Source organism: Crotalus tigris, unplaced genomic scaffold (genome assembly GCF_016545835.1).
Source record: "Crotalus tigris isolate CLP2741 ecotype Arizona unplaced genomic scaffold, ASM1654583v1 scf7180000021329.220372, whole genome shotgun sequence".
In the NCBI taxonomy this organism is placed as follows: Eukaryota; Metazoa; Chordata; class Lepidosauria; order Squamata; family Viperidae; genus Crotalus; species Crotalus tigris.
Window position 1 is genome coordinate 66,734 of NW_024098455.1, and position 72,089 is coordinate 138,822.

Consider the following 72,089-nt stretch of genomic DNA (forward strand, 5'->3'; position numbering starts at 1 on the left):
AACAAAAAAAACATGGAAAACAAAAAAAGCATATGAATCTTCCAATCTTGTATGGTAAAATATTAATCCTTTAATTAGGTAATCTGGAAAAAAGAAGTTCAAACAAATCATAGAGACTCCAGTTTAAAGAATTATCTAACAGGATTGGAGAATTGCACATTCATTTTCCAAGATTCTGTATGTAACTCTTCCTTTAATGCTAATTCTTTAAGCAACAGTACAAATAATACTTTGGTTGAAAACAATCAAGATTCAACTTCAACTTTTTTTCTATCTTAAATATATTTATTTACTTACTTACAGGATTTAAGCATATATATAATGATTGTCACAACTCATAAAAACAGAATTCCCCCCAGGTGCCCCCCATAACATGTTCTATGGTGTAGATATGCTACAGACATGTACTATGACCATTACTGGCTTCCTAATAGTGGCATAAGGAGATGATTGAAGCCCCATTCCTTTTTGCATCAATGCTGTGCAAATTAAAAAAGAGCAAGCTTTTGATCATTGAGTGTTGCATGATTTTCCTGCAAAAACATTGTCTCTTCTATCTTTCACAGAAAAGAGAAGCACTGCCAAATTAGGTTTAAAACATAGGAATAAATCTTATACCATAGGGCAATAGATTTTGACTGAACATTACAAGAAACAGTTATTCATTTATTGAAACCAGTACAAACCATTTCAAACACTATTCTTCCCATATAAAGTATTCACCAAGTATTTGAAAACATATATTTGCTTTTATGGGAAGGAAAATATCTATAAATACTTTGTGTTCATATACTTACTGGTAAACAGTATATTTTCCTTGAAATGGAGCAACTGGGCATGGCCAACTCATCTTGGCCAATTTGCCATCACTAACTTGCCATGGTCAACTTGCTGCAGTCAACTCACCACAGGACAACTCGCCGCAGAACAAGAATTACTCTACTATCAAAGAAATGGTGGAATAGAACTATTAAAGGAAGGATGCCAAGGGAGGGACAAAATGAAAAGTGTATGATAAAAAATAATATATATTTTTATTATTTTAAATATTTAAATTTATTTATTTATTTTATTTTATTTATGAGACTTATATACCGCTTTAAGTGCAAGCACTCTCTAAGCGGTGTACACCAGTAAGCAATGTATATATATTTTACATTGCCCCCAACAGTCTGGGTCCTCATTTTACCTACCTCGGAAGGATGGAAGGCTGAGTCAACCTTGAGCCGGTGAGATTTGAACCGCTGACCTGCTGAACACAGTCAGCTAAAGTGGCCTGCAGAACTGCACTCTAACTGCTGCACCACCTCGGCTCACAATTGAATTGTGAATTGTCCTACAGCAAGTTGTATCATGGTGAGAGGACCACAGAGAGTTGTCTCGGGGTGAATTGGCCATGGCAAGTTGGCTGTGTCAAGTTGGCCACACCCAGCATTTCAAGAAAAATATACTGTTTATCAGTAGGTATATGAACACAAAGTACTTACAGATATGTTGTGACATTTAAGCTTGTTTTTTTTCAGAGAGAGTTATTTCAAATTACTAATGCACTAATTTTCTTGGGATATCCATTATTCATCTATACTGGACTCTGTGGTACTGCAGATATACTTATAAAATATAATTTAACAGAATGAAAAAGTATTGTAATCTCATCCAACTCATAATCAGAAAAGCATGGATTTCTAGGAAATGTATTATAGGCTGTGTAATCTTTCTTCAGTGATACCTTAATGAAAACACCATTAAGTAAGATGTTGCATTGAGAGGTAATTTATCTCTTTTCTATATATCATACTTTTTCTTTGTGTGTATCAACTCTTTCATCCTTCATTTAACTCTTTATTGTAGATGTGAAAGCCATGTTATAGCACTAAAGAAACACTGTATATTAACACTGCATCCTCATAATTTAGAAAAAAAAACCTTAATTCCTATTAAATTTGAAAGGGATTCAACCTCCTAGAGGTAAGTAAAGCAGTGTTTTAGCATTAAAAAAGATTTTGGATAGAGGTGATTTTGGGGGCAGGAATATAATATTTAATTTATTAAATAATATATTAAAATGTATAAGTGTCAAGCCCCGGGGCTTGACACGAACTGGTGGGGGAAAGGGAAGGAGCAGCCAGCAGCCAGCCAACATCTGTGTACCGACCCCGTGTGCTGCCCGACACCTGAGGACCAGCCAGGCATTGGCGAGGTCGCCATACACCGCAGCTGCCTCCCCCTTGTAACTGGGCACTGGAGGAGTCCCAAAAGCCAGCTGGGCTGAAGCATCATTTAAATTGAATACAAACTATGGCGGAGTCATAATAGTTACAGATATATGCTAATCAGATTCCTTAATGAATAATAAAGAATAATAAAAATGAATAATGACATAGAAGGAAATGAAGATTTAAAATAAGAATAGTGGTGATTATTGATAAGTATAAACTATAGCAGAGGTGTTAAACTTTCAATGTCATATGATGTGTCTCAACATATTGTGACTTTTTTTCCATTGCCAGCAATGGGGTGGGCATGGTTTTGTCATGATGCATCCAGCCCAAGGGTCGGCATTTTGACAGCCCTGAACTATAGGATAATTTTCTTTTCCTTTTTAGTTTGCATTTTTAATTTTGAAACAGGTTTGAAATTGTATTTTGCAGCTTGAATTTTGTTTTGGATGAAAACAATGGTTTTTTGCTGAAAAATAGAAGGCTTCGGTAATTAGAAAGATACAACATGAGATCTGGATAGCATGGATTTCATAGTATAATGTAATCAAGGTTAATGTGGATCTTAAAAATCATAATGTTATACATATCTTGGAAATATGTACCAGATATGCATGGCTTTGAATACTGTAAAACTGAATTTGACATAGAATAGTACATAAATGATGAAAATGTGACAGCTAAAATGTATAAACCTTTACTGAAAATTAACACAGAAAAACAAATGAAATAATTTATGATGAAGTAGGATAAAATCTTTGATTACAATACACAGATGGAAAAAATGGGAAAGTATGTGATTGAAATGATTTTTCATTTACATTTACATTATATTACAATCTAAGGAGAATTTTAATAAAGCAATGTACTACTGGTATATATCACCAGAGAAATTGGAAATGCAAATTACTAGAAGGAACATTATATATATATATTTGGTGGACATATAAAAAATTCTGGAAGCAAAGACGTAGTCTGATTCAGAGGCTTGTAAAGTTAAATACACAATTTAAATTTAAGTTTTTGTTTTGTGATTGATGGAAACATGTCATAGAACTTTATTTTTATATATGAGAACTGCAGTAAGTTTATTGTATGCACAACGATGCACAACACATTACCCATACTTTAGGAATGGTTGGTGAACATGATGGAACTTGCTGTGATGGTTACATTGAGCTCTTTGATCAGATGATATGTACATATATTGCAGACAGGAAATGCCTTATTGATCTTTTACATGAAACAGACTAGCCACAAAAGGGAAATTCCAGAAACTTCCACATGTTTGACAGATTATCCACACTAGTTCCATAGAGTCAACCACTTATGTCCTCCTTTATTGTAAATTTTATATGGGAACTTGTGTCTGCTATATATCCCAACACTAACAAATATTCACAAGCTCTCAGATTTATTCTGTTTTTAGCACCCATTCTCAGACAAGAAAACTATATATCTAAAAAGTTTAGTTATACTATAGAACCAAACAGTAAAGTTATTGTATAGCTTGATGACTTAATACCTGAGTATATGTTTGTACTTTATAGTATATGTAATGACTTCTACTACTTTATTACTTTTTATATTATATATGTATATTGGGTGTGTTTATATTAACAATGATCTATGATCATAATATACATAGTTGATATATTTATGGTATACTTGATGGGATGAATTAAAATATTGTTTTTTCTTCCACTATAATGCTTATCTACATAATTTGATTTAGATAACTATATACATAATTGCAGTGAGTTATTATTAATTGGAAAACAAATAGAAATTAATTTATTTTTATCCATTTTAATGAAACTAAAATGTATTTTAATTTGAGGAAAAAAATAAAAATGTTACATTTAACCAAATATATATTGTATACTCACATACAAATATATATGAACATACTATGGGAATGACCAAGAAAAAGAAAGTATATAATATAGTAAATGAATTATGGTAAATATACTAATGTCTAAAAGAAAAATAATATGTTCCAACCTCCTCCAAAATTTTAAATGTCTTGGACTTTTATTCCTGAAGTCATCACATGTATAATTCAGACTAGTGTGCCCAGTATTCTGGACCTGGATGGTAAAGTGTTTTTCTAGACTCTAGAATCTAGCTCAACATTGACTCAAGAAAGCTGTTCAGCTGAGATTTAATCTATAGAAGTGCCTGAGGTTTAATGCTGAGGACTGCACCTAAACATCCAGCTCATTAAAGGAAGCTGGCATTTGTCAATCCACTTCATGGTCCATTGTTTAGTTCCCTTTTTCTATTTTTTCTTTTCAATGGAACTATAGCATACATCATCATCATCATCATCATCTTCATCACCATCATTATCATTATCATCAATATCATCATCATAATCCTTATCCTATACCATATAACTTGAACCATTATAATTAATATATAAAATGAACCATTTATATTAGGCTTGCATTCAGAGGGCCATGGAGGAAATAGATTATCTGAAACGTTTTCAGTTGGAATTCAGACAAGTGGTACATTACTATGGCAGCTTTGATCACGTTTGTCAATGATTTGTGGCAAGTTTGGAATAGGGGTAATGCTTGATCTCCCAGCAGCCTTTAGTACTATTGACCTACTAGACTAATTTAGGTAATTAGGAATGCAAGGAGCACTATTGTGCCATGATTCTTCTCCTTCCTCCAGACCTGGTTCCAAATGATGTTGGTGAGAGGGAAGTAGTAGACCAGTTGCTCCCATTTTTATACTAGAAGGCCTTACTCATGGGCACTCACACTTTAAACACATAATGGTTGCATCCTGATCTACATGGGATTGACTTTGAGGACCTTCATAAGCTTCAATTGATTCAGAATACAATGGTACAGGTTGTTAGGTGTGCAGTTCATTGTATCCACATTGCAACAAAACTGTACAACCTGCACTGGCTCCCAATAGGTTTCTGGGAACAATTCACAATGTTGGTTTTCACTTTTAAAGTCCTACATACTATAGCGCCAGGTTATTTGCAGTACTTGCTGGTATTCCCATTGATAAGTGATGCAACATTACATGTTGATTGCTGGCTTTTTTGCTTCAGCCAACAAGGGAACAAAAAGACCCAAACACCTCCCCACTAGTAATCAACACCCAGATGAGCATAGATAAATTCCAAGAGTAACATCAGACTAACATCCATGAACTGGAAGGAACTGCCAAACAAGCTAACAGCAAAAAGTTCACCAAAGAACTTCCATGACCTGCCAACACTGACAGGGCAAGTCACTAGAATATAAACTGAGAGAGACCCCTTCCTTTCTAATTAGCATTGATAATGTTACTTAGTTTGGATAATGAAATGTCTGCAAGGAAACGAAGCTCAAGAGCATCAAGGACCCCTAAAGGGTTATCTAGTGATTATACAACAAATTGAACAATGATGTCCAGGGAAATAGTCATTTAACATAATTAGAAAAGAAACATAAATCAATGCTGTCAAATAAATATTCTTCTACTGATATTCATATTTGAAAGAAGAAACTAGTCATGTTACCACAATATGGCAGACTTGGATATAGCATTTTCTTGAGAATGGAACACAGATTAAAAAAAACAGTAGTTAAGGTTATGCATATTAGAGAATTAATTTACTTTCAAGTGAGAAATTTAAATAAAGAGGAACCTAGAGAGTTCAGTAAGTATGAAGTGTTTGTGCAGATTTATATATTAAAGTTGTAAATGTCTGCTGGACCTTTTGTTAATCTAATTTTATATGTGAATTATTTAATCAAGCAGTAAATTATTTATGCTTGACCATAAGCAGAATATCTAAAGCAAAGAATCCTTTGATTTTAAAGAAGGAAGAATGAATTAATACTGCAGAACTTCATGCATGAGACAGATTTCTCAAAGGTATTTACTTTTTCCTCCCATTAATTGAAGAAAGAAGCTTTATATACATAGAATTTGGTTGTTTACGGGATGACCAAAACATCTAATTTGATTTTGCTCATCTTGAATTAAAATTTGGAGCAACCTAAGCTTACAAGATGTTCTGCTTGATGATGAGAGAATAGAAGGCAAAAAATAATCTTAGTGATACTGAATGTTTTTAAAAAGTTGTCTACTTTATTAATTATATAAGAATAATGAAATAGTTCAATAAAAATTGAGATCTCTTATGTAAAGAATTGGCCTAAGCAAAATGATTAGCAGATATTTCAATTGACATCACTGAGACATATCCTAAGATCCACAATTTTTATTAGTAATACATTTTCCCCAGAGAACTAATTGTATTTGTTTCCCTTAAATCTTACTATCTTGTCTCAGTATGGGATGGAAGGGAGGTGTTTTTAGGAGAGATGAATGAAATAAGAAAAGAAGCAGTTTGGTCTATAGGTTAAGGCACTAGGCTATAACATGGAAGACTGTGAGTTCTAGTCCGATCTTAGGTATCAAAGCTAATTGGGTGACTTTGGGCTAGTCTCTCTCTCTCTCTCTCTCTCTCTCTCTCTCTCTCTCTCCCTCTCTCTGTCTCTGTCTCTCTCTCTCCACCTCACAGGGTTGTTTTTGTGTAGAAAATAGGAGGAAGAAGTTATGTCTTTTTGAATTATTTATTACAAAAAATAATAAAGATAGGAGAAAATTAAATAAATACCTAAAATACTATAGGTAGAAACTATGAGTATATACAGTTAGCAGAGTTATACAAAATTTGAAGGTATTCCCGGTTGCCCAGCTAAAGCAAGCAGGCACAGATTGGAGAGCGGCAATAAAATAAGATGGCCAAAGTGGAAATTTACTTTAGTAACAAGAATCATTTAAATGCATGGGAAAAGACAATAATAAATCATTCCTTTATCTTACCAAGAAAACCGCATAATATATAAAGTGATATCATTTAAAAAGTGATTGACAATATAGTACCAGGTGATGGGCCCTTCAACTCAGTATTCAGCATGTTATGAGAAAAAGCTCAGGATTAATTGGAGATTTTATTTGTCTCCTTTTATTTGTCTCCTGATGCTAGCTCAACAGTACAATCTTAAATATAAATATTCCTGTGAATTTAGCAAAATATTTTACTCATTGTTTTGGTTAAATCAGATGCCAAAAGCATTACAATGTTGTTAGCTGTCATAACACTAGTTCTTTCTCTCCGTCTCTCCTTGTTGGAATCTGTCTGACTGTCTATCTATCTATCATCTATCTATCTAACATTATTTTTTTGCTTATATCTAATTAATAAAGGATAATGCTTTCTCTCCCCTTTTTAAAAGAGAAAAATGTTTTACCTCCTCAGAATCATACATTAGATGCTGCTTAATTTATTAATTCAGATATCTGCTTATTTGTCATCAATACTTTTAAGTCAGTATGAGAGTGCTGAGAGATTTTTTTTAAACTTCTTGTGAGTCATTATATATTACCAATGCAGTAAGAAAATTATAGTTATTCAGTAGCTGAAAGTAAAGATACAATTTTGGTTGTCACTTATATTCTCATTAATTCAGAGTATCAAGAACAGTTTTTCTCTCTACAGACTACTTACACAAGAAAGGAATGGATAATCAAAGTTTTGTTACTGATTTCCAACTCTTAGGATATTCTGATATTCTGGCACTTCGCATTTTAACATTTGGAGGATTTTTGCTTATCTATCTGGCTGCATTGATTGGAAACCTTCTCATGATAACTGTTGTAATTCTCAACCCTCATCTTCAAACACCAATGTATTTTTTCCTAGTTAATTTAAATATTGTTGATCTAAGTTTCATTTCAGTCACTGTTCCAAAAGCTATGGCTAATTCAGTGATAAATACCAGGAGGATATCATATTATGCATGCATGGCACAAGTCTTTTTCTTTTTTTGGGCAGGAGCATCAGAGTTCTTGCTCCTGACATTGATGGCCTATGATCGCTATGTTGCTATATGTAATCCATTGAATTATGTGAAAGAAATGAACCGGGAGACTTGTTTGAAAATGGCCACCAGTGCATGGATCTTTGGATTTTTTGATGCATCACTAAACACAGCTTGTACTTTTACTATCACATTCTGTTCCAACAAAATCAACCAGTTCTTCTGTGAAATCCCACAGCTCCTGAAGCTTTCATGTTCCAGTTCCTCCTATCTCATTGAACTTGGGCCCCTTGTATTTACTGTGTTAATATGTGTAGGCTGCTTTAGTTTCACAGTTATCTCTTATGTGTACATCTTTAGAGCTGTTTTTATTATTCCTTCTGTGGAAGGAAAGAAAAAAGCTTTTTCAACTTGTCTGCCCCACTTGGCTGTGCTCTGCTTGTTCTACTTTACTGGAGTCTATGCCTGTTTGGGAACAATGTTCAGAACCTCATCAGGGTTGGATCTGCTACTTGCAGTTTTGTACTCAATGGTCCCTCCTTTCATGAACCCCATCATTTACAGCATGAGAAACAAAGAGATCACAACAGCACTTTGGAAGCTCTCACATAAAACAAGAAATATGATTTCAGTTTAGATATCTGATTCCATCTTTTAAAATACAAATCAAAATAAAGGTAGTTGATTAAACTCCAATTAACTTAACAGAAGATGTTACCAGTCACTAGCAAATTGTAATGATGCCAGACCATATGCACTGTAGTTTGTAAGGATAAGAACTCAAACAGATGCTTTGTATAAGACATGTTGCCAAGGAAAGGGAGGGAGCTCATAAGGGCAGAATCGGGAGAAAAAGAAGAAATATATTCCTCATGATTAGGGACAAGAATTTTGATAGAATAAGAATAATAGGAATCCATCCTGCATAAAACTTAAACATGAAAGGAAGTACAACCAGGAGCATCTTTATTGTGGGGTTACATTAAACAGAATCTTGCAAAAATGAAAGTATTTCTCCTGTCCTCTTTTACAGTTTCTGGAAAACTAGAGAGGATCCCTTCTGAAAAGTTTCCCATCTTTCCCCTCCACTTGTGGTCGAAGCTGCTTCTTATCTGACTATTACCTAGGCTTTGGTACATCCTCTTGTCTCCCATTCCCTTATGTGATCACAAGGTTAGAGGATTGGCACAAATATACTGCTCCTTGTTTGATCTGGGCCAGTTAATTCGGTGTTCTTCAAGACTGGGAACCTAACTCAGCAAGATACCAGGAAGACTGTGGAACTGAAGATGAGGAAGAAACAAAGTAAAGGGACATAGTTAAAAGCCTTGAGTGGAACTTTGCAGTTTCAAATCCAATTCTGCAAAGGATATTGACCCTGCCCCTATGTCTGATGCATTGTTCAGTTTCCTTCTCTATTTTTTTCTTCTTCAGCAAATATCAGTATCATCTTCATCTCCATCAGCATTACCATCATCATCCTCATCCTCTGCAAAATAGCTTTATGATTAAAACAACTAATTTATAAAAATTAAAAGATTTTTTTTTAAAAATCTGCCCATTTTAGGAACAATTAAGCAGTGGAACAGCTTGCAGTCAGAAGTTGTAGATGATTCTTAAGAAGAGACTAAACAGTTTGTTGTCTGAAATGGTATTGGGTCTCCTGCTTGAGCAGATGGTTGGATTAGAAGACCTCCATTGTCCCTTCCAGCTCTATTCTGATTGATTGAGTGATTGAATGAGTGATTGATGAAGACAGTTAATTTTTCATTTAATTTGGGTTATGATGCAAAAGGAGTTTTGCAGCCCAGTTCATCTTTCAGAATGAGTTTCATTATAATTCCCATCATCTTTGTGAGTTGCAACTATTGAGCATGCTTTATTGAATAATAAATATTATATTCACAACCCAATATGAGAGTAGGTGGTTGGAGAAGATGTGCTTGACTTAGTGTGCAAGAGAGCAACTGCTAGGATAACAACGCAAAAATGAATTCTCCTCCATGGTGGAATGATCATATATGAATCCTCAGTGAATTCAACTGAAATGCTGCTATTATTACTGCAGTATCTACATAATTAGTCTTAACATGACCAATACAATAGCCAATTTTTTTTTGAGACTGCATTAAAAATGAAGGAAATCAACCCTGACTGTTCTTTTGAAGGACAGATACTGGAGCTAAAGCTCAAATACTTTGGCTGCCAAATGAGGGGGGAAAAAGACTCATTAAAAAAGACCCTTATGTTGAAAAGATCGAAGGCAAAAGAAGAAGGGGATGGCAGAGGATGAGATGATTAATTAGTGTCATCAATGCAATAAACATGAATTTGGACAAACATTGGAAGACAGTGGGGATGGTATGCTATGGTTCATGGGGTCATGAAGAATCAGAGACTACTTAGCAATTGAACAACAATAACAAGTGAAAATGAGGAAACTACAAATACAAATGTGATATGTCTGTCAGTTGGAGATGGATCACTAATCTTATTTATTTTATTTTATTTTTCTTTAATTATTTTAGTATGTTGACATTTGATCACAATTGGTTTGATCCTACTATTAATTTTATTATATACAAAGTAAATATATGCATTTATTTTTTTCCTTTTTTTATTAAAAGTTTTACAAATTCAACACATTATAACCCAAACACCTTCCACCCCTTCCCCCCTCCCCCACTTTCCAGAGCTAATTACAGGGTAAAAAAATAAACAAACATAATCTAACTAACATAACCCGACTATACTATCAATCAAATCCATAACACACTTTAACTCCTTTTCAAAACAAGTATTAACAAACTAAAAACAATAATAATAATATAATTAAACCATAATATTAAAAATAATATAAATTCAACCATATTGAACTATTAAAAATAATCTAAAATCTATTCATAAGCAAGATAATACTTTTCAGTCTCATATTTCTTTTGAATATAATCAATCCATCTTCTCCAAACCGAAATATATTTTTCTTGTGAATGGTCCTTCAAATAGGCAGAGATTTTCGCCATTTCTGCTAAATTAGACACCTTAACTATCCATTCTTCCATAGTAGGCAAAGAGTTTTTCTTCCAATATTGCCCCACAAGTAATCTTGCAGCTGTTATAAGATTCAGCATCAAATCAATTTCTTTGACATCAAAATCTACAATAAAACCCAGCAAAAATAATTGCGGAGTAAACTTTATCTTTCTCTTAAAAATCTTTTGAATATTCCACCAAATGTTAATCCAAAAAGCTTTTATATCTCTACAAGTCTATCAAATATGAAAATATGTTGCGTCTAAGCTTCCACATCTCCAACATTTGGGCTGTAAATTAGGATGCATGCGGGACAACTTTTGGGGATCCAAATGCCATCTATAAAACATTTTATAAAAAATTTCTCTTAAATTTTGCGCTTGAGTAAATTTTACATTTCTTACCCAAATTGTCTCCCATGTATCCAATAAAATTGGCTCCTGAATATTTTGAGCCCATTTAACCATACAATCTTTAACTAACTCAGTTTCAGAATCCAATTCTATTAAAACATTATAAATTCTCTTTATATGAGCTCGAGTTTGGTCTTTAATCTGTTTTACCAAATTCACATCCTCTAAAGTAATACCAACCTTTTGATCTATACTCCACCTCACTAACAATTGATTATACTGAAACCAAGAGTGTACAATATTTCCTTGCTTCAACTCACCTAGAGATTTTAATTGCCAGTCCTTCCCTTCCAAACTAAGTATTTCCTTATAAGAAATCCTATCCAAATTCACTCCTCTACATACCCCCTCTATAATGTGTCTGGGAATCCCCCAATTGGAATTTTATAATTCAACTTATAATAATATTTCTTCCAGACACGTAATAAAGCATTTCTTAAAATATGAGATTTAAAAACCTGATCCACCTTTTTGTCATAAATTAAATATGCATGCCATCCATATAATAAATCCCATCCCTCAAGAAAAAGAATATTTTTATTTGTTAAGTTAAGCCAGTCACTAATCAATGTTAACGCCACCGCATCATAATACAATTTTAGATTAGGCGCCTTGAGTCCTCCTCTCTCCTGTGCATCTTGTATAATCTTAAACTTAACTCTTGGTTTTTTTCCCTGCCCAAATAAACTTGTTAATCCCCTTCTGCCATTCCTCCAAATTAGCATCTTTTTTTAAAATAGGTATCATTTGGAACAAAAAAAGAAACTTTGGAAGAATATTCATTTTAACTGCTGAGATTCTCCCCAGTAAAGATAACTGTAATTTTTTCCAATCATTTAAATCCTTTTGCACTTTTACCCATAATGTCTCATAATTATTTTTATACAATTTAACATTAGAAGCTGTAATGTATACTCCTAAATATTTAACCTTTCTCACTATTTCAAAACCTGTTAATTTAGCCAAAGTATCCTTTTCCTTCATAGACATATTTTTCGATAATATTTTAGTCTTATTATTATTTACCTTAAAACCAGAAACCTTCCCATACTGAGTTAAAATTTCAACCAGATACCTAACCGAGTCTATCGGTTGAGATAATGTCACAACCAAATCATCAGCAAAAGCTCTCAACTTATAATCATTCTTATTTATTTTTATTCCCTTTATTCTAGATGGTTCTCGAATTTTAATAAGTAAAATCTCGATTGTTAAAACAAATAACAATGGGGACAAAGGACATCCCTGTCTAGTGCCCTTTTCAATGTTAAATGCATCTGTTAATCCACCATTAATTATAATTTGTGCAGATAGTTATAATAATAATAATAATAATAATAGTAAAGTTGGAAGGGACCTTGGAGGTCATCTAGTCCAACCCCCTGCTCGGGCAGGAAACCCTACACCATTTCGGACAAATGGCTGTCCAGTCTCTTCTTAAAAACTTCCAGTGTTGGAGCATTTACTGCTTCTGGAGGCAAGCTGTTCCACTGATTAATTGTTCTCACTGTCAGGAAGTTTCTCCTTAGTTCTAGGTTGCTTCTCTCCTTGATTAGTTTCCACCCGTTGCTTCTTGTCCTGCCTTCAGGTGCTTTGGAAAATAGCTTAATTCCCTCTTCTTTATGGCAGCCCCTGAGATATTGGAATACTGCTATCATGTCCCCCCTTGTCCTTCTCTTCGTTAAACTAGACATACCCAATTCTCGCAACCGTTCCTTATATGTTTTAGCCTCCAGTCCCCTAATCATCTTTGTTGCTCTTCTCTGTACTCTTTCTAGAGTCTCAACATCTTTTTTACATCGTGGTGACCAAAACTGGATGCAGTATTCCAAGTGTGGCCTTACCAAGGCATTGAAGAGTGGTATTAATACTTCACGTGATCTTGATTCTATCCCTCTGTTAATGCAGCCTAGCACTGTGTTGGCCTTTTTGGCAGCTGCCGCACACTGCTGGCTCATATTTAAGTGATTGTCTACTAGGACTCCGAGGTCCCTCTCACAGTTACTACTATTGAGCATGGTGCCACCTATGCTGTACTTGTGCATTTGGTTTTTCTTGCCTAAATGTAGAACCTTGCTTTTTTCACCATTGAATTTCATTTTGTTAGTTAGTGCCCAGTGTTCAAGTCTGTCCAGATCCTTCTGTATCTGAAGCCTGTCTTCTGGAGTGTTGGCTATTCCTGCCAGCTTGGTGTCATCTGCAAATTTGATGAGTTCCCCATCTATCCCTTCATCCAAATCGTTGATGAAGATGTTGAAGAGTACTGGGCCCAGAACAGAGCCCTGGGGCACCCCACTACACACTTCCCTCCATATAGATGCAGTTCCATTGAGGACCACTCGCTGAGTACGGCCGGTCAGCCAGCTACGGATCCATCTGGTGGTGGTTCTGTCTACCCCACATTTTTCTATCTTGTCAAGTAGTAGGTTGTGATCTACTTTATCAAATGCCTTACTGAAGTCCAAGTAAATTATGTCCACAGCATTCCTCTGATCCACTAATTTTGTCACTTGGTCAAAGAATGCAATAAGATTTGTCTGGCATGATCTATTTTTGACAAACCCATGTTGGCTTTTAGTAATGACTTTGTTTGCCTCTAGGTGTTCGTTGATTCGTTGTTTGATTATCTTTTCCAGGATCTTCCCAGGTATTGAGGTCAGGCTGATAGGTCTGTAATTTCCTGGATCCATTCCTTTTCCTTTTTTGAGTTGTTGATATATAGCCTTAAGAGCATACAAAAATTTATCCCCAAAATTCATTTTCTCTACTTCTCTCAATAAAAATTGCCAATCTAATTGATCAAAAGCTTTTTCAGCATTCAAAAATATCAAAGCTGCAGGTATTTGATTATTCTTTTCCAAGTACTCAATTAGATTAACAATTTGTCTTACATTATATTTCATGTATCTTCCAGTTATAAACCCAGATTGGTCACTATGTATCAAATGCTTCAAAACTTGCATTAATCTATTTGCCAATATTTTAGAAAAAATCTTATAATCTGTGTTCAAAAGAGATATAGGTCTAAAATTTATAGGTTGAGTCAAGTCTTGGTCCTCCTTTGGGATCAATGATATAAAGGCCCTTCTCCAAGATGGAGGTACCTCTTCTCCTAATAGAATATTATTAAAAAGTTCCTTCAGTGGTTCTATCATTTCTTCAGATAACATTTTATAATAAATTGCTGTTAATCCATCTGTACCTGGAGCCTTACCAACCTTTAATTGCTTAATTGCCCAAATGATCTCTTCAGAAGTAATTAAACCATTCATCTCATCTCGTTGATCATTTGAAAGTCTCGGGAAATGTGCTTTCTGTAAATACTTTTCTATATCTGAAACTTGTATACTTTCATTAGCATATAGCTTTGAATAAAAATCTAAAAAACTCCTTTTAATCAAATTTCGTTGATATACTTCTTTTCCTTTATAATTTATTTTCTCTATAATCCTTGATTTCTGTTTCTTTCGTAGTTGGTAAGCCAACCACCTACTGGGTTTATTTGCATTACAAAATATATTATGTTTCATATACTGCAAATTAATTAACATATTAATTGCTCCTAAAGCAAAGTTATAGAAACCTTTGAACTATTGTCCAGTGGATTTAAAATAAGAGCCATCTCCTTATGTTTAATCTGTTCTTCCAACTCTTTACGTTTCTGCATCTGTTTTCGCCTATATGCATTATTCATATGAATCAAAACCCCTCTCTTATATGCTTTACTAGCATCCCATACCATTGGCATCAAAGTATCCTTATACATATTCAAAAGAAAAAAATCCTTTAAGTAAACTCTACATTTCTGTAAATTCCTCTCATGTCTAAATAAATTTTCATTCAATCTCCAAGTCCTTCTATTCCCATCTTCAGTAGATAACTCCAACCATACAGGGCTATGATCTGAGAATGTTCTAGGGAATATCTTGGCATTCTTTACTTTGGAAAAGAAATCATTAGTGATTTTAAAAAAGTCAGTTCTGGAGTACGATTTGATGCCTGTCTGAAAAAAAGGTAAAGTCTCTTTCTTCAATATTCCATTCTTGCCAGATATCTCTAAGTTCCAAATCATCGTTCAAATCAAAAAAACAAAACAAAACAAAACAAAAACCTTTAGGTAATTTTGCATGATTAGGAGATTTAAAAGAACCCTTCTTGTCTTTACTTGATTCTAAAACACTATTCCAATCTCCTATCATAATAATTGATTTATAATCCAATTGAATTAATTTCTGATGTATCATCTTATAAAAGTATTTATGTTGTTGATTAGGAGCATATAATCCAATGATAAGACATCTCTTACCATTTAATAATAAATCAATAATAACATATCTTCGTTGTGGGTCAGAATCAATTAACTTCGGTGATAAATCTTTCTTCGCATAAATTACTCCTCTTCCTTTTTTCTGCAGAGCAGGGGCTGAAAAATGTACTCCCAGCTGGGAGTTAATCAAATTTGTTTTAGATCGTGGAGATGGTGGTGCACCTGCTTTAAGAACAGAAGCATAAAAATCTCTTGCTTTTAAAATTGTATTAAGTCTGTAATGTGTCCCAACGTAGTTCACCACTATTCCAACAGGTACATCCCATCTAAACTGAATCTGTTGTTTCTTCAGCTCCTCAGCCAAAAAAGCAAAGTCCTTTCTTTTTCTGAGAATTTTTGAGATATTTCATTCAAAATTATAACATCTTGAGTTGCAATTTGAAATCTCCGCTTGTAAAAAGCCTGTATAATTTCATTACAAAGTGATCTTCTGGAAAAATAAATAACCACATCTCTTGGTAAATTTCTCTGCCTCGCAATCCATGAATTAACCCTAAAAAATTTTTCTATATCTTTCAACATTTCTTCAGGTTCACATCCCAAATTGGAGGCTAATTCTGCAGCAATTTCTTCTTTCAGATTCTCTTGCACATTCTCCTTCAACCCTCTTATCTGCAAAGCAAATTCCATATCTCTATAATATTTTTTTTTCCAATGAGTTCAGGTAAGTGCCTACTATACAGAATAGAATAGAATAGAATAGAATAGAATAGAATAGAATAGAATAGAATAGAATAGAATAGAATAGAGCTGGAAGGGACCTTGGAGGGACATTCTTCATATGTTTTAATCTCCAGGCCTTTGATCATCTTAGTTCCTTTTCTCTGAAATTTTTCCAAACTCTCAACATCTTTTTTGTGATATAGTGACCAAAATTGGCTGCAATATTCCAGGTGTGGTCTTACTAGGGTTTTATAAAGCGGTATTAATACTTCATGTGATCTTGATTCTATGCCTCTGTTTATACAACCCAAGATTGTATTAGCTTTTTTGGCTGCTGCTACACACTGCTGGCTCATGATCAAGTGATTATCCACTAAGACTCCAAGGTCCCTTTCACAGTTACTGTTTTTAAACCAAGTTTCACCCAGTCTGTACTTGTACCTTTGATTTTTCCTGCCTAAATGTAAAACTTCTGTACATTGAAACTCATTTCATTTTATTAGGCTCATTGTTCAAGTTTGTCAAGATCTTTTTGGGTCCTGAGTTTGTCTTCTGGGGTGTTGGCTACTCCTGTCAGTTTGGTGCCATCTGCAAATTTGATGAGTCCCCCTTCAATTCTCTCATCTAAGTCATTTATGAAGATATTTGAAGAGTACATGGCCTAAGAAGGAACCTTGTCATGCCCCAGTGCTTACTTCTCTCCATGTGGATATTGTGCCATTGAGAACTATTTGTTGAGTACAGTTTGCCAGCCAGCTACATATCCATCTGCTGGTGATGTTGTCTATTCCATCTTTTTCTACCTTACCAGGGAGTAGGTTGTGGTCTATTTTATCAAATGTCTTACTGAAATTTAAGTATACTACGTCCACAGCATTTAGCTGGTCTATTAATTTAATCACTTTATCAAAGAATGAAATAAGATTGGTTTGGCATGATCTGTTTTTAACAAACCCATGCTGGCTATTAGTGATAACTTTGTTTGCTTCTAGTTGTTTGCAGATCTGTTTTTGACTACTTTTTTAGGATCTTCCCAGGTATTGATGCTAAACTGATTGGTCTGTAGTTTTCTGGGTCTGTTTTTTTTCCTTTCTTGAAGATGGGAACCAAATCAGCCCTTTTCCACTCCTTGGGTATTTCCCCAGTGCTCCAGGATTTATGAAAGATGTGGTGTAATGGTTCTGAGATAACATCTGCCAGCTCCTTCAGAATATATATGGGATATAATCTTTTGGGTCCTGGTGATTTATATTCATCAAGGTCGGATAAGTATTCTCTTACCATGCTTCTTGGTTGTTTTCCACTTTAGGGTTTTCATCCATGGTATCTTTCCTAGGTTCTCTCTGAGTTTGTTAAAGTCGGCTCTTTTGAAGTTTAAGACACTGGTTGGATTGTTTTCTATTGCTAAAGTTTGCATTATATTAAATTTCAGTATGATGTGGTCACTTTCACCCAAGGTTCCAGCAATTCCCTCTTTAACGTCTTCTCTATTAGTAAGGATTAAATCCAGTATAGCTTTATGCCTAGTTCCCTCCTCCATCTTTTGGGTAACAAAGTTGTTGGCTAGCTTGGTTAGGAATCTATTTGATCTCCCCTTTGCTACAGAGTTTGTCTCCCAGTTGATATCTGGATAGTTGAAGTTTCCTATTACTACTGTGGTATGCTTCCTACATACATTTGTTAACTGGTTGGCAAAGAGTTCATCTATTTCTTCTGATTGGTTGGGTGGCCTGTAAGATAAACCTATGGTAATGTCACTTTTTTTCTTTTATATTGACCTATATGCATTCTGGAGAGATTTTATCTTTGATCATGTGCATTTCAGTAGATATGTAGTGTTCTCTTACATATAGTGCAACTCCGCCTCCTCTTTTTGTAAACCTGTTTCTTTTGAACAATTTGTATCCATCCATCAGTCCATTCCATTCATGGGTTTCATCCCATCAGATTTCTGTAATGCCTACTATGTCGTACTCTCCCTTGCTTCTAGTTCACCCATTATTATTCATTTATAATTCACCCATACATTATTTCACAACTCCTAGCTATACCTGAAATGGTATAGGGTCTTCTGCTTGAGCATGGGGTTGGACTAGAAGACCTCCAAGGTCCCTTCCAGCTCTATTCTGATTGATTACTCCTTATTTCACTAGCATAACCAACTTGCCAAATAGTTTATGCTGAAATTTATAAATTCATGTTACCACTGAGCATTGTATCTGAGCAGGGAATTGGAATTATGTTCATAGTTCAACAATATACCTAAAGTCCTTTAGAGAAATTGAACTACACCAAGGATGCCATAAAGTGTCCTCCAGGGATACTGAAACAGAACTGACAAACTCTATACCTGTAATTCTTTAAACATCTATCTTCCTTACCTGCAAAATGTATAACATGCAAAAGATTTCTGCTTCTGCATTACACTATTCATGTCTTTATGGAATACCTTACAGAAGGGAAAACAGATTTCATTATCTTAAGAAAGCATTCTTGTTGTAGCTGATTTGCTCTGTAAACCTTTCATGTGATTTTTTCATCAGTTATCTTATATAGTCAAATAGCCAGATATCCAATAGCCTAAACTTTGTTTTCATGCTTGTCTGCAGTTTATCTAGATGAATCACGCAAAACAAACCTTTAAATCTTTTTTGATATTTTATTTTTATTGCCCTCTGGACATTACAGCTTTTATGCACATCTGATTCTATTTTATTTTATTTATTGAGCATATGTGTATGTATATGATCAACATAATGCAGTTCTCCAAGGAAGAAACTCCAAACATCTCAATCTAAAGGATATGGATGAAACTTCTTCCACTTCTTATGCATTTCCACTAACAATTAAATTTGATTAAGGTCAGTCAGCTTTTTCTCAGCTAAATGGGTGTTAAATAGCAGCCAGATTCCATAGTACTGCTTTCCTGCTTTCAATCCTTTCCACATCATCCTTCCCCCCCCCCCTACTTTAATAATGTCAGTTGATCCTCTTTTCTGAAATGGATTTTTGAGAAGAAACCAACTCATTGAAAGAATAAGAAAAAAATAGTAATAAATATTGTACAATTGCAACATGATTGAAACTAGTCTTTGCCAATTTAATGAAAACTATTTTTTACCAGTGCCAAACTAAAACATTGAAAGCTATGGACAACAAATAAAAACTAGAATATAGAACTCAAACATTACGAATATGAATTTACAGACATAATTATAAAGATTTTTCAGGAGTAGCAGGATTTGATTATGATGTTAAGACTCTGGACTTGTAGTTAGTCAAATTAATGATTAAGATATTTATGATTATATTAGTTTTGATGAACAATGGAATCAATAGGGATCATATGTTGTAAATATAATATTTCTTGTTCATAAGAGTCTTTTTTAAAAAAAATGCAATAAATGAACTTAACAAATTGTCTGACATTATGTTATGCTTGTTAAGTCCACTATAGTTAAATCTATCTATTAAATTTACATCTGAACTTTATACCTTGGAATAAACAGAAAAAGACACCTGAACTTCTTTGAACTATATTACAATAATCTTTTACTGCAAACTTTCTTAATAACAGTTTTTCTGAAGAGATTTTTTTTTCTGTAAAATTTAGTAGCAATTTTCTTCTCCCTTCCTTTCTAGAAATCACAATATATCCTTCTGCCTAAATAATGTCCAATGAAAGCATGATAACATATTTTGTATTTGTTGGTTTCTTTGATGTTGCAGAGTGGCAGAATTTCTATGCTTTGGTATTTTTTCTAATTTATATTTCATGTGTGATGGGGAATCTACTTATCATGATCATAGTAATTCTCAATATTCACCTTCATACCCCAATGTATTTTTTTGTCCTTAATCTATCAGTTGTTGACCTGGGATATATCACAGTCACCATCCCCAAAGTCATAGCCAACTCCTTAATGAGAACAAGGGTAATCCTCTATTCTCACTGCGCTGCCCAAATATTCGCCTCAGTTCTCTTTGCAGCATCTGAATTTCTTCTACTGACAATTATGGCCTATGATCGTTATGTTGCTATTTGCCATCCACTTCAATATGAAACTTTAATGGGCCCACACAGATGTATCCAAATGGCAAGCTGTGCATGGATGGTTGGCATTCTAACAGCAACATTGCACACTGGTGCCACATTTGCAAACACTTTTTGCTCCAATGTGATCAACCAGTTTTTTTGTGAAATCCCACAATTGCTCAGGCTCTCTTGCTCTGATATGTATCTCATTGAAATTGGGGCTATGGTATTCACTGGCAGCTTATATTTAGCCTGTTTTGTTTTCATTGTTAATTCTTATGGACAGATCTTCAAAGCTATAGTAAGAATTCTCCCTGTACAAGGTAGGCAGAAGGCCTTCTCTACCTGCTTGCCTCACCTCATTGTGGTTTCCGTGTTCTTCTTCTTTGGCATCTTTGCTTACTTACGGTCAATCAACAGGATTCCATCTCAGATGGATTTAGTGGCTGCTATAGCCTACTGTGTGGTGCCACCATGCATGAATCCAGTGATATATAGCATGAGGAATACAGATATCAAGCAGGGAATGTGCAAACTCATTGCCTGGAGATAATGGGACATTTTTAAAGAGTAAATGCAGTTTACAGATAGCATGTGCATAGTTATGTATATATTTAAAGGCTAAAAGAAACATCCCAATATTGTTTCAGTAAGAGTGTAATCCATTTAAGGCAATGAAATGTGTTAGATGAAAATCTGCAAGGAGTTCAGTTCTGTATTAGAATTGTATTAATGCTATTCTGTAAATAATTGTTCTAATATAAGAGTCTTCTTGAGAACTGTATAGTCTATATATGATTATACAATACTGTATATGGATTTCTTTGATGACCTTGTTCACATGTAGTTTTGGTAGTCTTATGTGATGTTTATAATTATTCTTCCTTTTTCACAATTAAAAAAAACTAAACCTATCTGAACATGTGTCAATTTTGCTTTGACATTTGAAAATGAATGTTGCTATGTTCTTAATATAAACAAAGAAATTGAATGTTTTTGACATATTCAGACATGCCAGATGTAAATCTTCAAAGTCTGTCTAGTGCAGGGGTGTCAAATACAATTTAATTGAGGGCTGCATCAGCATTGGAGTTGCCCTCGGGGAGCCGGGTGGGTGTGTCCAGGGTGGGTGCGGTCTACTGGGTGGGTGTGGATGAAGTGGGTGTGGCCTACTGGGTGGGCATGGCCAGTTCTACATTGTTTGTGTCAATGGGGCCTATGGGGCCTGGGCAGGAGTGGGATAGATCTGAGGGTCTCTGCAGAAGGGGGTGTGACCAGGACAAGTGCCAAGGAATGGTCCACTGGGGGAGCCTCACTGTGCCTCTCAGGCCATTTGGGGGGGACTGGATCGTGGTATGGGCTGCCTGGAGCCCTGGGCAGCAGAGGTCAAATGCCCAGCCTGGCCCTCGAGCACCCGCAGCACCAAGCCCAGCCCCACTTCCCCAAAGGGGTGCTCAGCTAACTTACCTCCTCCTCAAAGCTGCTGCATTCCCTCTGCATGGGAGGAGACCTGGCTTTGTATCCAAAGCTTCCTTAGCAATAGGATGGGAGACCCCCAGGATAGGCCAGGAGGAGGGGGCAAGGGGATGGTGAAAGGGCAGCAGGGCAAGATTAAGGCAGGACTTCCCTCACACCCTCCCTCTCCTTCTTTCCTTCTTTCTTTCTTTCCTTCCTTCCTTCCTTCCTTCCTTCCTTCCTTCCTTCCTTCCTTCCTTCCTTCCTTCCTTCCTAAGTACAGAGTGGTGGGAAAATATTTGAGATGAGGGAGGGAGAAAAACAGGCAAGAAATGCAGCTGGGGAAGTGTCACCCTTCATGAGGAATGAAGAAATGCACCATTACCTGGAAGTGGCCAGCAAATGGCCCTCACCTACTTCACATATCTGGTTTGGTGGGCTCTGGGGGAGGGGATGCCATGAGCAGCATGAGAGTCAATGTTACCTGTGCAATGCCACACAGCCCCCAGCCTGTCCGGTCTCAGCAGGCAGCAAGGTTCTCTCCTCACTGCACTGAGAGGCTTTAGACAGATGGCGCGAATCTGAAAACAAGCACGATGCTGCCCAGCCCCCAGCCTGCCCAGTTTCAGCAGGCAGTGGGGGACTCTCCTCATAGCATAGAGAGGCTGAGCCAGGTGGTACAAAGCTTGCCAGCTTTGCACCTTGCTGCCTGCTGAAACTGGGCAGGCTGTGGGCTAGGTAGCATTGCACTTCTCATCAGATTTGTGCCACCTGGCTCAGTTCTTGGTGCTGTGAGAAAAACATCCCGTTACCTGCCGAAACCCCTCCCCCAGAGCTCATCAAGCCGGAGATGTGAAGTAGGTGATTCCTGGCCACTTCCAGGTGACGGTGCATTTTTTCATTCCTCACAAAGGGTGACACCTCCCCAGCATACACCTAGGGGGCTGGGCCGATGTGGCAGGGGATGTTCCTTGCTGTTTCCATCAACCGGCATGTGGACCTACGTCTTGCATATGTAATGTTAAGAGCATGGACCATGGGTGGTCAGCCTCCCAGAAAGAAATGATTTAACACCACAATATGCCTTCTAGAGAGAGAGGTGGTGGAGGAGAAGAGCCCTGAACGTGCCCAGATAGGGAGTAATCAACAACTGAGCAACCTTCTGAATACGGGAGTGTGTGCTCATCCCCAACGGGTGAAAGAATGTATTGACATCAGAGAGCCAATTGCCAAAGGCTCGGATGTCTCTCCATGCCCTGTGGGGGGCCTTGTAAGAACTCTGTCTTGTACTAGCACCCGGACGCAGAGTGATCATGAATGGAAGGGTTGCAACATCACCCCCACCCCCATTGGTGACTCCGCGACTAAGGCTACTTCCTCGAAAATGTGCTCTCACTTTGGGGATGCAAGAGAATGGCGGGAGGACGAAGAGGTGATTATTTACAACTTTAGAGCCTCTACACGCTCCCAAAAACAATCAAGAGGAATGATCCCCCCCCCGTGGAAACACACAAGGAGAGGAAAGCCGAGAACCGGAAGACCCCCCTTCTCTCCCCTTGAGGATGATCACACACTCCCAAAGAACGGGGAAATGGATGAATGGTGGAGAGGGTGTGACCCCTACACTGAAGACTCTATGTGGGGATGCAGCAGCCAACTTGAGGGTGCTACAGGAATATACCCAGAGATGTGTTCCACGTTGGTGGTCCGATTGCCCCAATGGGGGCCATGGATAGACTCCAGCGATGCCGCTAAAAACATTCCCATCGATGAGAGAACGAAGGGGAAAGTTAGCGAGAGAGCACTGGGGAATGGGGGTTATGATGAGATAATTACAACGAAATCCCGTAGCATAGGGAAAGGCAATGAGGATGCAACTGTGAAAAGGGGCCATGGAAAGAGGGAAGGTGGGAGGAGAACGCCAATGGGAAAGAAGGTGAGGAGAGTAAACAGCGAAAGGATGCACAACGTATGTCTGGCCATATGAAACTGAGGAGTTCTCTTAGCTTACGGTTACATGAGGAGGGGAGAAAGGGTGGTGACATGGATACAAGCAAGAAATGCAAGGTAACAACGGCTAACAATACAGAGATTATGATCAAAACACAGGTGGATTGGTTGCGACCTGTGATGAGGGCTAGGAGCCAGGCACAAAGAGCGCCATATCCATAAACAGCTTCCCCATTGACTGGAAGTTACCCTGACAATGCTGGCAGTAGCCAGCGAAAGCTTGGCATTTTATCCTATTAAAATTTTTATAGTTTTATATATATATATATATATATATATATATATATATATATATATATATATATATATATATTTGTTTTCTGAGGTTTTCGTGGGTATTTGTATGTAGGTCTTTGGTTGTTCAGGTTTTCTCCAGCGTAAAATTGGAAGTGTCTTGGCGACGTTTCGACGAAGTCCCATTCGTCATCTTCAGGCTGGTGTTTTCAGCTTCGTGCTTTGAGCACAATTGCTGCTCAAAGCACGAAGCTGAAAACATCAGCTTGAAGATGACAAATGGGACTTCGTCGAAATGTCGCCAAGACACTTCCAATTTTACGCGGAAGAAAACCTGAACAACTGTAGGTCTTTGGTTGTTCGGGTTTTCTCCCGCGTAAAATTGGAAGTGTCTTGGCGATGTTTCGACGAAGTCCCATTCGTCATCTTCAGGCTGGTGCTTTCAGCTTCGTGCTTTGAGCAGCAATGTGTGGTCTTAGCTGTTTCTTCCTTTTAACTGCCAGTGGGGGTATGAACTGATTGGGTGGGAGCTTGGCTGTGTTCTGATTGGGTGGAGGTGTGTTCTGAATGGTTAGGGGCTTGGCTGTGCTCTGATTGGCTGGGGGAGTGTTCTGTTTGGTTGTGCTCAGGTTAGTCTGAGTTGCAGAGGGGTTTGAGATTTTGGGCTGCCTTGTTATTTTTTGGCTTCACGTTCGTGGTCGTGCTTCTTCTTCATGGAGGGTGTCAGTTTGCTTCATGTATGGATTGGAGGGGTTTAAATTGGCTAATAATGCAGCTGTGGTCTGGCTTCTGGTTTGTGGTCGTGCCTTGTCATCGGTGTGGCTTTGGGTTTGTTTTTTGCTTGGATGTGTGGTGGTGACCTCCTGTGTGGTGTTTGTGAGTGTGGGTCTGGTATCATTTTTTGTGTTAGGGAATCATTTGTCAATAAGGGCGGGTTTCCAAATGGCTGGTAGGCGGGAGGTATCATCTCGCTTGTTCATGCTGTGTGGGCGTTTTTCTATCTCGATGGCTTCTCTGATTATTCTGTTATTAAAATGTTCACTTTTGGCAATGGTTCTGGTATTTTTAAAGTCAATTTCGTGTCCTGTGGCTTTAAGGTGTTGGACCAGGGAAGATGTTGGTTCCTCTTTTTTGACTGAGTTCTTATGTTCTTCAATGCGTGCACTTATTCTTCTGTTGGTTTGTCCGATGTATGTGGTGGGACAAGTGGTGCATGAAATTTCGTATATTCCTTGATTTTCTAATTCAATTTTATCTTTGGGGTTTCTAAGGATGGTGGATATTTTTCTGTTTGTGCAGAATGCTGTTTTGATGTTGTGTTATGGAGGATCTTATTAATTCTGTCTGTGGTGCCTTTTATGTATGGGAGGAGGGCTTTGCGTTTTCTTGTTCTTTGTCTTGGATTTTAGTGGGGGTTTCTTTTTGGATTAGGTTTGTAATCTTATTTCTATGGAATCCATTGGATGTTAGTACATTGGTGAGAGTGTGTAGTTCGGGTTTTAGGTGTTGTTTGTCAGCTAAGCATTTTGTTCTGGAGATGAGTGTCTTGGCTACAGAGTTGATCTGTACTGGGTGGTGGTGTGAGAGAGCGTGCAGATAGCGGTTTGTGTGTGTTTTCTTCTGGTAGATGGTGTGTCCTAGGGAGCCATTGGATTTCTTGTAGACTAAGACATCCAGGAAGGAAAGTTGGTTGTTAGCTTGTGTTTCCATGGTGAACTGTATTTTGGGGTGTAGGCTGTTGAGGTGTGTGAGGAAGTTGTCCAGTTTTTCTTTCCCATGTGGCCAGATTATGAAGGTGTCGTCTACATATCTGAGCCAGAGTTTGGGTTTGTGATCCGATTTTTCTAGAGCTTGGGTTTCAAAGTGTTCCATGTAGAGGTTGGCAATGACAGGTGAGAGGGGTGATCCCATGGGTGCTCCTTCTGTTTATTTGTATTTTTGTAATCAACAACTGAGCAACCTTCCGAATACGGGAGTGTGTGCTCATCCCCAATGGGTGAAAGAACGTATTGACATCAGAGAGCCAATTGCCAAAGGCTCGGATGTCTCTCCATGCCCTGTGGGGGGCCTTGTAAGAACTCTGTCTTGTACTAGCACCGGACGCAGAGTGATCATGAATGGAAGGGTTGCAACATCACCCCCACCCCCGTTGGTGACTCCACGACTAAGGCTACTTCCTCGAAAATGTGCTCTCACTTTGGGGATGCAAGAGAATGGCGGGAGGACGAAGAGGTGATTATTTACAACTTTAGAGCCTCTACACGCTCCCAAAAACAATCAAGAGGAATGATCCCCCCCCCGTGGAAACACACAAGGAGAGGAAAGCCGAGAACCGGAAGACCCCCCTTCTCTCCCCTTGAGGATGATCACACACTCCCAAAGAACGGGGAAATGGATGAATGGTGGAGAGGGTGTGACCCCTACACTGAAGACTCTATGTGGGTATGCAGCAGCCAACTTGAGGGTGCTACAGGAATATACCCAGAGATGTGTTCCACGTTGGTGGTCCGATTGCCCCAATGGGGGCCATGGATGGACTCCAGCGATGCCGCTAAAAACATTCCCATCGATGAGAGAACGAAGGGGAAAGTTAGCGAGAGAGCACTGGGGAATGGGGGTTATGATGAGATAATTACAACGAAATCCCGTAGCATAGGGAAAGGCAATGAGGATGCAACTGTGAAAAGGGGCCATGGAAAGAGGGAAGGTGGGAGGAGAACGCCAATGGGAAAGAAGGTGAGGAGAGTAAACAGCGAAAGGATGCACAACGTATGCCTGGCCATATGAAACTGAGGAGTTCTCTTAGCTTACGGTTACATGAGGAGGGGAGAAAGGGTGGTGACATGGATACAAGCAAGAAATGCAAGGTAACAACGGCTAACAATACAGAGATTATGATCAAAACACAGGTGGATTGGTTGCGACCTGTGATGAGAGCTAGGAGCCAGGCGCAAAGAGCGCCATATCCATAAACAGCTTCCCCATTGACTGGAAGTTACCCTGACAATGCTGGCAGTAGCCAGCGAAAGCTTGGCATTTTATCCTATTAAAATTTTTATAGTTTTATAAATTTCCTGGTTTTCGTATATTTTATGATTTTATATATATATATATATATATATATATGGTGAGAATAAAATATGATCACCAGGAAAAGTTAAAACATTAAAAGTTTTAATATAAAGCAGAAGTTTTAAATAAAAACATTAAAAGTTTTAAAAGATTAGCAACCTAGCTTTCGTTGGCTCCTGCCAACTTCATCAGGGCGTACACAAATCATGCTTCTATTTTTAATATCCTTTTTAATATATATGTAGGTCTTTGGTTGTTCGGGTTTTCTCCCGCGTAAAATTGGAAGTGTCTTGGCAACGTTTCGACGAAGTCCCATTCGTCATCTTCAGGCTGGTGTTTTCAGCTTCGTGCTTTGAGCAGCAATGTGTGGTCTTAGCTGTTTCTTCCTTTTAACTGCCAGTGGGTGTATGAACTGATTGGGTGGGAGCTTGGCTGTGTTCTGATTGGGTGGAGGTGTGTTCTGAATGGTTAGGGGCTTGGCTGTGCTCTGATTGGCTGGGGGAGTGTTCTGTTTGGTTGTGCTCAGGTTAGTCTGAGTTGCAGGGGGGGTTAAGATTTTGGGCTGCCTTGCTATTTTTCGGCTTCGCGTTCGTGGTCGTGCTTCATCTTCATGGAAGGTGTCAGTTGGCTTCATGTATGGATTGGAGGGGTTTAAAGTGGCTAATGATGCAGCTGTGGTCTGGCTTCTGGTTTGTGGTCGTGCCTCATCATCGGTGTGGCTTGGGGTTTGTTTTTTGCGTGGATGTGTGGTGGTGACATCCTGTGTGGTTTTTGTGAGTGTGGGTCTGGTATCATTTTTTGTGTTAGGGAGTCGTTTGTCAATAAGGGCGGGTTTCCAAATGGCTGGTAGGCGGGAGGTATCATCTAGCTTGTTCATGCTGTGTGGGCGTTTTTCTATCTCGATGGCTTCTCTGATTATTCTGTTATTAAAATGTTCACTTTTGGCAATGGTTCTGGTATTTTAAAAGTCAATTTCATGTCCTGTGGCTTTAAGGTGTTGGACCAGGGAAGATGTTGGTTCCTCTTTTTTGACTGAGTTCTTATGTTCTTCAATGTGTGCACTTATTCTTCTGTTGGTTTGTCCGATGTATGTGGTGGGACAAGTGGTGCATGGGATTTCGTATACTCCTTGATTTTCTAATTCAATTTAATCTTTGGGGTTTCTAAGGATGGTGGATATTTTTCTGTTTGTGCAGAATGCTGTTTTGATGTTGTGTTTATGGAGGATCTTACTGATTCTGTCTGTGGTGCCTTTTATGTATGGGAGGAGGGCTTTGCCGTTTTCTTGTTCTTTGTCTTGGATTTTAGTGGGGGTTTCTTTTTTGATTAGGTTTGTAATCTTATTTCTATGGAATCCATTGGATGTTAGTACATTGGTGAGAGTGTGTAGTTCAGTTTTTAGGTGTTGTTCGTCAGCTAAGCGTTTTGTTCTGGAGATGAGTGTCTTGGCTAAAGAGTTGATCTGTGCTGGGTGGTGGTGTGAGAGAGCGTGCAGATATCGGTTTGTGTGTGTTTTCTTCTGGTAGATGGTGTGTCCTAGGGAGCCATTGGATTTCTTGTAGACTAAGACATCCAGGAAGGGAAGTTGGTTGTTAGTTGGCAGTTAAAAGGAAGTTAAAAGGAAGAAACAGCTAAGACCACACATTGCTGCTCAAAGCACGAAGCTGAAAACACCAGCCTGAAGATGACGAATGAGACTTCGTCGAAACGTTGCCAAGACACTTCCAATTTTACGCGGGAGAAAACCCGAACAACCAAGGACCTACATACAAACACCCACGAAAACCTCAGAAAACAAATATATATATATATAGGAAGTTTTTCAGACAGATGTCTAATTGATTACACCTTGACATTTTTTAACTGCTATACTGCAGTTTTACTTTTTACAATCTCTTTTGCCTTGCAGCCCCCAACTAGGGGCGTTAAGCAGGCTCAAGTCACAAATGCGAAATATTACAAATCCAAATTTCTTTTTCTGACAAAGAATTAAAGAATTAAATTGGGAGACTAAGATGGCCATTTCGAGCTCATTCTGCTCTCATCAGTTAGCCACACCCTTTATGGGATTTGAACCTGGGCAGTTTACATACTAGGCAGTGATTTAACCACCAAGCCACAGGCTCTCCTCCCTCTTTGCCAGCTGAGTCAAGGGAGTATATGCAAGAAGTTTTTCAGACAGATGTCTAATTGATTACACCTTGACATTTTTAACTGCTATACTGCAGTTTTACTTTTTACAATCTCTTTTGCCTAGCAGCCCCCAACTAGGGGCGTTAAGCAGGCTCAAGTCGCAACTGCGAAACATTACAAATCCAAATGAAGCTCCTAGAAGCACGAAGCCGAAAGCACAAGCCTGAAGATGACGAATGAGACTTCGTCGAAACGGCGCCAAGACACTTCCAATTTTACGTGGGAGAAAACCCGAACAACCAAAGACCTACATACAGATACCCGCGAAAACCTCAGAAAACATATATATATATATATATATATATATTCTGAGGTTTTCGTGGGTGTTTGTATATAGGTCTTTGGTTATAACCAAAGACACACACACACACACACACACACACACAAACACACACACACACAAACACACACACATATGTATGTATGTATATGTTTATGTATGTATGTATGTATCTATGTATCTATGTGTATATGTATACTTATAGCTGTATCACCTATATCTATATATCTATAGCTATATATCTATAACATCTGTATCTATCTCTATCTATCTATCTATCTATCTATCTATCTATCTATCTATCTATCTATCTATCTTTCTATCTATCTGTACTGTATCTGTATCTCCCATCAAGAAATGACTTGATTACACATTCTCTCTCACACACACTCCTGACATTACTTAAAATTTGCCAACTATCTCCAGATTCTTCGCCAAAGTGAATACTTCAAAAATTTAACACAATACTTGCATGATATTTCATTATACAGACATTATTAGAAGTCAGATGGTATATAAAGAATCTATGTCAGTGATAAAATAATTCAAATTAAATGGATATTTGTTAGTTGAAAAAAAACATTGGAGCTACTCTATATTTTATTAATTGAAAGTATTACATTTCTTTTTTTAGGTATGATTTTAATCATTATACATTTCAGCATTCTCAGATTAACTGGTAGAAAAGAAAAATAATAATTTTGCTCCTCGGACCACAAACATTTATTGAAGATAGTTATTATCATTAATATTAATTGGAAAACATGATAATCCCAAGAATATTATTTTCTCTGACTTATCTGTACAAACAAATAAGCCAAAGTAGTATGATTCTATTAAGTTTAATATAATGCTATGATGAACATTAAAAAGTAAATCTCATTAGATAAGAAGTTACTTTTATGTTAAAGTTCAGTGAACTTTAACATACATTGATTGTCTCATTTAATGAGACTTATTTATTGAACTTTACACAGCTTAATTAGAGACCAGGCAATCTTTCAAGCTTGAAGAACAACTTGGAAACAAATAATTATTGTGATTTTTTTCCCCTCAGAGATTAATTAAAACAACTTATAGATAGTAAGGAGCTTCTGTCCTTCAATTTTGTGTATGTGAGAGAAATGGATAAAATATTAACACTTTAAAATGTTGCCTGTTAATTTGGTGGGAGAAAAAAAAACTTCAATACTTTACCAAATGTATAACTATGGACACAGATGCAAACACACACACACACACACACACACACACACATGCTTCATTATTTATTTATTTAGCTAGCTAAATAAAATTTATTTATTTATTTAGGTAAGATTGACAATGTAGAAATCTGATAGCTAGTTAGTTAGCTAACAGATTTCTACACTGCCAATCTTATCTAAGTGACTCTGGGCAGTATATAATAAAAACATATAGCAATATTAAAAAACATAGTTAAAATAGATAAAAGCAGAATTAAAAACAAGGTTAAAATGAAAATGCTAAAAATGTAAAACAGGCAGAAAGAGTCCCATTTCTAGAGTGGCTTATGACTCATAGGGAGATGGAAGACTGGACAAAGGTTATCCAAAATGGAAGAATCCAGTGATGGCTTCTTAAGAAGAAGGTGCACAAGTGCTTCTTTAAATTGTGCCAGGAACACTTATCTCTCAAGGGTAAATTAGCTTTTACCAAGACCCACCTAAATATCCCTACTGGGTATCCTTGACTAGTCAGAAAAGTCATGGATCTAAATCACAGATGGCCATGCTTACTGCAACAAGGATCCTTTCTACTTCCTTGGGTACAAAAGGATATTCCCAGATAACTGGGTAAGTTCATTCTACAGTCATGATAGGCCAAAAGAGGTTGAGATGCCCAGAGGACTTGCTCATCCACTGAACCACTTATTACTAGCAGAGATTTCACCAGTCCCAGAAGACTAAGTAAGGCTAAGAGACTAGGACACTCCCAGACATGGACATTATAAACTCTGGGAACTCCTCTCCTTCAACTACTGCAATCATTTTTAAGAGCCCATGTCATACATCCACTCCAATCTATCAATGTTCAAAAATTAAAGCAGACATATTTTACAAGGAAGATCATGGACTAAGTAAATTGTTTCAAGGACACAATTTTTTTATGGGACACAAACAGGAGTCACTGTACGAACAAAAGACTTGCAATAAATTTTAGCCACATCTATAATCCTTGATTTCTGTTTCTTTCGTAGTTGGTAAGCCAACCACCTACTGGGTTTATTTGCATTACAAAATATATTATGTTTCATATACTGCAAATTAATTAACATATTAATTGCTCCTTAAGCAAAGTTATAGAAACCTTTGAACTATTGTCCAATGGATTTAAAATAAGAGCCATCTCCTTATGTTTAATCTCTTCTTCCAACTCTTTACGTTTCTGCATCTGTTTTTGCCTATATGCATTATTCATATGAATCAAAACCCCTCTCATATATGCTTTACTAGCATCCCATACCATTGGCATCAAAGTATCCTTATACATATTCAAAAGAAAAAAATCCTTTAAGTAAACTCTACATTTCTATAAATTCCTCTCATGTCTAAATAAATTTTCATTCAATCTCCAAGTCCTTCTATTCCCATCTTCAGTAGATAACTCCAACCATACAGGGCTATGATCTGAGAATGTTCTAGGGAATATCTTGGCATTCTTTACTTTGGAAAAGAAATCATTAGTGATTTTAAAAAAGTCAGTTCTGGAGTACGATTTGATGCCTGTCTGAAAAAAAGGTAAAGTCTCTTTCTTCAATATTCCATTCTTGCAGATATCTCTAAGTTCCAAATCATCGTTCAAATCAAAAAAACAAAACAAAACAAAAACCTTTAGGTAATTTTGCATGATTAGGAGATTTAAAAGAACCCTTCTTGTGTTTACTTGATTCTAAAACACTATTCCAATCTCCTATCATAATAACTGATTTATAATCCAATTGAATTAATTTCTGATGTATCATCTTATAAAAGTATTTATGTTGTTGATTAGGAGCATATAATCCAATGATAAGACATCTCTTACCATTTAATAATAAATAAATAATAACATATCTTCCTTGTGGATCAGAATCAATTAACTTCGGTGATAAATCTTTTTTCGCATAAATTACTACTCCTCCTTTTTTCTGCAGAGCAGGGGCTGAAAAATGTACTCCCAGCTGGGAGTTAATCAAATACTTTTGATCCTTTAAAGCAATATGAGTCTCTTGCAAACATATAACATCATTCTTGTGTTGTTTCAAGTAATAAAATACTTTCTTTCTTTTCTGTGGTGAATTCAAACCATTAACATTCCATGTCAGAAACTTTGCCATTTTTGGTGGCCTGAAGCCTTTGGAACACTGCATGTAAATCTGCAGTCGATGACCTCTTCGGTCTTGTTCCTCCCACTGACTCTGAGGTAACCACTTGTTTTGTAGATCCAACATTTACCTTTTGCTGCTCTTTTTCTTTACGTTTATGAGCTGCACGAGTCATTCTTTGTTCCTTTGGGTCATCTTTTATCTCCAAACACTGCTGCATCGATTCAACCAACAATTCTTCTCCTACTAATGACATTGTTTCTACAGCCAACTGTCCTTCAAACTTGCCTTCATTTGTTTTAGATCATGGAGATGGTGGTGCACCTGCTTTAAGAACAGAAGCATAAAAATCTCTTGCTTTTAAAATTGTATTAAGTCTGTAATGTGTCCCAACGTAGTTCACCACTATTCCAACAGGTACATCCCATCTAAACTGAATCTGTTGTTTCTTCAGCTCCTCAGCCAAAAAAGCAAAGTCCTTTCTTTTTCTGAGAATTTTTGAGATATTTCTTTCAAAATTATAATATCTTGAGTTGCAATTTGAAATCTCTGCTTGTAAAAAGCCTGTATAATTTCATTACAAAGTGATCTTCTGGAAAAATAAATAACCACATTTCTTGGTAAATTTCTCTGCCTCGCAATCCATGAATTAACCCTAAAATTTTTTTCTATATCTTTCAACATTTCTTCAGGTTCACATCCCAAAATGGAGGCTAATTCTGCAGCAATTTCTTCTTTCAGATTCTCTTGCACATTCTCCTTCAACCCTCTTATTTGCAAAGCAAATTCCATATCTCTATAATATTTTTTTTTTCCAATGAGTTCAGGTAAGTGCCTACTATACAGAATAGAATAGAATAGAATAGAATAGAATAGAATAGAATAGAATAGAATAGAATAGAATAGAATAGAATAGAATAGAATAGAGCTGGAAGGGACCTTGGAGGGACATTCTTCATATGTTTTAATCTCCAGGCCTTTGATCATCTTAGTTCCTTTTCTCTGAAATTTTTCCAAACTCTCAACATCTTTTTTGTGATATAGTGACCAAAATTGGCTGCAATATTCCAGGTGTGGTCTTACTAGGGTTTTATAAAGCGGTATTAATACTTCATGTGATCTTGATTCTATGCCTCTGTTTATACAACCCAAGATTGTATTAGCTTTTTTGGCTGCTGCTACACACTGCTGGCTCATGATCAAGTGATTATCCACTAAGACTCCAAGGTCCCTTTCACAGTTACTGTTTTTAAACCAAGTTTCACCCAGTCTGTACTTGTACCTTTGATTTTTCCTGCCTAAATGTAAAACTTCTGTACATTGAAACTCATTTCATTTTATTAGGCTCATTGTTCAAGTTTGTCAAGATCTTTTTGGGTCCTGAGTTTGTCTTCTGGGGTGTTGGCTACTCCTGTCAGTTTGGTGCCATCTGCAAATTTGATGAGTCCCCCTTCAATTCTCTCATCTAAGTCATTTATGAAGATATTTGAAGAGTACATGGCCTAAGAAGGAACCTTGTCATGCCCCAGTGCTTACTTCTCTCCATGTGGATATTGTGCCATTGAGAACTATTTGTTGAGTACAGTTTGCCAGCCAGCTACATATCCATCTGCTGGTGATGTTGTCTATTCCATCTTTTTCTACCTTACCAGGGAGTAGGTTGTGGTCTATTTTATCAAATGTCTTACTGAAATTTAAGTATACTACGTCCACAGCATTTAGCTGGTCTATTAATTTAATCACTTTATCAAAGAATGAAATAAGATTGGTTTGGCATGATCTGTTTTTAACAAACCCATGCTGGCTATTAGTGATAACTTTGTTTGCTTCTAGTTGTTTGCAGATCTGTTTTTGACTACTTTTTTAGGATCTTCCCAGGTATTGATGCTAAACTGATTGGTCTGTAGTTTTCTGGGTCTGTTTTTTTTCCTTTCTTGAAGATGGGAACCAAATCAGCCCTTTTCCACTCCTTGGGTATTTCCCCAGTGCTCCAGGATTTATGAAAGATGTGGTGTAATGGTTCTGAGATAACATCTGCCAGCTCCTTCAGAATATATATGGGATATAATCTTTTGGGTCCTGGTGATTTATATTCATCAAGGTCGGATAAGTATTCTCTTACCATGCTTCTTGGTTGTTTTCCACTTTAGGGTTTTCATCCATGGTATCTTTCCTAGGTTCTCTCTGAGTTTGTTAAAGTCGGCTCTTTTGAAGTTTAAGACACTGGTTGGATTGTTTTCTATTGCTAAAGTTTGCATTATATTAAATTTCAGTATGATGTGGTCACTTTCACCCAAGGTTCCAGCAATTCCCTCTTTAACGTCTTCTCTATTAGTAAGGATTAAATCCAGTATAGCTTTATGCCTAGTTCCCTCCTCCATCTTTTGGGTAACAAAGTTGTTGGCTAGCTTGGTTAGGAATCTATTTGATCTCCCCTTTGCTACAGAGTTTGTCTCCCAGTTCATATCTGGATAGTTGAAGTTTCCTATTACTACTGTGGTATGCTTCCTACATACATTTGTTAACTGGTTGGCAAAGAGTTCATCTATTTCTTCTGATTGGTTGGGTGGCCTGTAAGATAAACCTATGGCAATGTCACTTTTTTTCTTTTATATTGACCTATATGCATTCTGGAGAGATTTTATCTTTGATCATGTGCATTTCAGTAGATATGTAGTGTTCTCTTACATATAGTGCAACTCCCCCTCCTCTTTTTGTAAACCTGTTTCTTTTGAACAATTTGTATCTATCCATCAGTCCATTCCATTCATGGGTTTCATCCCACCAGATTTTTGTAATGCCTACTATGTCGTACTCTCCCTTGCTTCTAGTTCACCCATTATTATTCATTTATAATTCACCCATACATTATTTCACAACTCCTAGCTATACCTGAAATGGTATAGGGTCTTCTGCTTGAGCATGGGGTTGGACTAGAAGACCTCCAAGGTCCCTTCCAGCTCTATTCTGATTGATTACTCCTTATTTCACTAGCATAACCAACTTGCCAAATAGTTTATGCTGAAATTTATAAATTCATGTTACCACTGAGCATTGTATCTGAGCAGGGAATTGGAATTATGTTCACAGTTCAACAATATACCTAAAGTCCTTTAGAGAAATTGAACTACACCAAGGATGCCATAAAGTGTCCTCCAGGGATACTGAAACAGAACTGACAAACTCTATACCTGTAATTCTTTAAACATCTATCTTCCTTACCTGCAAAATGTATAACATGCAAAAGATTTCTGCTTCTGCATTACACTATTCATGTCTTTATGGAATACCTTACAGAAGGGAAAACAGATTTCATTATCTTAAGAAAGCATTCTTGTTGTAGCTGATTTGCTCTGTAAACCTTTCATGTGATTTTTTCATCAGTTATCTTATATAGTCAAATAGCCAGATATCCAATAGCCTAAACTTTGTTTTCATGCTTGTCTGCAGTTTATCTAGATGAATCACGCAAAACAAACCTTTAAATCTTTTTTGATATTTTATTTTTATTGCCCTCTGGACATTACAGCTTTTATGCACATCTGATTCTATTTTATTTTATTTATTGAGCATATGTGTATGTATATGATCAACATAATGCAGTTCTCCAAGGAAGAAACTCCAAACATCTCAATCTAAAGGATATGGATGAAACTTCTTCCACTTCTTATGCATTTCCACTAACAATTAAATTTGATTAAGGTCAGTCAGCTTTTTCTCAGCTAAATGGGTGTTAAATAGCAGCCAGATTCCATAGTACTGCTTTCCTGCTTTCAATCCTTTCCACATCATCCTTCCCCCCCCCCCACTACTTTAATAATGTCAGTTGATCCTCTTTTCTGAAATGGATTTTTGAGAAGAAACCAACTCATTGAAAGAATAAGAAAAAAATAGTAATAAATATTGTACAATTGCAACATGATTGAAACTAGTCTTTGCCAATTTAATGAAAACTATTTTTTACTAACTTGTAGTTAGTCAAATTAATGATTAAGATATTTATGATTATATTAGTTTTGATGAACAATGGAATCAATAGGGATCATATGTTGTAAATATAATATTTCTTGTTCATAAGAGTCTTTTTTTAAAAAAATGCAATAAATGAACTTAACAAATTGTCTGACATTATGTTATGCTTGTTAAGTCCACTATAGTTAAATCTATCTATTAAATTTACATCTGAACTTTATACCTTGGAATAAACAGAAAAAGACACCTGAACTTCTTTGAACTATATTACAATAATCTTTTACTGCAAACTTTCTTAATAACAGTTTTTCTGAAGAGATTTTTTTTTCTGTAAAATTTAGTAGCAATTTTCTTCTCCCTTCCTTTCTAGAAATCACAATATATCCTTCTGCCTAAATAATGTCCAATGAAAGCATGATAACATATTTTGTATTTGTTGGTTTCTTTGATGTTGCAGAGTGGCAGAATTTCTATGCTTTGGTATTTTTTCTAATTTATATTTCATGTGTGATGGGGAATCTACTTATCATGATCATAGTAATTCTCAATATTCACCTTCATACCCCAATGTATTTTTTTGTCCTAAATCTATCAGTTGTTGACCTGGGATATATCACAGTCACCATCCCCAAAGTCATAGCCAACTCCTTAATGAGAACAAGGGTAATCCTCTATTCTCACTGCGCTGCCCAAATATTCGCCTCAGTTCTCTTTGCAGCATCTGAATTTCTTCTACTGACAATTATGGCCTATGATCGTTATGTTGCTATTTGCCATCCACTTCAATATGAAACTTTAATGGGCCCACACAGATGTATCCAAATGGCAAGCTGTGCATGGATGGTTGGCATTCTAACAGCAACATTGCACACTGGTGCCACATTTGCAAACACTTTTTGCTCCAATGTGATCAACCAGTTTTTTTGTGAAATCCCACAATTGCTCAGGCTCTCTTGCTCTGATATGTATCTCATTGAAATTGGGGCTATGGTATTCACTGGCAGCTTATATTTAGCCTGTTTTGTTTTCATTGTTAATTCTTATGGACAGATCTTCAAAGCTATAGTAAGAATTCTCCCTGTACAAGGTAGGCAGAAGGCCTTCTCTACCTGCTTGCCTCACCTCATTGTGGTTTCCGTGTTCTTCTTCTTTGGCATCTTTGCTTACTTACGGCCAATCAACAGGAGTCCATCTCAGATGGATTTAGTGGCTGCTATAGCCTACTGTGTGGTGCCACCATGCATGAATCCAGTGATATATAGCATGAGGAATACAGATATCAAGCAGGGAATGTGCAAACTCATTGCCTGGAGATAATGGGACATTTTTAAAGAGTAAATGCAGTTTACAGATAGCATGTGCATAGTTATGTATATATTTAAAGGCTAAAAGAAACATCCCAATATTGTTTCAGTAAGAGTGTAATCCATTTAAGGCAATGAAATGTGTTAGATGAAAATCTGCAAGGAGTTCAGTTCTGTATTAGAATTGTATTAATGCTATTCTGTAAATAATTGTTCTAATATAAGAGTCTTCTTGAGAACTGTATAGTCTATATATGATTATACAATACTGTATATGGATTTCTTTGATGACCTTGTTCACATGTAGTTTTGGTAGTCTTATGTGATGTTTATAATTATTCTTCCTTTTTCACAATTAAAAAAAACTAAACCTATCTGAACATGTGTCAATTTTGCTTTGACATTTGAAAATGAATGTTGCTATGTTCTTAATATAAACAAAGAAATTGAATGTTTTTGACATATTCAGACATGCCAGATGTAAATCTTCAAAGTCTGTCTAGTGCAGGGGTGTCAAATACAATTTCATTGAGGGCTGCATCAGCATTGGAGTTGCCCTCGGGGAGCCGGGTGGGTGTGTCCAGGGTGGGTGCGGTCTACTGGGGGGGTGTGGATGAAGTGGGTGTGGCCTACTGGGTGGGCATGGCCAGTTCTACATTGTTTGTGTCAATGGGGCCTATGGGGCCTGGGCAGGAGTGGGATAGATCTGAGGGTCTCTGCAGAAGGGGGTGTGACCAGGACAAGTGCCAAGGAATGGTCCACTGGGGGAGCCTCACTGTGCCTCTCAGGCCATTTGGGGGGGACTGGATCGTGGTATGGGCTGCCTGGAGCCCTGGGCAGCAGAGGTCAAATGCCCAGCCTGGCCCTCGAGCACCCGCAGCACCAAGCCCAGCCCCACTTCCCCAAAGGGGTGCTCAGCTACACTTACCTCCTCCTCAAGGCTGCTGCATTCCCTCTGCATGGGAGGAGACCTGGCTTTGTATCCAAAGCTTCCTTAGCAATAGGATGGGAGACCCCCAGGATAGGCCAGGAGGAGGGGGCAAGGGGATGGTGAAAGGGCAGCAGGGCAAGACTAAGGCAGGACTTCCCTCACACCCTCCCTCTCCTTCTTTCCTTCTTTCTTTCTTTCCTTCCTTCCTTCCTTCCTTCCTTCCTAAGTACAGAGTGGTGGGAAAATATTTGAGATGAGGGAGGGAGAAAAACAGGCAAGAAATGCAGCTGGGGAAGTGTCACCCTTCATGAGGAATGAAGAAATGCACCATTACCTGGAAGTGGCCAGCAAATGGCCCTCACCTACTTCACAAAACTGGTTTGGTGGGCTCTGGGGGAGGGGATGCCATGAGCAGCATGAGAGTCAATGTTACCTGTGCAATGCCACACAGCCCCCAGCCTGTCCGGTCTCAGCAGGCAGCAAGGTTCTCTCCTCACTGCACTGAGAGGCTTTAGACATATGGCGCGAATCTGAAAACAAGCACGATGCTGCCCAGCCCCCAGCCTGCCCAGTTTCGGCAGGCAGTGGGGGACTCTCCTCATAGCATAGAGAGGTTGAGCCAGGCGGTACAAAGCTTGCCAGCTTTGCACCTTGCTGCCTGCTGAAACTGGGCAGGCTGTGGGCTAGGTAGCATTGCACTTCTCATCAGATTTGTGCCACCTGGCTCAGTTCTTGGTGCTGTGAGAAAAGCATCCCGTTACCTGCCGAAACCCCTCCCCCAGAGCTCATCAAGCCGGATATGTGAAGTAGGTGATTCCTGGCCACTTCCAGGTGACGGTGCATTTTTTCATTCCTCACAAAGGGTGACACCTCCCCAGCATACACCTAGGGGGCTGGGCCGATGTGGCAGGGGATGTTCCTTGCTGTTTCCATCAACCGGCATGTGGACCTACGTCTTGCATATGTAATGTTAAGAGCATGGACCATGGGTGGTCAGCCTCCCAGAAAGAAATGATTTAACACCACAAGATGCCTTCTAGAGAGAGAGGTGGTGGAGGAGAAGAGCCCTGAACGTGCCCAGATAGGGAGTAATCAACAACTGAGCAACCTTCTGAATACGGGAGTGTGTGCTCATCCCCAACGGGTGAAAGAATGTATTGACATCAGAGAGCCAATTGCCAAAGGCTCGGATGTCTCTCCATGCCCTGTGGGGGCCTTGTAAGAACTCTGTCTTGTACTAGCACCCGGACGCAGAGTGATCATGAATGGAAGGGTTGCAACATCACCCCCACCCCCATTGGTGACTCCGCGACTAAGGCTACTTCCTCGAAAATGTGCTCTCACTTTGGGGATGCAAGAGAATGGCGGGAGGACGAAGAGGTGATTATTTACAACTTTAGAGCCTCTACACGCTCCCAAAAACAATCAAGAGGAATGATCCCCCCCCGTGGAAACACACAAGGAGAGGAAAGCCGAGAACCGGAAGACCCCCCTTCTCTCCCCTTGAGGATGATCACACACTCCCAAAGAACGGGGAAATGGATGAATGGTGGAGAGGGTGTGACCCCTACACTGAAGACTCTATGTGGGGATGCAGCAGCCAACTTGAGGGTGCTACAGGAATATACCCAGAGATGTGTTCCACGTTGGTGGTCCGATTGCCCCAATGGGGGCGATGGATAGACTCCAGCGATGCCGCTAAAAACATTCCCATCGATGAGAGAACGAAGGGGAAAGTTAGCGAGAGAGCACTGGGGAATGGGGGTTATGATGAGATAATTATAACGAAATCCCGTAGCATAGGGAAAGGCAATGAGGATGCAACTGTGAAAAAGGGCCATGGAAAGAGGGAAGGTGGGAGGAGAACGCCAATGGGAAAGAAGGTGAGGAGAGTAAACAGCGAAAGGATGCACAACGTATGCCTGGCCATATGAAACTGAGGAGTTCTCTTAGCTTACGGTTACATGAGGAGGGGAGAAAGGGTGGTGACATGGATACAAGCAAGAAATGCAGGAATATACCCAGAGATGTGTTCCACGTTGGTGGTCCGATTGCCCCAATGAGGGCCATGGATGAACAGCTTCCCCATTGACTGGAAGTTACCCTGACAATTCTGGCAGTAGCCAGCGAAAGCTTGGCATTTTATCCTATTAAAATTTTTATAGTTTTATAAATTTCCTGGTGTTCGTATATTTTATGATTTTATATATATATATATATATATATATATATATATATATATATATATAAAATCATAAAATATACGAACACCAGGAAATTTATAAAACTATAAAAATTTTAATAGGATAAAATGCCAAGCTTATATATATATAGGTCTTTGGTTGTTCGGGTTTTCTCCCACGTAAAATTGGAAGTGTCTTGGCAACGTTTCGACGAAGTCACATTCGTCATCTTCAGGCTGGTGTTTTTAGCTTCTTGCTTTGAGCAGCAATGTGTGGTTTTAGCTGTTTCTTCCTTTTAACTGCCAGTGAGGGTATGAACTGATTGGATGGGAGCTTGGCTGTGTTCTGATTGGGTGGAGGTGTGTTTCTGAATGGTTAGGGGCTTGGCTGTGCTCTGATTGGCTGGGGAGTGTTCTGTTTGGTTGTGCTCAGGTTAGTCTGAGTTGCAGAGGGGTTTAAGATTTTGGGGTTAGGGGTCGTTTGTCAATAAGGGCAGGTTTCCAAATGGCTGGTAGGCGGGAGGTAATTATCTCTCTCTTTCCATGCTTGTGGGCGTTTTTACTATCTCGATGGCTTTCTTGATTCTTCTGTTATTAAAAATGTAAACGTGGCAAGACAATTCACAATTTTACGCGGGAGAAAACCCGAACAACCAAAGACCTAATACAAATACCGCGAAAACCTCAGAAAACATATATATATATATATATATATATAATATATATATATATATATATATATATATATATATATACATATATATATGGTGAGAATAAAATATGATCACCAGGAAAAGTTAAAACATTAAAAGTTTTAATATAAAACAGAAGTTTTAAATAAAAACATTAAAAGTTTTAAAAGATTAGCAACCTAGCTTTCGTTGGCTCCTGCCAACTTCATCAGGGTGTACACAAATCATGCTTCTATTTTTAATATCCTTTTTAATATATATGTAGGTCTTTGGTTGTTCGGGTTTTCTCCCGCGTAAAATTGGAAGTGTCTTGGCAACGTTTCGACGAAGTCCCATTCGTCATCTTCAGGCTGGTGTTTTCAGCTTCGTGCTTTGAGCAGCAATGTGTGGTCTTAGCTGTTTCTTCCTTTTAACTGCCAGTGGGGGTATGAAATGATTGGGTGGGAGCTTGGCTGTGTTCTGATTGGGTGGAGGTGTGTTCTGAATGGTTAGGGGCTTGGCTGTGCTCTGATTGGCTGGGGGAGTATTCTGTTTGGTTGTGCTCAGGTTAGTCTGAGTTGCAGAGGGGTTTGAGATTTTGGGCTGCCTTGCTATTTTTTGGCTTCACGTTCGTGGTCGTGCTTCCTCTTCATGGAGGGTGTCAGTTTGCTTCATGTATGGATTGGAGGGGTTTAAAGTGGCTAATGATGCAGCTGTGGTCTGGCTTCTGGTTTGTGGTCGTGCCTCGTCATCGGTGTGGCTTTGGGTTTGTTTTTTGCGTGGATGTGTGGTGGTGACTTCCTGTGTGGTTTTTGTGAGTGTGGGTCTGGTATCATTTTTTGTGTTAGGGAGTCGTTTGTCAATAAGGGTGGGTTTCCAAATGGCTGGTAGGCGGGAGGTATCATCTCGCTTGTTCATGCTCTGTGGGCGTTTTTCTATCTCGATGGCTTCTCTGATTATTCTGTTATTAAAATGTTCACTTTCGGCAATGGTTCTGGTATTTTTAAAGTCAATTTCATGTCCTGTGGCTTTAAGGTGTTGGACCAGGGAAGATGTTGGTTCCTCTTTTTTGACTGAGGTCTTATGTTCTTCAATGCGTGCACTTATTCTTCTGTTGGTTTGTCCAATGTATGTGGTGGGACAAGTGGTGCATGGGATTTCGTATACTCCTTGATTTTCTAATTCAATTTTATCTTTGGGTTTTCTAAGGATGGTGGATATTTTTCTGTTTGTGCAGAATGCTGTTTTGATGTTGTGTTTATGGAGGATCGTACTGATTCTGTCTGTGGTGCCTTTTATGTATGGGAGGAGGGCTTTGCCATTTTCTTGTTCTTTGTCTTGGATTTTAGTGGGGGTTTCTTTTTGGATTAGGTTTGTAATCTTATTTCTATGGAATCCATTGGATGTTAGTACATTGGTGAGAGTGTGTAGTTCGGGTTTTAGGTGTTGTTCGTCAGCTAAGCGTTTTGTTCTGGAGATGAGTGTCTTGGCTACAGAGTTGATCTGTGCTGGGTGGTGGTGTGAGAGAGCGTGCAGATAGCGGTTTGTGTGTGTTTTCTTCTGGTAGATGGTGTGTCCTAGGGAGCCATTGGATTTCTTGTAGACTAAGACATCCAGGAAGGGAAGTTGGTTGTTAGTTGGCAGTTAAAAGGAAGTTAAAAGGAAGAAACAGCTAAGACCACACTTGCTGCTCAAAGCACGAAGCTGAAAACACCAGCCTGAAGATGACGAATGAGACTTCGTCGAAACGTTGCAAGACACTTCCAATTTTACGCGGGAGAAAACCCGAACAACCAAGGACCTACATACAAATACCCGCGAAAACCTCAGAAAACATATATATATATATATGCAGGAAGTTTTTCAGACAGATGTCTAATTGATTACACCTTGACATTTTTTAACTGCTATACTGCAGTTTTACTTTTTACAATCTCTTTTGCCTTGCAGCCCCCAACTAGGGGCGTTAAGCAGGCTCAAGTCACAAATGCGAAATATTACAAATCCAAATTTCTTTTTCTGACAAAGAATTAAAGAATTAAATTGGGAGACTAAGATGGCCATTTCGAGCTCATTCTGCTCTCATCAGTTAGCCACACCCTTTATGGGATTTGAACCTGGGCAGTTTACATACTAGGCAGTGATTTAACCACCAAGCCACAGGCTCTCCTCCCTCTTTGCCAGCTGAGTCAAGGGAGTATATGCAAGAAGTTTTTCAGACAGATGTCTAATTGATTACACCTTGACATTTTTAACTGCTATACTGCAGTTTTACTTTTTACAATCTCTTTTGCCTAGCAGCCCCCAACTAGGGGCGTTAAGCAGGCTCAAGTCGCAACTGCGAAACATTACAAATCCAAATGAAGCTCCTAGAAGCACGAAGCCGAAAGCACAAGCCTGAAGATGACGAATGAGACTTCGTCGAAACGGCGCCAAGACACTTCCAATTTTACGTGGGAGAAAACCCGAACAACCAAAGACCTACATACAGATACCCGCGAAAACCTCAGAAAACATATATATATATATATATATATATATTCTGAGGTTTTCGTGGGTGTTTGTATATAGGTCTTTGGTTATAACCAAAGACACACACACACACACACACACACACACAAACACACACACACACAAACACACACACATATGTATGTATGTATATGTTTATGTATGTATGTATGTATCTATGTATCTATGTGTATATGTATACTTATAGCTGTATCACCTATATCTATATATCTATAGCTATATATCTATAACATCTGTATCTATCTCTATCTATCTATCTATCTATCTATCTATCTATCTATCTATCTATCTATCTATCTTTCTATCTATCTGTACTGTATCTGTATCTCCCATCAAGAAATGACTTGATTACACATTCTCTCTCACACACACTCCTGACATTACTTAAAATTTGCCAACTATCTCCAGATTCTTCGCCAAAGTGAATACTTCAAAAATTTAACACAATACTTGCATGATATTTCATTATACAGACATTATTAGAAGTCAGATGGTATATAAAGAATCTATGTCAGTGATAAAATAATTCAAATTAAATGGATATTTGTTAGTTGAAAAAAAACATTGGAGCTACTCTATATTTTATTAATTGAAAGTATTACATTTCTTTTTTTAGGTATGATTTTAATCATTATACATTTCAGCATTCTCAGATTAACTGGTAGAAAAGAAAAATAATAATTTTGCTCCTCGGACCACAAACATTTATTGAAGATAGTTATTATCATTAATATTAATTGGAAAACATGATAATCCCAAGAATATTATTTTCTCTGACTTATCTGTACAAACAAATAAGCCAAAGTAGTATGATTCTATTAAGTTTAATATAATGCTATGATGAACATTAAAAAGTAAATCTCATTAGATAAGAAGTTACTTTTATGTTAAAGTTCAGTGAACTTTAACATACATTGATTGTCTCATTTAATGAGACTTATTTATTGAACTTTACACAGCTTAATTAGAGACCAGGCAATCTTTCAAGCTTGAAGAACAACTTGGAAACAAATAATTATTGTGATTTTTTTCCCCTCAGAGATTAATTAAAACAACTTATAGATAGTAAGGAGCTTCTGTCCTTCAATTTTGTGTATGTGAGAGAAATGGATAAAATATTAACACTTTAAAATGTTGCCTGTTAATTTGGTGGGAGAAAAAAAAACTTCAATACTTTACCAAATGTATAACTATGGACACAGATGCAAACACACACACACACACACACACACACACACACACAAACATGCTTCATTATTTATTTATTTAGCTAGCTAAATAAAATTTATTTATTTATTTAGGTAAGATTGACAATGTAGAAATCTGATAGCTAGTTAGTTAGCTAACAGATTTCTACACTGCCAATCTTATCTAAGTGACTCTGGGCAGTATATAATAAAAACATATAGCAATATTAAAAAACACAGTTAAAATAGATAAAAGCAGAATTAAAAACAAGGTTAAAATGAAAATGCTAAAAATGTAAAACAGGCAGAAAGAGTCCCATTTCTAGAGTGGCTTATTACTCATAGGGAGATGGAAGACTGGACAAAGGTTATCCAAAATGGAAGAATCCAGTGATGGCTTCTTAAGAAGAAGGTGCACCAGTGCTTCTTTAAATTGTGCCAGGAACACTTATCTCTCAAGGGTAAATTAGCTTTTACCAAGACCCACCTAAATATCCCTACTGGGTATCCTTGACTAGTCAGAAAAGTCATGGATCTAAATCACAGATGGCCATGCTTACTGCAACAAGGATCCTTTCTACTTCCTTGGGTACAAAAGGATATTCCCAGATAACTGGGTAAGTTCATTCTACAGTCATGATAGGCCAAAAGAGGTTGAGATGCCCAGAGGACTTGCTCATCCACTGAACCACTTATTACTAGCAGAGATTTCACCAGTCCCAGAAGACTAAGTAAGGCTAAGAGACTAGGACACTCCCAGACATGGACATTATAAACTCTGGGAACTCCTCTCCTTCAACTACTGCAATCATTTTTAAGAGCCCATGTCATACATCCACTCCAATCTATCAATGTTCAAAAATTAAAGCAGACATATTTTACAAGGAAGATCATGGACTAAGTAAATTGTTTCAAGGACACAATTTTTTTATGGGACACAAACAGGAGTCACTGTACGAACAAAAGACTTGCAATAAATTTTAGCCACATCTATAATCCTTGATTTCTGTTTCTTTCGTAGTTGGTAAGCCAACCACCTACTGGGTTTATTTGCATTACAAAATATATTATGTTTCATATACTGCAAATTAATTAACATATTAATTGCTCCTTAAGCAAAGTTATAGAAACCTTTGAACTATTGTCCAATGGATTTAAAATAAGAGCCATCTCCTTATGTTTAATCTCTTCTTCCAACTCTTTACGTTTCTGCATCTGTTTTTGCCTATATGCATTATTCATATGAATCAAAACCCCTCTCATATATGCTTTACTAGCATCCCATACCATTGGCATCAAAGTATCCTTATACATATTCAAAAGAAAAAAATCCTTTAAGTAAACTCTACATTTCTATAAATTCCTCTCATGTCTAAATAAATTTTCATTCAATCTCCAAGTCCTTCTATTCCCATCTTCAGTAGATAACTCCAACCATACAGGGCTATGATCTGAGAATGTTCTAGGGAATATCTTGGCATTCTTTACTTTGGAAAAGAAATCATTAGTGATTTTAAAAAAGTCAGTTCTGGAGTACGATTTGATGCCTGTCTGAAAAAAAGGTAAAGTCTCTTTCTTCAATATTCCATTCTTGCAGATATCTCTAAGTTCCAAATCATCGTTCAAATCAAAAAAACAAAACAAAACAAAAACCTTTAGGTAATTTTGCATGATTAGGAGATTTAAAAGAACCCTTCTTGTGTTTACTTGATTCTAAAACACTATTCCAATCTCCTATCATAATAACTGATTTATAATCCAATTGAATTAATTTCTGATGTATCATCTTATAAAAGTATTTATGTTGTTGATTAGGAGCATATAATCCAATGATAAGACATCTCTTACCATTTAATAATAAATAAATAATAACATATCTTCCTTGTGGATCAGAATCAATTAACTTCGGTGATAAATCTTTTTTCGCATAAATTACTACTCCTCCTTTTTTCTGCAGAGCAGGGGCTGAAAAATGTACTCCCAGCTGGGAGTTAATCAAATACTTTTGATCCTTTAAAGCAATATGAGTCTCTTGCAAACATATAACATCATTCTTGTGTTGTTTCAAGTAATAAAATACTTTCTTTCTTTTCTGTGGTGAATTCAAACCATTAACATTCCATGTCAGAAACTTTGCCATTTTTGGTGGCCTGAAGCCTTTGGAACACTGCATGTAAATCTGCAGTCGATGACCTCTTCGGTCTTGTTCCTCCCACTGACTCTGAGGTAACCACTTGTTTTGTAGATCCAACATTTACCTTTTGCTGCTCTTTTTCTTTACGTTTATGAGCTGCACGAGTCATTCTTTGTTCCTTTGGGTCATCTTTTATCTCCAAACACTGCTGCATCGATTCAACCAACAATTCTTCTCCTACTAATGACATTGTTTCTACAGCCAACTGTCCTTCAAACTTGCCTTCATTTGTTTTAGATCATGGAGATGGTGGTGCACCTGCTTTAAGAACAGAAGCATAAAAATCTCTTGCTTTTAAAATTGTATTAAGTTTGTAATGTGTCCCAACGTAGTTCACCACTATTCCAACAGGTACATCCCATCTAAACTGAATCTGTTGTTTCTTCAGCTCCTCAGCCAAAAAAGCAAAGTCCTTTCTTTTTCTGAGAATTTTTGAGATATTTCTTTCAAAATTATAACATCTTGAGTTGCAATTTGAAATCTCTGCTTGTAAAAAGCCTGTATAATTTCATTACAAAGTGATCTTCTGGAAAAATAAATAACTACATTTCTTGGTAAATTTCTCTGCCTCGCAATCCATGAATTAACCCTAAAAATTTTTTCTATATCTTTCAACATTTCTTCAGGTTCACATCCCAAAATGGAGGCTAATTCTGCAGCAATTTCTTCTTTCAGATTCTCTTGCACATTCTCCTTCAACCCTCTTATTTGCAAAGCAAATTCCATATCTCTATAATATTTTTTTTTTCCAATGAGTTCAGGTAAGTGCCTACTATACAGAATAGAATAGAATAGAATAGAATAGAATAGAATAGAATAGAATAGAATAGAATAGAATAGAATAGAATAGAATAGAATAGAGCTGGAAGGGACCTTGGAGGGACATTCTTCATATGTTTTAATCTCCAGGCCTTTGATCATCTTAGTTCCTTTTCTCTGAAATTTTTCCAAACTCTCAACATCTTTTTTGTGATATAGTGACCAAAATTGGCTGCAATATTCCAGGTGTGGTCTTACTAGGGTTTTATAAAGCGGTATTAATACTTCATGTGATCTTGATTCTATGCCTCTGTTTATACAACCCAAGATTGTATTAGCTTTTTTGGCTGCTGCTACACACTGCTGGCTCATGATCAAGTGATTATCCACTAAGACTCCAAGGTCCCTTTCACAGTTACTGTTTTTAAACCAAGTTTCACCCAGTCTGTACTTGTACCTTTGATTTTTCCTGCCTAAATGTAAAACTTCTGTACATTGAAACTCATTTCATTTTATTAGGCTCATTGTTCAAGTTTGTCAAGATCTTTTTGGGTCCTGAGTTTGTCTTCTGGGGTGTTGGCTACTCCTGTCAGTTTGGTGCCATCTGCAAATTTGATGAGTCCCCCTTCAATTCTCTCATCTAAGTCATTTATGAAGATATTTGAAGAGTACATGGCCTAAGAAGGAACCTTGTCATGCCCCAGTGCTTACTTCTCTCCATGTGGATATTGTGCCATTGAGAACTATTTGTTGAGTACAGTTTGCCAGCCAGCTACATATCCATCTGCTGGTGATGTTGTCTATTCCATCTTTTTCTACCTTACCAGGGAGTAGGTTGTGGTCTATTTTATCAAATGTCTTACTGAAATTTAAGTATACTACGTCCACAGCATTTAGCTGGTCTATTAATTTAATCACTTTATCAAAGAATGAAATAAGATTGGTTTGGCATGATCTGTTTTTAACAAACCCATGCTGGCTATTAGTGATAACTTTGTTTGCTTCTAGTTGTTTGCAGATCTGTTTTTGACTACTTTTTTAGGATCTTCCCAGGTATTGATGCTAAACTGATTGGTCTGTAGTTTTCTGGGTCTGTTTTTTTTCCTTTCTTGAAGATGGGAACCAAATCAGCCCTTTTCCACTCCTTGGGTATTTCCCCAGTGCTCCAGGATTTATGAAAGATGTGGTGTAATGGTTCTGAGATAACATCTGCCAGCTCCTTCAGAATATATATGGGATATAATCTTTTGGGTCCTGGTGATTTATATTCATCAAGGTCGGATAAGTATTCTCTTACCATGCTTCTTGGTTGTTTTCCACTTTAGGGTTTTCATCCATGGTATCTTTCCTAGGTTCTCTCTGAGTTTGTTAAAGTCGGCTCTTTTGAAGTTTAAGACACTGGTTGGATTGTTTTCTATTGCTAAAGTTTGCATTATATTAAATTTCAGTATGATGTGGTCACTTTCACCCAAGGTTCCAGCAATTCCCTCTTTAACGTCTTCTCTATTAGTAAGGATTAAATCCAGTATAGCTTTATGCCTAGTTCCCTCCTCCATCTTTTGGGTAACAAAGTTGTTGGCTAGCTTGGTTAGGAATCTATTTGATCTCCCCTTTGCTACAGAGTTTGTCTCCCAGTTGATATCTGGATAGTTGAAGTTTCCTATTACTACTGTGGTATGCTTCCTACATACATTTGTTAACTGGTTGGCAAAGAGTTCATCTATTTCTTCTGATTGGTTGGGTGGCCTGTAAGATAAACCTATGGCAATGTCACTTTTTTTCTTTTATATTGACCTATATGCATTCTGGAGAGATTTTATCTTTGATCATGTGCATTTCAGTAGATATGTAGTGTTCTCTTACATATAGTGCAACTCCGCCTCCTCTTTTTGTAAACCTGTTTCTTTTGAACAATTTGTATCCATCCATCAGTCCATTCCATTCATGGGTTTCATCCCACCAGATTTCTGTAATGCCTACTATGTCGTACTCTCCCTTGCTTCTAGTTCACCCATTATTATTCATTTATAATTCACCCATACATTATTTCACAACTCCTAGCTATACCTGAAATGGTATAGGGTCTTCTGCTTGAGCATGGGGTTGGACTAGAAGACCTCCAAGGTCCCTTCCAGCTCTATTCTGATTGATTACTCCTTATTTCACTAGCATAACCAACTTGCCAAATAGTTTATGCTGAAATTTATAAATTCATGTTACCACTGAGCATTGTATCTGAGCAGGGAATTGGAATTATGTTCACAGTTCAACAATATACCTAAAGTCCTTTAGAGAAATTGAACTACACCAAGGATGCCATAAAGTGTCCTCCAGGGATACTGAAACAGAACTGACAAACTCTATACCTGTAATTCTTTAAACATCTATCTTCCTTACCTGCAAAATGTATAACATGCAAAAGATTTCTGCTTCTGCATTACACTATTCATGTCTTTATGGAATACCTTACAGAAGGGAAAACAGATTTCATTATCTTAAGAAAGCATTCTTGTTGTAGCTGATTTGCTCTGTAAACCTTTCATGTGATTTTTTCATCAGTTATCTTATATAGTCAAATAGCCAGATATCCAATAGCCTAAACTTTGTTTTCATGCTTGTCTGCAGTTTATCTAGATGAATCACGCAAAACAAACCTTTAAATCTTTTTTGATATTTTATTTTTATTGCCCTCTGGACATTACAGCTTTTATGCACATCTGATTCTATTTTATTTTATTTATTGAGCATATGTGTATGTATATGATCAACATAATGCAGTTCTCCAAGGAAGAAACTCCAAACATCTCAATCTAAAGGATATGGATGAAACTTCTTCCACTTCTTATGCATTTCCACTAACAATTAAATTTGATTAAGGTCAGTCAGCTTTTTCTCAGCTAAATGGGTGTTAAATAGCAGCCAGATTCCATAGTACTGCTTTCCTGCTTTCAATCCTTTCCACATCATCCTTCCCCCCCCCCCACTACTTTAATAATGTCAGTTGATCCTCTTTTCTGAAATGGATTTTTGAGAAGAAACCAACTCATTGAAAGAATAAGAAAAAAATAGTAATAAATATTGTACAATTGCAACATGATTGAAACTAGTCTTTGCCAATTTAATGAAAACTATTTTTTACCAGTGCCAAACTAAAACATTGAAAGCTATGGACAACAAATAAAAACTAGAATATAGAACTCAAACATTACGAATATGAATTTACAGACATAATTATAAAGATTTTTCAGGAGTAGCAGGATTTGATTATTATGTTAAGACTCTGGACTTGTAGTTAGTCAAATTAATGATTAAGATATTTATGATTATATTAGTTTTGATGAACAATGGAATCAATAGGGATCATATGTTGTAAATATAATATTTCTTGTTCATAAGAGTCTTTTTTTAAAAAAATGCAATAAATGAACTTAACAAATTGTCTGACATTATGTTATGCTTGTTAAGTCCACTATAGTTAAATCTATCTATTAAATTTACATCTGAACTTTATACCTTGGAATAAACAGAAAAAGACACCTGAACTTCTTTGAACTATATTACAATAATCTTTTACTGCAAACTTTCTTAATAACAGTTTTTCTGAAGAGATTTTTTTTTCTGTAAAATTTAGTAGCAATTTTCTTCTCCCTTCCTTTCTAGAAATCACAATATATCCTTCTGCCTAAATAATGTCCAATGAAAGCATGATAACATATTTTGTATTTGTTGGTTTCTTTGATGTTGCAGAGTGGCAGAATTTCTATGCTTTGGTATTTTTTCTAATTTATATTTCATGTGTGATGGGGAATCTACTTATCATGATCATAGTAATTCTCAATATTCACCTTCATACCCCAATGTATTTTTTTGTCCTAAATCTATCAGTTGTTGACCTGGGATATATCACAGTCACCATCCCCAAAGTCATAGCCAACTCCTTAATGAGAACAAGGGTAATCCTCTATTCTCACTGCGCTGCCCAATTATTCGCCTCAGTTCTCTTTGCAGCATCTGAATTTCTTCTACTGACAATTATGGCCTATGATCGTTATGTTGCTATTTGCCATCCACTTCAATATGAAACTTTAATGGGCCCACACAGATGTATCCAAATGGCAAGCTGTGCATGGATGGTTGGCATTCTAACAGCAACATTGCACACTGGTGCCACATTTGCAAACACTTTTTGCTCCAATGTGATCAACCAGTTTTTTTGTGAAATCCCACAATTGCTCAGGCTCTCTTGCTCTGATATGTATCTCATTGAAATTGGGGCTATGGTATTCACTGGCAGCTTATATTTAGCCTGTTTTGTTTTCATTGTTAATTCTTATGGACAGATCTTCAAAGCTATAGTAAGAATTCTCCCTGTACAAGGTAGGCAGAAGGCCTTCTCTACCTGCTTGCCTCACCTCATTGTGGTTTCCGTGTTCTTCTTCTTTGGCATCTTTGCTTACTTACGGCCAATCAACAGGATTCCATCTCAGATGGATTTAGTGGCTGCTATAGCCTACTGTGTGGTGCCACCATGCATGAATCCAGTGATATATAGCATGAGGAATACAGATATCAAGCAGGGAATGTGCAAACTCATTGCCTGGAGATAATGGGACATTTTTAAAGAGTAAATGCAGTTTACAGATAGCATGTGCATAGTTATGTATATATTTAAAGGCTAAAAGAAACATCCCAATATTGTTTCAGTAAGAGTGTAATCCATTTAAGGCAATGAAATGTGTTAGATGAAAATCTGCAAGGAGTTCAGTTCTGTATTAGAATTGTATTAATGCTATTCTGTAAATAATTGTTCTAATATAAGAGTCTTCTTGAGAACTGTATAGTCTATATATGATTATACAATACTGTATATGGATTTCTTTGATGACCTTGTTCACATGTAGTTTTGGTAGTCTTATGTGATGTTTATAATTATTCTTCCTTTTTCACAATTAAAAAAAACTAAACCTATCTGAACATGTGTCAATTTTGCTTTGACATTTGAAAATGAATGTTGCTATGTTCTTAATATAAACAAAGAAATTGAATGTTTTTGACATATTCAGACATGCCAGATGTAAATCTTCAAAGTCTGTCTAGTGCAGGGGTGTCAAATACAATTTCATTGAGGGCTGCATCAGCATTGGAGTTGCCCTCGGGGAGCCGGGTGGGTGTGTCCAGGGTGGGTGCGGTCTACTGGGTGGGTGTGGATGAAGTGGGTGTGGCCTACTGGGTGGGCATGGCCAGTTCTACATTGTTTGTGTCAATGGGGCCTATGGGGCCTGGGCAGGAGTGGGATAGATCTGAGGGTCTCTGCAGACGGGGGTGTGACCAGGACAAGTGCCAAGGAATGGTCCACTGGGGGAGCCTCACTGTGCCTCTCAGGCCATTTGGGGGGGACTGGATCGTGGTATGGGCTGCCTGGAGCCCTGGGCAGCAGAGGTCAAATGCCCAGCCTGGCCCTCGAGCACCCGCAGCACCAAGCCCAGCCCCACTTCCCCAAAGGGGTGCTCAGCTACACTTACCTCCTCCTCAAGGCTGCTGCATTCCCTCTGCATGGGAGGAGACCTGGCTTTGTATCCAAAGCTTCCTTAGCAATAGGATGGGAGACCCCCAGGATAGGCCAGGAGGAGGGGGCAAGGGGATGGTGAAAGGGCAGCAGGGCAAGACTAAGGCAGGACTTCCCTCACACCCTCCCTCTCCTTCTTTCCTTCTTTCTTTCTTTCCTTCCTTCCTTCCTTCCTTCCTTCCTAAGTACAGAGTGGTGGGAAAATATTTGAGATGAGGGAGGGAGAAAAACAGGCAAGAAATGCAGCTGGGGAAGTGTCACCCTTCATGAGGAATGAAGAAATGCACCATTACCTGGAAGTGGCCAGCAAATGGCCCTCACCTACTTCACATATCTGGTTTGGTGGGCTCTGGGGGAGGGGATGCCATGAGCAGCATGAGAGTCAATGTTACCTGTGCAATGCCACACAGCCCCCAGCCTGTCCGGTCTCAGCAGGCAGCAAGGTTCTCTCCTCACTGCACTGAGAGGCTTTAGACAGATGGCGCGAATCTGAAAACAAGCACGATGCTGCCCAGCCCCCAGCCTGCCCAGTTTCGGCAGGCAGTGGGGGACTCTCCTCATAGCATAGAGAGGTTGAGCCAGGCGGTACAAAGCTTGCCAGCTTTGCACCTTGCTGCCTGCTGAAACTGGGCAGGCTGTGGGCTAGGTAGCATTGCACTTCTCATCAGATTTGTGCCACCTGGCTCAGTTCTTGGTGCTGTGAGAAAAGCATCCCGTTACCTGCCGAAACCCCTCCCCCAGAGCTCATCAAGCCGGATATGTGAAGTAGGTGATTCCTGGCCACTTCCAGGTGACGGTGCATTTTTTCATTCCTCACAAAGGGTGACACCTCCCCAGCATACACCTAGGGGGCTGGGCCGATGTGGCAGGGGCTGTTCCTTGCTGTTTCCATCAACCGGCATGTGGACCTACGTCTTGCATATGTAATGTTAAGAGCATGGACCATGGGTGGTCAGCCTCCCAGAAAGAAATGATTTAACACCACAATATGCCTTCTAGAGAGAGAGGTGGTGGAGGAGAAGAGCCCTGAACGTGCCCAGATAGGGAGTAATCAACAACTGAGCAACCTTCTGAATACGGGAGTGTGTGCTCATCCCCAACGGGTGAAAGAATGTATTGACATCAGAGAGCCAATTGCCAAAGGCTCGGATGTCTCTCCATGCCCTGTGGGGGGCCTTGTAAGAACTCTGTCTTGTACTAGCACCCGGACGCAGAGTGATCATGAATGGAAGGGTTGCAACATCACCCCCACCCCCATTGGTGACTCCGCGACTAAGGCTACTTCCTCGAAAATGTGCTCTCACTTTGGGGATGCAAGAGAATGGCGGGAGGACGAAGAGGTGATTATTTACAACTTTAGAGCCTCTACACGCTCCCAAAAACAATCAAGAGGAATGATCCCCCCCCGTGGAAACACACAAGGAGAGGAAAGCCGAGAACTGGAAGACCCCCCTTCTCTCCCCTTGAGGATGATCACACACTCCCAAAGAACGGGGAAATGGATGAATGGTGGAGAGGGTGTGACCCCCTACACTGAAGACTCTATGTGGGGAGGCAGCAGCCAACTTGAGGGTGCTACAGGAATATACCCAGAGATGTGTTCCACGTTGGTGGTCCGATTGCCCCAATGGGGGCCATGGATGGACTCCGGCGATGCTGCTAAAAACGTTCCCATCAATGAGAGAATGAAGGGGAAAGTTAGCGAGAGAGCACTGGGGAATGGGGGTTATGATGAGGTAATTACAACGAAATCCCATAGCATGGGGAAAGGCAATGAGGATGCAATTGTGAAAAAGGGCCATGGAAAGAGGGAAGGTGGGAGGAGAACGCCAATGGGAAAGAAGGTGAGGAGAGTAAACAGCGAAAGGATGCACAATGCTGCTCGAAGCACGAAGCTGAAAACACCAGCCTGAAGATGATGAATGGGACTTCGTCGAAACGTCGCCAAGACACTTCCAATTTTACGCGGGAGAAAACCCGAACAACCAAAGACCTACACACACACACACACACACACACACACACACACACACACACACACATATATATATATATATATGCAGGAAGTTTTTCAGACAGATGTCTAATTGATTACACCTTGACATTTTTTAACTGCTATACTGCAGTTTTACTTTTTACAATCTCTTTTGCCTTGCAGCCCCCAACTAGGGGCGTTAAGCAGGCTCAAGTCACAAATGCGAAACATTACAAATCCAAATTTCTTTTTCTGACAAAGAATTAAAGAATTAAATTGGGAGAATAAGATGGCCATTTCGAGCTCATTCTGCTCTCGTCAGTTAGCCACACCCTTTATGGGATTTGAACCTGGGCAGTTTACATACTAGGCAGTGATTTAACCACCAAGCCACAGGCCCTCCTCCCTCTTTGCCAGCTGAGTCAAGGGAGTATATGCAAGAAGTTTTTCAGACAGATGTCTAATTGATTACACCTTGACATTTTTTAACTGCTATACTTTAGTTTTACTTTTTACAATCTCTTTTGCCTAGCAGCCCCCAACTAGGGGCATTAAGCAGGCTCAAGTCGCAACTGCAAAACATTACAAATCCAAATGAAGCTCCTAGAAGCACGAAGCCGAAAGCACAAGCCTGAAGATGACGAATGAGACTTCGTCGAAACGTCGCCAAGACACTTCCAATTTTACGTGGGAGAAAACCCGAATAACCAAAGACCTACATACAAACACCCACGAAAACCTCAGAAAACACACACACACACACACACACACACACACATTATATATATATATATATATATATATATATATATATATATATATATATATATATATATATATATATTCTCTGAGGTTTTCGCGGGTGTTTGTATGTAGGTCTTTGGTTATAACCAAAGACACACACACACACACACAAACACACACACACACACAAACACACACACAAACAAACACACACACAAACAAACACACACACATATGTATGTATATGTTTATGTATGTATACTTGCATGATATTTCATTATACAGACATTATTAGAAGTCAGATGGTATATAAAGAATCTATGTCAGTGATAAAATAATTCGAATTAAATGGATATTTGTTAGTTGAAAAAAAACATTGGAGCTACTCTCCATTTTATTAATTGAAAGTATTACATTTCTTTTTTTAGGTATGATTTTCATCATTATACATTTCAGCATTCTCAGATTAACTGGTAGAAAAGAAAAATAATAATTTTGCTCCTGGGACCACAAACATTTATTGAAGATAGTTATTATCATTAATATTAATTGGAAAACATGATAATCCCAAGAATATTATTTTCTCTGACTTATCTGTACAAACAAATAAGCCAAAGTAGTATGATTCTATTAAGTTTAATATAATGCTATGATGAACATTAAAAAGTAAATCTCATTAGATAAGAAGTTACTTTTATGTTAAAGTTCAGTGAACTTTAACATACATTGATTGTCTCGTTTAATGAGACTTATTTATTGAACTTTACACAGCTTAATTAGAGACCAGGCAATCTTTCAAGCTTGAAGAACAACTTGGAAACAAATAATTATTGTGATTTTTTTTCCCTCAGAGATTAATTAAAACAACTTATAGATAGTAAGGAGCTTCTGTCCTTCAATTTTGTGTATGTGAGAGAAATGGATAAAATATTAACACTTTAAAATGTTGCCTGTTAATTTGGTGGGAGAAAAAAAAACTTCAATACTTTACCAAATGTATAACTATGGACACAGATGCAAACACACACACACACACACACATGCTTCATTATTTATTTATTTAGCTAGCTAAATAAAATTTATTTATTTAGGTAAGATTGACAATGTAGAAATCTGATAGCTAGTTAGTTAGTAACAGATTTCTACACTGCCAATCTTATCTAAGTGACTATGGGCAGTTTATAATAAAAACATATAGCAATATTAAAAAATACAGTTAAAATAAATAAAAGCAGAATTAAAAACAAGGTTAAAATGAAAATGCTAAAAATGTAAAACAGGCAGAAAGAGTCCCATTTCTAGAGTGGCTTATTACTCATAGGGAGATGGAAGACTGGACAAAAGTTATCCAAAATGGAAGAATCCAGTGATGGCTTCTTAAGAAGAAGGTGCACCAGTGCTTCTTTAAATTGTGCCAGGAACACGTATCTCTCAAGGGTAAATTAGCTTTTATCAAGACCCACCTAAATATCCCTACTGGGTATCCTTGACTAGTCAGAAAAGTCATGGATCTAAATCACAGATGGCCATGCTTACAGCAACAAGGATCCTTTCTACTTCCTTGGGTACAAAAGGATATTCCCAGATAACTGGGTAAGTTCATTCTACAGTCATGATAGGCCAAAAGAGGTTGAGATGCCCAGAGGACTTGCTCATCCACTGAACCACTTATTACTAGCAGAGATTTCACCGGTCCCAGAAGACTAAGTAAGGCTAAGAGACTAGGACACTCCCAGACATGGACATTATAAACTCTGGGAACTCCTCTCCCTTCAACTACTGCAATCATTTTTAGGAGCCCATGTCATACATCCACTCCAATCTATCAATGTTCAAAAATTAAAGCAGACATATTTTACAAGGAAGATCATGGACTAAGTAAATTGTTTCAAGGACACAATTTTTTTATGGGATACAAACAGGAGTCACTGTACAAACAAAAGACTTGCAATAAATTTTAGCCAATCTAGTGGGACATCAAATGCCCAGTTGAGAATTGTGACAGGAATGCTTCAGATTAGGCCTGGAAAATGATGATAACTTTCTGGCTGTAATTCAATTCTTCCCAATGGGTTTGAGCTTTCTAGTCCTGATAAATAATTTCTGCTCTCCCTGGAAACAGACAGTAGAGCACAATGTGGCCTTAGATGGGATTTTGCCATTGTTCTTAATCTTACTAGGGCACGGGTGAGCAACCTGTGGCTCCCAGCCTTCTCTGCCATTTGCAGAGAAAGAGAGAGAAAGAGGGAGGGGGACTAGCATTTCCCTGCTTCCCTTTTCTCTCCCTCTCTCCATCTCTCTCTCTCTCTCTCTCTCTCTCTCTCTCTCTCTCTCTGTGTGTGTGTGTGTGTTTGTGTGTGTGTGTGTGTGTAAAAAAGAGAGTGGCCTCATGCTGTTCCGATGAGCTGACAAGCTTATTGGGTGGGGCTCCTCCCTTTGCTGCATCTCTACAGGAAGCAGGAAGGGCAGGAGAGAGTCAGCCCAATAATGTGTGTCAGCTTGTTGTAGAACAGCCTGAAGCCGGCTTGCCAGGTGAGCAGAAGATCGGAGAGAGGGAAGGGGGAGAGAGGGAGATAGAGAAAGAGAGAGAGAGGGAGAGAGAAAAAAAGAGAAAGAAAGAGAGGGAGAGAGAGGGAGAGAAAGAGAGAGAAAAAGAGAGAGAGAGGGAGAGAAAGAGAAAAAGAGAGAGGGGGGGAAGGAGGGGAGGAAAGAGGGAGAGAGATAGGGAGAGGAAAGAGAGAGAAAGAGAGAGAGGGAGAGGAAAGAGAGAGAGAGAGAGAGGAAAGAGAGAGAGAGAGAGAGAGAGAGAGAGAGAGAGAGAGAGAGAGAGAACTCATGCACATCAGCCTCTATTTCTTTTTAATTAAACTTTTCAATCAATGTCCCCACCTCTTTCGTGCACGCACGCACACACATACAGGTTTTGCGGCTCCCAGGGTTTTCTTTTCTCTGGGAAATGGGTCCAAATGGCTCTGTGAGTGTTTAAGATTGCACACCTCTGCACTAGGGTATGATCAAGCCAAGAAATTGGTTATCAACTGAATAAAAGACATGGAGTTCTAGTTAAATGTGAATAGGATAATGCTCCACAATATGAATAGGACTAACTGGAATCTGTGGGAACCAGCAAGATATCTGGAAGACCTAAACTGTCAGGCACAAGAAATTAGGAGCCAGGATAGCACTGTGAATTTATTCCATGCAATCTATACATAAGAATTTGATATACTAACAGTCAGGGCAAAATAGCACCAAATAGTCAATGGATGTCAAGGAGAACTGGGCAAGTATCTCTCAGGGGCATAAGTACTCCAGTTTGATGAAGCACTTGACCCCACCCTTGACTTGATGATGTTGGAACAAAAAGGGGTTCCAAAGGTAAAAGAGGTGTTCAACAATCCATTAAGAAGGTTGCTGACTCAAACTGCAAGAAGCATATAAATGCAGGCTTGTTTGTTCATTATTTTTTCATATTGCAATGGATTACAAATAGCAACATAATGATCATATGCCATGACAGTGAGGACCCACAAATCAGATCCCAGAAAAAAGACCAAAAAGATAACTTGACAAACACATTCAATATAACAGAAATAAACTGTAAGCAGACTGGTATTTTAAAAGCATTATGTTTAAAAAATATTTATAAATTCAATTAGAATAAGATATATCTGATTCAGTAGCCTATCAACTAAACATTTTAAGGCATATTTCCAAGGTTCATACATATTCATACTGATCTGAGATAGTATCATTCCACTTAATTGCAATATTTGTCCTCTTTCTTTCTTTCTTTCTTTCTTTCTTTCTTTCTTTCTTTCTTTCTTTCTTTCTTTCTTTCTTTCTAGAGAATAAGTGAATGTGTTGTGTTGGCTTTTTTGGCTGATGCAACACACTACTGACTCCTATTTGATTGTCTGCTAGGTCTCCAAAATCTCTCTCACAGTTATTGCTATTGAGCCAGGTTCCACCTATTCTATAACTGTACACTTGATTTTTCTTATCTAAGTATAAAATCTTACTTTTCTCACCACTTAATTTAATTTTGTTAGGTAGAACCCACTGTTCAAGTCTGTCAAGATCCTTCTGTATCATGACCCTGTCTTCTGAGGTGCTGGTTATTGCTGCCAATTTAGTGATGTCTGCAAATTTGATGAGTTCCCCTTCTATTCCCTCATCTATATAATTTATGAAGATATTGAAGAGTATTGGGCTTAAGAAAGAACCTTGTCTTCCCCTACTGCTTACTTCCCTCCATGCAGATGTAGTTCCATTAAGGACTACATGTTGAGTGCAGTTTGTCAGCCAGTAATGAAGCCATCTAGTGGTGATGCTATCCTTCCCACATTTTTCTTACTTATCAAGAAGAAATTGTGGTCTACTTTGTCAAATGTCTTTCTAAAATTCAAATGCACCAGGTCCACAACATTTTGCTGATCTACTAATTTAACCACTTTGTCAAAGAATGAGATAAGATTTGTTTGGTGTAATCTGTTTATTGTTTAAAAACATTTTCTCAAACTTACTAAATCTTTACATAGAAAAAAAATACCTTACAATTGAACTCATATACAAACTCATTGGTTTTTAGCCTCAGACATTCCCTCAGCTCATACCATATCTGATTGTTTCTAAAACCTTTCAGACAATAAAAAGGTTTTCATCAGGTTGGAAGAAGTGTAATAATACATACTCTGTAGTCTCTGGAGAATTCTCTCAATCCAGCAAGAGTTTTGTTTGCTCTTCCCAAATCTCTTTACTCCAGGATTCAATCTAAGCAAAACAAAGAAAATAAAATAGATCATTAACTATTTAATTTGGTTTGTTTGTTTCTATAATGAAAAGACACTTTTGGTGTATGGTTGTATCTGGATGACAGACAATCAATAATACAGTAGTTTTGTCATACTGTTTCTCTGCTTGAGAACTTCCAAATTTTAAATCAGAGTAATTCTGATGATATTGGAGACATGATATCAATTGACCGACATGCATATTCTTATTGCTCTATGGAAAAAAGGATTTTTTTTTAGCTCAAGAATCTAGTGCACAACACTATGCAATCTTTAGTCCCAGTGCATTTTGGCTTTCTTGCCAGAACTTTCCAGAAATAATAAAACTAAACCTAATATCAACTAAGTACCGTAAATAATTCTGTGAAACTTCAGCAACACATCAATTCTGAAACTTAGGGCTAAAATATACAATAATTTATTGCATAGCATAAACATGCAGTTGCCTTTCCATTTGTTTATTATGACTAATGTTGGGGCAAGCAACCAGAACAACTTTGTGCATAGGCTAAAACAATCCCTTTTTACAAGAATCTGGCCTGATTGACTGTCTTTCCTTGAGAAATAGCAGATGTAGCCTTAGGGTCTTATCTCAAATGTTTGCTCCCCTGAATCTACTCCATGTTGAAATATCTCTTTACTCTCCTTAGAGCAGACATGTCAAATCCACAATATCACATGACGTCATGCAACATATTGGGACAGTTTTGCCATTGCCGGCAATGGGGTGGGCACGGCTTCTGTGTGACGCATCTGCCTGCAGGCCAGCAGTTTGATACCCCTGCCCTAGAGAGATTGTCTTTCCTTCAGCCAGTGGGTTTTATCACAAATTGGCAATACAGTTACATGTATATATTTTATGCTAAAATTGCATGTTTAATGCATTCTCAGCTGAAATAGCCACTATGTAGCACTGTTCTGCAACTTTGAATGTATATTCTGCCTTTATGTGTAAATATTTACAGAATCAAAAGAAGAATACAGTGAATATAACTAGTGAAAAACCTTGAACATCTTTCAATATCCATATTTGAATTCCCCAGGTTCAACCTCTAAGGCTTTTAGCCTTTTAGGCTGTAGCATTAGGACATTTTTTCCCCTTAAAACATGCTCACCATAGGAGCAGCCTTGTTGAATCTTACAGTGTAAAGTCTCTGGTTATATTATAATGAGCTGTAATTTATTTTCTAAGGTGAGCTTGTGCCTCTTGTTGTGGTTTGCTTTTTTCTTATCTTTTTCCTCCTCTTTTCTTTTATCTTGTTAAATATAATTTAACTAAGCCTACAAATCTTGAAGTCCCCCCCAAGAACAACAGCAATAGCACTTAGACTTATATACCGCTTTACAGTGCTTTATAAGCATAGTTCTAATAATAAACAAAATGATCAATTATCATTGATATAGGACAGATGTGTTACTAAAAGAAAAAATCCAGACTTTGCAACTCAACTGTGCTTTTCCTGGATGAGTTGTTTGGGAGTGCTCCTCGATCCCTGCTTTCATTGAATTTACATGCACTATCACATACTAACATTCTTAGAGGACAAATTGTGCCTTTTTTTGTTGGCCATCAATAAACAAAGTGATAATATCTGTTTCTGACTGAGGACAATGATGAACACAGAAGACTTCTATGGCGGTGATGCTTATAAATGTTTTTAATGGCATGTAGTTTTCACTAATGAAGAAAGAGGAGGGATGTTTAAAATGCACCCAAATTAATATAGCATTAGCCATTGAACTGAATCTTTAGGTAATACATCTTACCAAAGTGGTTGGAAAATGCTGCTTCACAAATTACTTTATTGGAAACAAAATAAGTCAAACTTTTGACTTCATCTAATTCTGTAGAGACAAGATTTTCTTTTTTTTACTATGTTACTTTATTGCATGGATTTCATCTGCCCCTCTGCAAGCTTCCTTCCAACCCACCAGTTCCTGCCATGTAGATTATTCTAACCCACCCAAAGAAAGCCCTCTCTAAACCGGGTCATGCTGACCAACCAAAAAAAAGGAAGTCAGCTGGAGTGTTACTTCCTTTGCCTGCAAAGGGATGGTAGGAGTGATCTGGAATAATCTCCTTTTCTCATCCACAGTTATTAATTTATTTATTCAGAATGTTTGCTAATGTTTGACATTTTTCTTATATTATTCTTCTGTACAAGCATGGCATTGCTTTTTTGTAGTTATCATATTTCTTTTTTTGCTGTCATGAATCATATCACATTGAGCAAAATAAAACACATTCAATTAAATTTTGTTCACTCGTTTATTAAATGATTATTTCTCTCAGCCCTTGAATGTTTGCAAATTGTCCAATGTGGGCCTCAGACTGAAAGCTTTTGAGACCCCTGCTTTATTGATAACAATGCAAAAGATTGAAGAATAAATATACCAAGAACAGAAAAAAATGGACCAAAGTTTTGACAAACATGAAACATCTGCCACTCCAGCCACCCTAGAATGAATCAATTTGTAAAAAGATTTGAACTGTATACCTGAGCTGTTGTGTGAGTTGGTTTAATAATTCATGGCTTGCTCTTATGGGTAGTGCTTAACCAGTTTCCCTCACCACCAACTCAAATTCTATGGCTAAAACATTATGATTGGATGCTGAATTTTGGCAGAGGCTTTATGATTTGGGATGGGTTGCTCCAAATTTTTCTTTTATACCTAGTTTTGGGATAACACATTTTCTTAAGACTCATAATGATGATGGTTCTGTGGGGAAGAATAATCTTTATGAAACTCATAATTTAAAGTACAAATATATAGAATTGGACATTTTCTCCAAATGTCTTTTAAATAGCAAGTGATTTTTTTTCCTGGCTTCTACATTACATTAAATGTCTTTGTCTCTCAAATCATTGTTTCTACAATTAAGGTGTCATAAATTTATAATTTATAATGACTTCAACATGCCTTTATTATTATCATAATAAAATTATATTTAAATATGATTAATCAGAACAAATTCAATCATAAAATCTTTTGATTTGACATTTTCCTCCACTCATTTCTGCTAAATTCTCTCAGTTCACAAAATATAATACCGTGGATCAGGAGTCTGGAATTTGTCAGAAATGAGGGGAAGGGGAAAATGGCATAGAAAGGCACTAAGACAGAAAATAACAATGACAGCTGGCAGAGAAAAGATTCACTTTTTTTCACTGCAGATTAAGGCTATCCAAAATCCACACAAAATAACTGTGATTATAAAAGCTTTTCTGTTCAATTATTATCTGTTCCAAACAGTCTGAAGTTACAACTGCCATTCTTCTGATAGTATTGTCTTTCATATGCATCGAGTTCTCTCCAAAAACCTAGAATGTCATAGTGTATTGGCATGTATGAATCTAGCACAGTGATCTTCTGCAATTGACAAGTGGAAATTTTCACAATGTGGAGATTATTGTATTATTATAATTGGTTGCTAGATTATTGTTGGTTTAGACTGGATTTGGCATTTTTATCTTATTATCTTATTATAATTTAGGACTTTAATGTAATATTTTGTATCCCACCCTTCTGATGTTGGTCTAGTGTCCATAATAAAGGTGGTCATGATTTAATTTGACTGTAATTGACTGGATTTCTAATTTAGTAAAATCTGGAGTGCTATAGGTTCATTATTGCTAAAATGTAGGGAAGAAATGGAATATATTCTTGCAGAGAAATGGGAGAAAAAAATTCTAAAATCCAGCAATGTTGTAGCTGAATTGGAACTAAATGATCCATTTTGCTTCTAAATAGAATAGAATAGAATAGAATAGAATAGAATAGAATAGAATAGAATAGAATAGAAGGGACCTTGTAGGTCATCCAGTCCAACCTCCTGACAGATGGCTGTCCAGTCTCTTCTTGAAAACTTCCAGTGATGAAGCACCAACAACATCTGAAGGCAATCTGTTCCATTGGTTGATTGTCCTCTTTATTTCTCTTTATTTCTAAGTTGAATCTCTCCTTGATCAGTTTTCATCAATTATTCCTTGTCTGGCCTTCAGGTGCTTTGGAAAATAGGTTGACCCCCTCCTCTCTGTGAGACCTCCTCAAATATTGGAACACTGCTATCATGTCTCTCCTGGTTCTTCTCTTTATTAGACTAGCCATGTCCAATTCATGTTACCCTTAGTCCTTCTTTTCACTACAATAGATGTACCCAATTCCTGCAATCAGTCTTTGTATGTTTTAGCCTCCAGTCCCCTAATCATCTTTGTTGCTCTTCTCAGCACTTTCTCTAGAGTCTCAACATCTTTTTTATAATGTGGTGATAAAACTGTTTGCAGTATTCTAGGTGTGGTTTTAAAGTGTAGTTCAATTGCTGATGACTTTATAAATTTATTAAAAAAAATTCTGTTTACAGGAAACAAACTACTTTTCCCTTATTATATCCTAAGATATAATTTGAACTTACCAGTCTCTTTTTCAGTTCTACAGTACTCTGGACTTTTCCATCCAGTTACTAAATGGAACAATCCTGTTTCAACTGTGGGGGCAGAAAAAATTAAGCATGTTGTTCTATTTCTTGAAAAAAAATTCCCCAGTATTGTCTCTTTCATTCTAACATATATCAATACAGCACTTGTGAGCTTACAGATAAGTTGTGCAAGTAATAAAGAATGCAGTCTAGTTTTACTAATGATCTTGTGATTGTAGTATATAGAATATTTTTATCCAGAAATACACTTGATGTTTGATATTTTCTTGTACATTTTCCTTATATTTAGCATTTTAGACAAGACAATTTTGATGTCTCTATTTCTCATACTATAGATGACAGGATTCAAACAAGGTGGGATAACACAATATAGCAAAGTTGAGATTAAGTCCAAAGAAGTGGAGGAAGGTTTTAAATGAGCAAAGAATCCAGATAATACGAATATGGAAACCACAATAACATGAGGTAGGCAAGTAGAAACTGCTTTTTTCCTTCCTTCCAATGAGTGAATTTTCAGCACAGCAGTGAAAATGGATACGTAAGTATAAAGAATAAAGAAAAAACAAACAAAGGCTAAAATAAAAATGACCACAAGTACTTTGATTTCATTTTTGTTTAACCCTGTACAACTGAGTTTAAGTAGCTTTGGAATTTCACAGAAGAACTGATTGATGATGTTGGAACAAAAAGGGGTTTCAATGATAACAGAGGTGTTCAACAATGCATTAAGAAAGCTGCTGACTCAAACTGCAAGAAGCATATAAATGCAGGCTTGTTTGTTCATTATTTTTTCATATTGCAATGGATTACAAATAGCAACATAACGATCATATGCCATAACAGTGAGGACCCACAAATCAGATCCCAGAAAGAAGACGAAAAAGAAAACTTGACAAACACATCCAAGATAAGAAATGTATCTTGTATTCATGAGAATATTAGCCATTGATTTAGGGAGAATAACTGAAATAGCCACAATGTCTTGTATGGCCAAGTTCAACAGGAAGAAGTACATTGGTGTATGCAGGTAATGGTTGAAAATTATTGCAAAGGTGATGAGGAGGTTTCCTGTCACAACTGCAAAATACATCACCAAGAAAACAAAGAAATAAAGTATCTGTTGTTCTCGTACATCTGAGAATTCCATGAGCAGAAAATAATAGTTTGTGGATTGGTTATCCATTTTCTTCTCAGGATGTTTGTAGTAAGAGATAAAACAGAAAGAAAGCAGTCTGTTTCAAAATTATTCATAAATTCATCTGGAATAAGAAAAATCCAATTCAGCATGGGGATAAGGATTTCATCAATTAATTCATTAAATTCTAATAACTGCCCATGTCAGTCAGCTAAATGAATAAGGTTAAAAAGAATTACCATACTTCCTAGTTTAGGGAACAAGAAGAACAGAGAGTTCTCATGAGTTTGACTGAAATTTGCTTCCAATAGCTAATTACAAAGAGATTAAGAGCTATTAACATAGCATATTGCTTGTCAATGTGCCAGTAACTAGAGGTTAAAATTGTATCCAATGTTCTGTTATGGTGGTAAATTAAAAATGTGTCTCCCAAAAGCTACATGCTTCTCATCCATCCTTTGAACTTCTCAAGAAGAACTTAGCTACCTTAATATTGCTATGAATTTTTCTGAAATAAACATTTGTATTAATAATGTCTCCAGACTCAACTACTTTCACATTTGTTTCCAATATAAGAAATTTAATTTTGATTAGGAAAGTCTCACAGCATAATAATAAAAAATATATAAAGAAATAAATATAACAAAAATCCTATATCATTTTTAAAATTATATCCAAATTTCTTATTTTTTTGACAAATTCCATATTCTGAGATGAAGCATGAATACCCTTGTAAATGCATTTTTTTTTTAAAAAAAAGAACAAAGAAGTATATTTTTAACATTGATCTCATGCCATTATCTAATTTCTATTTTACAATACTTTATTTTACCATCTTCTTTCAGAATCAGAATTAGAATAGAGCTGGAAGGGACCTTGGAGGTCTTCTAGTACAAACCCCTGTTTAAGCAGGAGATTCTATACATTTCAGACAAATGACTGTCCAGTCTCTTCTTAAAAACCCCAGTAATGAAGCACCCACAACTTAAAGAGGTAAGCTGTTCCACTGGTTAATTGTCCTCACTGTTAGGAAGTATCTCCTTAATTCCAGGTTGCTTCTCTCTTTGATCAGTTTCCAACCATTGTTTCCTGTCCAATCCTCTGGTGCTTTGGAGAATAAATTGATCCCCTCTTCTTTGTGGCAGCCCCTCAAACACTGGAATACTCTTATCATGTCACCACTAGTCCTTCTTTTCTCTAGACTAGTTATACCCAATTCATACAACTGTTCTTGATATGTTTTAGTCTCCAGACTTTTGATCATCTTGGTTATTCTTCTTTGCACTTTTTTCCAAAGTCTCAACATATTTTTTGTAATGTGGTAACTAAAATTGGTTGCAGTATTCTAGGTGTGGCCTTACTAAGGCTTTATAAAGTAGTACTTATACTTCACGTGATTTTGATTCTATACCTGTTTATACAACCAATGATTGTATTAGCTTTTTTGGCTGCTAAAATACAAAGTAACTATGTTAGTTAACAAATTACAAAGTCTATGTCATGAGCCCTTCAGTACCAATGCCAGAGTGCCCCTAAGTGGGGAAAATCCTTGTAGAGTTATTAGGGAAACAGCAAAATAACCTGAACAGTGGAAGAATAAAACAGTAGAAAGAGAGAGGCTGTCGCTGCCTTCCAGATGTGTTGTCGTCTCCAATAAACCTAGTTATGTTTTATCTGACACTAAGCACTATAGATACAACAATAGGTATAATTACTGTAAGGGCTGATTATTCAACATCATTAAATTATGACCATTTGTACTTGAACAATAATATTAATAAAACAGGCAGAAATGAGAAATTTACTGAAATGATCCATAGTTCTCTCTACCTGCCAAAGCAGTTAGAGTACAAAGTGATATAATGAAAGCACTACACAGTTCTTGTTTAACAAAACAAAAACTTTGTTTGAACTTTGTTTGAAAAAAATAGAAATAGTTTTATCACTCACAAATGTTTGCAAACAGAAATATTTTTACGGTCTAAAACTAAATCCTATCCTTTTAGTTTTCAGCTTTGATTGTAACCATTCACGCCTAATTGTTTCTGAAATCTTACAGAAAACAAAAGGTTTATAAAGAAGTAGGAAGGTGTTTATTTACATGTATTCTGGACCGTCCAGTGATTTCTCTTTATTCAGTAAGATCATCCTCCCAAATCAGTTCCAGAAGTCAATGCAAGAAAAATAGAGCCAGAAAGAAACATTAACTCGTTAATTATCTATTTCTTACTAACTGACAAGCTATTTTTTGAAAATGACCATATAACAACTAGAGCATTTTTCTCTGCTTTCAGAATGCTCAGGTTTCAATTCAAATTGTGTTTGGTCATATAAACAGTAAAATGTCATGAGTGACTTTTGCTATTGTGGTAATTGGCTATACAAATATCCATTATTCTAAGGAAGAATGAAAAAAAGCAATTTCCTTTTTTTTTTTTTTTTTGCAACCCTCTGTGGGGAAATCCACTGTTTGTTTTGTTTTTTGTTTTTTAAAAAAGGTGTCAGGCTAATGGCTGTTTAAAAAGTAAAAAAAAAAAAGTAAAAAGTAAACAGCCATTAACCTGACACATTTTTTTGTTTTTTTTTTAAAAAATCCCTGCATTGTGTACTATTATATTTCCTGATGGTTTAAGAGCCATATTTATTTTAAATCATCATGCTAGATGGGAACTATGCTTTAAGTGATTTGCCAATTATTTTTCATCAGTTCCTCAGTGATTCTTATGTCAAATTTTTCTTCTGCTGTCACATAATTAATTTTGTCCTTGATTACAAAATCTATCTGTCTTTCTGTCTGTCTGTTTATTGATTGATTGATTGGCTAGTCACACATAATATCCATATTAACACAAAAATAACTAAATACAACTTGCATGCACTAGTGGAGAGACTGCCTTGGCAGTCAGAAATTCAATCACAGCACATTGCTTAAAGCAGGGCTTTTCAACCTTTTCACCCATTGTATCACTTTTAGGATATGGCAATATCCGAGTACCACCAGTCGCCTAGCAAGGTGTCAAAAACTTGATGACCCAAAAAAAAAGGAAAAAAAGTGATAAAGTAGAGATAGTCCTCGACTTACAACAAGCTTAGTGACTGTTCAAAGTTACAATGGCACTGAAAAAAATGTCCCCCAAGGCACAGCCAAGGAAGACACCTGCCTGCCCACCCGGCGGTGCTCTTCCTCCTGTCTGAGATTTTCATTGTTGTGAGCATTTCTGTTGAGGATTGGCAGTGGGAGTGGGGTGGGCGGAGTGTTTGGTCTTTATTCCCCCTGTCTGCTGAGTGGTTGCAGCAGATTTTGGTCACTTCACATGACCCTGGGACACTGTGACCATCATAAATATGAATCAGTTGTCAAGCATCTGAATGTAAATCACAAGACCCTGGAGATGCTGCAACATTCCAGCTGATCAGCGCTTCTTCTGGGCTCAGCAGAAGTGCCAGGATCAGCACCGAGCTCCAGCTGGAGCCTGGTGCTGATCCTGGCACTTCCGCTGAGCCCTGACAGCCCTGCAGCTCCAGCCATCTCTCGTTCAGGCTTCTGTGGTGCTGCCACCAGTTCAGCTCATTCCCCTGCCCCACTACTTTTCTAGGATGGTCGCGTACCACCTGCCAGGTGTCAATGTACCACAAGTGGTACCCGTACCACTGGTTGAAAAGCCCTGGCTTAAAGGGCATTAAACAGGACTGCAGATATCAATTTTCATAAACAATAGTGATATAAACTTTCCATCAACTGAGGTAAAAGAGGGAAAAAAAGTAAAGAATGGTCAGAACTTTTAGTGCACCAATACTGCCATCTTATAAGGTTGGAGACATTACATACAAACCTCATATAGTACTCTTCAGAGAGTTTATACTTTTTCTTCCAAATGCATCTTGTTTGATTGTAACCAAATGTCCAATTTTTGTTTTATGGATCCAAAATACTTTGTTAGAAATCCTGAGGCATGTTAAGGTTTTTGTTTTGCATATTTTCAACAATGGCTTTTATGATAAGGCCACTGTTATATAAAAAACAAATCCTGCTAAAAACTATTCCAATGTCAGGTGATCTTTTCAGCAGATCATTTGCTGCTTTCAATGAGTTGTGGATCCTTTCAGAAATGTATTCATGATTATTAATGAGTCTATAAAAGCAAAGATGTATTTGTGAGTATACAAATTGGAGAAGTAATTAATGCAGACTAAGAAGTCACATGAACCACAAGATTGGTGTCAAATGAATTAATTAATTAATTTAAAAAAAATTCATGAGTTGTATATTTGTGCTATATTTGAACTTGCAGTAGGCCAAGATTTTTTTTCCATTTTTTTAAAGATATGGCTTTGTACCTGACTACAGAAATACAAACACATGCATACTTTTGAGTGTATGCATGCTCAGAGTCTGTTATGATTTGTGCAGCTTATAAATCCAATCAACAATCTATCAATCTTATTTTAATCTTTCTTCATTTCTGTAAAAACAATTTCATAGTTTCTGTTTGGAACAGTATTGATGAATCATCATTGTCAGGTTTCCCAAGGATGCACGAACTAGGGTGGTGTCCCCAGAGGCCAGGTCAAAAAACTGGGATCCACAACTTTATTGTAA

The 72,089-nt window shown here is 37.4% G+C and overlaps 4 protein-coding genes across 7 annotated transcripts; all 4 read left to right on the forward strand.

Annotated features, from left to right (window-relative positions):
* The first annotated feature begins 5,373 nt into the window (after window positions 1-5,373).
* LOC120320329 (olfactory receptor 14I1-like) lies at window positions 5,374-9,073 on the forward strand. 4 transcript variants are annotated; one of them, XM_039369952.1, is made up of 3 exons: window positions 5,374-5,892; window positions 5,994-6,110; window positions 7,744-9,073. In XM_039369952.1, the coding sequence occupies exon 3, from the start codon at window positions 7,764-7,766 to the stop codon at window positions 8,700-8,702; it is 939 nt and encodes a 312-aa protein (XP_039225886.1). In that variant the 5' UTR covers window positions 5,374-5,892; window positions 5,994-6,110; window positions 7,744-7,763; the 3' UTR covers window positions 8,703-9,073. The 4 variants fall into 4 exon arrangements, with proteins under 4 accessions (XP_039225886.1, XP_039225887.1, XP_039225885.1 ...); XM_039369953.1 differs by lacking the exon at window positions 5,994-6,110 and having other exon boundaries at window positions 7,715-9,073; XM_039369951.1 differs by lacking the exon at window positions 5,994-6,110.
* Window positions 9,074-18,890: 9,817 nt separating this feature from the next.
* On the forward strand, window positions 18,891-21,437 carry LOC120320327 (olfactory receptor 14A16-like). The gene is made up of 2 exons (XM_039369946.1): window positions 18,891-19,362; window positions 20,144-21,437. The coding sequence occupies exon 2, from the start codon at window positions 20,173-20,175 to the stop codon at window positions 21,088-21,090; it is 918 nt and encodes a 305-aa protein (XP_039225880.1). The 5' UTR covers window positions 18,891-19,362; window positions 20,144-20,172; the 3' UTR covers window positions 21,091-21,437.
* A 14,881-nt stretch (window positions 21,438-36,318) lies between these two features.
* On the forward strand, window positions 36,319-38,742 carry LOC120320326 (olfactory receptor 14A16-like). The gene is made up of 2 exons (XM_039369945.1): window positions 36,319-36,808; window positions 37,449-38,742. The coding sequence occupies exon 2, from the start codon at window positions 37,478-37,480 to the stop codon at window positions 38,393-38,395; it is 918 nt and encodes a 305-aa protein (XP_039225879.1). The 5' UTR covers window positions 36,319-36,808; window positions 37,449-37,477; the 3' UTR covers window positions 38,396-38,742.
* Window positions 38,743-51,225: 12,483 nt separating this feature from the next.
* Window positions 51,226-53,792, forward strand: LOC120320325 (olfactory receptor 14A16-like). The gene is made up of 2 exons (XM_039369944.1): window positions 51,226-51,715; window positions 52,499-53,792. Exon 2 carries the CDS (start codon window positions 52,528-52,530, stop codon window positions 53,443-53,445), a length of 918 nt encoding a protein of 305 aa, XP_039225878.1. The 5' UTR covers window positions 51,226-51,715; window positions 52,499-52,527; the 3' UTR covers window positions 53,446-53,792.
* The last annotated feature ends 18,297 nt before the right edge of the window (window positions 53,793-72,089 follow it).

Bases quoted from the DNA above. Each gene is read 5' to 3' on its own strand.
- LOC120320326 (XM_039369945.1), top strand. From the start codon at position 37,478: ATGTCCAATGAAAGCATGATAACATATTTTGTATTTGTTGGTTTCTTT.
- LOC120320325 (XM_039369944.1), top strand. From the start codon at position 52,528: ATGTCCAATGAAAGCATGATAACATATTTTGTATTTGTTGGTTTCTTT.
- LOC120320329 (XM_039369951.1), top strand. From the start codon at position 5,745: ATGTTACCACAATATGGCAGACTTGGATATAGCATTTTCTTGAGAATG. The intron at 5,893-7,743 runs GTAAGTATGAAG...TTCTCTCTACAG, and splicing joins AGAGGAACCTAGAGAGTTCA to ACTACTTACACAAGAAAGGA.
- LOC120320327 (XM_039369946.1), top strand. From the start codon at position 20,173: ATGTCCAATGAAAGCATGATAACATATTTTGTATTTGTTGGTTTCTTT.